This window comes from Cryptomeria japonica, chromosome 3, assembly GCF_030272615.1.
Source record: "Cryptomeria japonica chromosome 3, Sugi_1.0, whole genome shotgun sequence".
Lineage (NCBI taxonomy): Eukaryota > Viridiplantae > Streptophyta > Pinopsida > Cupressales > Cupressaceae > Cryptomeria > Cryptomeria japonica.
The window spans coordinates 910670181-910742269 of record NC_081407.1 but is presented as its reverse complement, the minus strand read 5'-3'; the positions used below and the strand labels follow the sequence as shown (position 1 = coordinate 910742269).

The 72089-nt window shown below is 38.1% G+C and overlaps 1 protein-coding gene across 1 annotated transcript; it reads left to right on the top strand.

The window, feature by feature from the left end:
• Window positions 1-20297: 20297 nt before the first annotated feature.
• On the top strand, window positions 20298-71720 carry LOC131067011 (uncharacterized). The gene is made up of 6 exons (XM_058001930.2): window positions 20298-20890; window positions 34575-34720; window positions 70246-70414; window positions 70675-70773; window positions 71138-71220; window positions 71448-71720. The coding sequence occupies exons 1-6, from the start codon at window positions 20429-20431 to the stop codon at window positions 71566-71568; spliced, it is 1080 nt and encodes a 359-aa protein (XP_057857913.1). The 5' UTR covers window positions 20298-20428; the 3' UTR covers window positions 71569-71720.
• The last annotated feature ends 369 nt before the right edge of the window (window positions 71721-72089 follow it).

Below are 72089 nucleotides of genomic sequence, written 5' to 3'. Positions count from 1 at the left end.
GAATGTAGATTTAGAAAATGAAATTTATGATTCAAATGAGTTCCTAAATCAGATTTGAAATTATTGATCCCAATTAAGCTATCCACAAGTTCAACTTTGAATTGAAAAATTAGGGTTTTAGCAAAGATTTCCTCTAAATTTTTGAATCTTGCAAGAAATTAAAACTTGTAAATACAAATTTGAATTTGAAATAGCATAAACACTCAAATTTGAAAACATAAATCAGAATTAGAGAAGATTGGAATTCACGTCAGGTTCACCAAAATGTGTGGGAGAAAAAGTGACACTAAGCAAACATGCCCTAATCTCACTTTCAATCACACACTTGTGGAATACGAAAGAGCCTAGAGGTATCACACAATTGGCTACTTCTTTTTGTGGAAGAGAGAGCCACGGGCTACCTATTAGGATTTCTATTCCTTTGTTGCAAATGATAGATAGAATGATGCAAGTTCAACTATTAACCCTAAAGTGTAAGTATGAACTAGTAACTTTGAGCACAAGACTGTAGAATTGAGATTTAATGATGAACAATTGTAAGGATAAGAGGAGAAATGTAAATGTGTACCTTGAATGGATTTGATTCTGCAATATCTGTCGCTGAAGCCGAAAGCCTGAAATACCGAAGCTGCTACCTCTGAAACTACTAAAATTCCCTGAAATGGACAAGGACCAAGGCGCCCAACGCCCCTGTCCTGGTAGGACTAGGGCGCCCCATGCCCCTGTCCTAGCTTTCTGGGTTGGAATTTGGTGTGAAGTTCTGTCTCAGTCCGCACCTGTCGGATCTGCAACTTGCGGCGTCCTTCGAATTCAGAAATCTGCACTTATATCTGAAAAGGGTTGTAGGTGGCTATATAGGGTTTTGCCTTAGTCAAACCCCCGCTTTGGTGATTTCCACCTCTACGAATAGCCAAGTTGTATAGTAAAAGTTGTGTGTGCAGACCTTGTGTGTGTGCAAGATCCTAAAATGCAAGTAAGCAAACTAGAGCAACCTAGAAAGTAAACCCTAATTGCTTGTAAATGATAATGTAAATGCTCTAAATCAAGATGCAAAGTGATCTAAAGCATGAATACAAATGATATAATGAGGCTTATGCAAAGACATGAAAACAACATGAAATCATACCCAACCCCAAGGGAGGGGTACAAGCCAATCTTCAGTCGGTGATCCCCTATTGCTCTTCAATGTCTTCAAAGCCCAAAATGGATGAATGAAATTGATGAATGCTTGATGGATGGATGTTGAATGTTGTTGAAGTCTTCAAAGATCCGCTCTTTCGCTGCGTAGAAGGCCCTTGAAACCAAAATTCGGATCCTTTCCAATGAAGAAAGAGAGCTCTTATATATGAAACCCTAGGTCTTAATTTCAACTTTAGGCCGACCTAGAGATTGAATCTCCCGCCAATTTCTTGGGGTTAAGCTTTATTTTATGATTGGATCGCGCTCCTAAAATTTCGGGAAAAATGTCCGGGACCGTGTGCACTCCGGGCGCCATGGTCCCGACAACTTTTCACCAAATTTTCAGGGCCGTCGGATATGATGATTTTAGAGCGAATCCCGAAGTTACAAGTGATTTTGAGATGTTTTGACCCCCGAAATCAAGCCCCCGAGTTCAAAATAGGACCTAATTAGGGTTTTTGATTAAATGATGTATTGGAAGAATAAAATGAAAGGGGCACACTTTAATGAAAAGGGCCCAACTTTATGATATGGGAGATGATAAAATAGAACCTTAGACCTAATTAATTTAATTAATTAAGTGCTAAAGGGGAAATGCAATGCAAAATGCAAGATGCGCCAAGGCGGGTGCTAAACTAGGCGTGAAATTGTACCACCCTAGCAAGTGCGTACAATTTACGACGCTACACATATGTATTTAATGCTTCATCTCTAGAGGGAAGATCATGAAAAGAAGGTATGGTCTCACTAGAATAAGTAGCCATAATATCATCCTCTTGCACCAAATAATCCTTATCAGGGAGGTAATTTTTAGGAGAAGAAGGAACATAATTCTCCAAAGATTCATCTTTAGGAGGGAGATCTTTGAAAGAAGTGTCCATAATCCCTTTTTGCACCAATGTGCCCTCATTAATGAGATCAATTTCGGGAGAGGGTAAATCATAGGTAGGAATGAAAGGAGAACTAAATTATCATCATATGCATGAAAGGGAACATCATGAACATCTTTAATGTAACTTGAAATTGAATTAGAAAAATAAGATAGGAACTCCATATTCATTTATGATCAAACAAGAAACTCATATGTCATTTAACCATAATAATGTTCATCCCATACATGCATAGAAAAATGAATAAAGGAGGGAAAATAGATTTTGAATTGGAAATTTGAAATTGTGAAATTTGAAACATGAAAAATAATAGGAAAAATGATTACTCGATTAAATGAACAAATTGATTGAAAGAATAAAGAACAATAATGCAACCTCCTAGGAAATTGAAATTTAAAATTAGGATTATATAAAAAAAATAACCTCTTAATTTAAAATTTAAAATTATCCAAAAGAGATTGAATTTTTAAAATTAGGGCCATGTGGAAATAACCTCTTAATTTTAAAATTTGAAATTGAAGGAATTAATTTAAATTTAAAAATTAGGGCTCTTTTAAATAACCTCTTAATTTTTTAAAATTAAAATTTGAAACTATCCACAAGAGATTAAATTCAAAATTATGGCCTTGCAAAAAAGAACCACTTAACTTAAATTTGAAATTAGCTCTAAGACTGAAATTTGGAAATTGAAAAATTGAGAAATTCACAAGATTAAGTTAAACTTAAAAATTGGGGTTTGTTTAATTAACCACTTAATTTTTAACATTTAAATTTGATATTGTCCACAAGTAAATTAAGTTCAAAATTAGGGTCTTGTAGAAAGATCCACTTAATTTTAAAATTTAAATTTGAAAATAGATCTAAGGTTGGAAATTGAAAAATTGGGAAATGCACAAAATTAATTTAAATTTAAAAAATAGAGTTTGTTTAATTAACTAGTTAATTTTAAAATTTAAATTTGAGATTGTCCACAAGTAAATTAAATTCAAAATTAGGATCTTGTAGAAAGAACCACTTAATTTTAAATTTGAAAATAGATCTAAGATTGGAATTTGGAAATTGAAAAATTGGGAAATGAATAAAATTAATTTAAATTTAAAAATTAGGGTTTGTTTAATTAACAACATAATTTTAAAATTTAAATTTGAGATTGAAATTTTATCTAAGATTGCAATTTTTAATTTAAATTGAAATTAGAAACCAATTTTGAAGAGGGAAATTCAAAATTTAAATAACCCACAAGCTCAATTTTTTAAAAAATTTTAAAATTAGGGTTTTTGAAATCAACCACTTAATTTTAGAAAATAATTGTGAAATTTGTCTTATAGAGGAAATTTTGAATTATGAAATTGAAAAAAGTGCTCAAATCTGAAATAATTTATCCAAATTAAACAATTGACAAGCTCAATTTTAAAATTAAAAATTAGGGTTTTAATGAAATTAACCTCTAAATTTTTAAAATTTGCAAGAAATCAAACTTGTAAATGAAAATTTGAATTTTAAATTGCATACACTTAGATTTGAAAACAAAAATTAGAATTAATCGTGTAAGACGTTGGGTTCACCAAAATGTAAACAGGAAAAATTGAACTGTAGTAATTCCCCACCTAGGAGAGAGAAAGGAAATCACTAGGATGATTTTCACTTGGGATATACTTTACATTCAAAAGAGGGCTTGAATTCACTAGATCCGAAGCCTAGAGTGAATAAGGATCTGAATACTAAGTGAATTGCAAGGGTGCAATGCAATTTACCCTCTTTTGTAAGTAGAAGAGTTGACTTGTTGACTATGCAGAAAATGAAGATAAAATGGATGGAATAAGGAGCTACCGATTCTGGATCACACTGTAACTTCGGATCTGAGATATTTAAACTGATATAGATCTGCCCTCCAAATATGGAGAAAATTCATTGGGACCGGGTTGAAGTTGCACCCAGTCCTCCGAAAAATCCGCAAGTCGAAAAGGATTTTTCCGTCTCTGCAAATGAAGCCTAAATCTGCAATTACAGTTGTGCACCTGCAACCTACACACAAAATGGAAGGGAAGAAGGGTTGTGGATAGGGGTTTGCCTTAGTCAAACCCTGATTGAGGAACCAACCTTGAAAGAAAGTAATTGCAAATGCATAAATGTAAATAATGGAAATGTATACCTTGTAGATCTGTAATTTGATGATGATGGTTGCTTTTCTCCTTGAATGTAATCACAAGTGTTGTATGAAATGGCATGTAACATGACAAAACCCTAACACACACACATGCTTGCAAATGAATGTTGTAATGTTGCTCCAATGGATGAATGAAGAAGACACATGAAGAAGAAGACTTGATGGATGCTTGAAGACTTGAATGCTTTGATGACGATGATGGAGACCTTCCACTTGTTTACCCAATTTTTTCTTATCTTCGCTTATCTAATTTCTGCTTATGTAAATGAGAAGACTAGATCCCCTTTTATACTTCCCTAGGAGTGTAATTTTCATCTCACCAAAGGCCGACATAAGGGAGATTAAATCCCGAAGAGCAAATTGGGTCCAAGGGTCAGATGGACCCATTTTAGGGCCACCCAAAGAGGGAGGATAGGGGTGGCATGCCCGTGTCCTAAGGGGGACAGGGGCACAACACCCCTATCCTACCTTATTTTGGGGTTTGGATAGGGTCACAAGGTGACACAAGGGCTGCAATGGGAGGAGATTTGGAATGATGATGCAAAGAGGGGTCCCAATTGAGTAGTGAAATGCAGTCGCTATGGTGAGGACCTAAAATGCAGTCAAAATTACAAGGGTCGCAATTTTATGATGCTACAAGTAAAATCTGAAAATAATAGTAGCAGATTTGGATAGAGCACTAAATCACCTTTCCAACGATATCTAGTTTTAAAAAATAGAGTCAAAATGTGCAAGATATGGCCTCAGAAGCACAAAATTGAAGGCTGACTTTGGAGGCATGGTAGAGAAAATTGGAGCAAAATCTGACAAAACCACTTATAGATTTGAATTGGTGTTGGAATCAACTTTTGAATGATATCTTGTTTGTGCAATTTCGACTCCATATGATCGAGTTATGGCCAACAAAACCAACTACATGTCAATTAGAGCTTAAAAGGCTTGAAAGGTTTCTAGAAATAGAAAAAATAAAAATAAAAACTTTTCAAAAATAGAAACTTTCCAAAAATGGAAAATTTTCAAAAATATAAACTTTTCAAAAATATAAACTTTCCAAAAATAGAAAGTTTTCAAGAGCATGTTGAAATTTCAAAGATCTGATACCATGTTGAATTTTGCAACACAAGCCTACAAGATCAAACAAAAAACTAGAACACCTTCCACAAACGAGATTAGCAAGACAAATATACCATATTCCTCAAAAAAAAATATTACAAAATTAAGATTGCAATGCACAATGACTTGCTTTATAGAAAACAAGAGATTCCATAATCCTAAAATTAGGAGAATTAAAGTAAATCATGAAGGAGCTAAATAAAGCTCAAATACAACTTGAACTAAAGCATCACTAAGTGATCTTAAGCTAGAAAAAGCATGACCCTAGTTAGAAAAACATTTCTCTAGATGAAAAAGAAAAGCTCTAGCTAATGATCTAACACGAATCTTATGAGGACTAGATGCATTTTTTTGGTGTAAGAAAGAAGGTCATGTCAGGAGAAATTCCACCATCATTAAAAAGAATATGCGAGACCCAATATTTCACATGAAAATTGTCAATCCTAACCCTAGAGAATTTGCAAAAGAAAGGTTGAATGATGAATTTTTTAATGTGACTAAAGAAGATTCCACCAAACTAACAAACATCATTGTTAACTCAAGATTGAATAATGAAAACCTAGCGAAGACAGTTCAAATTCCATTAATAAGAATGATATTAGTGTTAACACGAAGAAAAGATTTGCAAGAGTTAATAATAAAAAAAGAATAATAAGTCCAAAAATGCTAGTTGTAATGCTATGAAAGATAGAAATGAGAATCGGATTGTTGAAACATAATCCAGTGAACTGATAGCCATAAATGCCCTACTTAATAATAGCATCCCTCGAGGGGAACATAATGTTATGGATAACTCTAGAATGTTATTTTTGCCTATCTCGAGCCCTGGTCACAATAAAAATGCCAAAGAGCTAGTATTAGACAAGATTAAATAGAGGATTGCTAAATCTAATAATAATGATAGGAGAAAGTGGAATAAAATGGAGGAATTTGTAGGGGATGTAGAGTTGCTATCTATTGAAAAGTTTCTAAATAATGATGGTAGTGTAAATATGGTGAATGAAACAATAAGGGTTGATGATAATAACCCTAATAATACGACCAAAAAAGCAAAATCCAAGGTTATGCATGATATAAATGAGTATAGGGCCAATGAAACATAATATACTTGTTTGATAGTTACATATGATCTTCCTAATAATAGCAATCCTCAAAGGGAGAATAATATTGTGAATAGCCCCACTATGATATCTTTGCATAATTCTAAGCCTAGACAAAAGAAAGATGCCCATGTGTTAGTCTTAGACAAGATTAATTAGAGAGGTGTCAATGATGATGATAGGAACCGTGGAATAAAAATGACAAATTAATATAACATAATAATTTGATTAGCCCAACTATTCTATCTTTGCATGATTCTAAACCTAGAGTAAAGAAAAATACCCATGTGTTAGTCTTGGACAAGATAATGCAAAGGAATGATAATGATGATGACAAGAGAAAGTCAAATAATAATGAGGAACCAACAGGGGATGTAGCATTTTTGTCTGATGAGGAGATCACAAAGGGGGTTACATCTTCTAATTCAAAGGCATCTCCCTTTAGTAGTGAGAATGAATTTCCAAGAGAAGAGGGAACATTCCCTATAGTAAATGGGTGGATAAATATAGAGGAGTAAATAAGAAGTTGAGACCTTCTCAAAGAGAAAAGAAAGAGAAGATAGATTTCCTAAATGCTTTGATAGATTTAGGGATCCTAAGGATGAATCTCATATACTATGTGTTGATGGTCTTCAACTACGCTAGTTGGAACATTAGGGGAGTGGACTCTCTTGTAGGAAATACATTATTAGGAAATACTTAAATCTTGATACGAACAAAGATACTATTTTCTGCAAGAAGTAAAAGCTATTAATTTTACTCTTGAAGTAAATCTCATATTCATATGGAAAGAGGCTACCCAATATTGTACTGAGCATGGAAAAGGTAAATCTTAGTTACTTTGTTGTCTAATAATTGGTCTCAATTTGTGATTGACTATGGAGTCTCCCCATGCAATAGAGCATTATGGATTATTATTGAAAAAGAAAATAAAAGATTTTGTTTATGCTAAATATACAATCCTAATGAATACAAAGATAGAATTGAGCTTTGGAAATGGATTTACAGTCTTCAAGATATCCCATGGATTGTGGGAGGGCACTTTAACATGATTGAGAATAATGAAGATAACACTAGAGGTATAGATATGGAATGGAAAGGAAATGAGAAACACTTTGGTATATTTTGGGGAATCTTTTAACTAGCTGGGAGGTTATGGAATGGGCTAGATTGTCCAATCAAAATACATGTATGCTCTTTCTTGACATTGAAAAGGCATATGATAGGGTTAAATGGTCCTTTATTTTGATGACTCTTGAAGCATCCCAAATTGATTTTGTCAAATGGTTAACACATTAGTGAGAGATGTTGTTGCATAGGTGGATGTTAATGGATTATTAATTGAACAATTCTTACTATAGAGATCTATAAGACATGGGTGTCCTTTTGCCCTTGCTCTATTTGTGATTACATCATATGCTATATACTAGCTCCTAAGAGATTCAACTATGAACCTCAAGATTAGAGGATTATCCCTCTCTAATGATGAGGACCTCTTAAACTATTTGTTTGTAGATGATACTGCCCTATTTATTAAAATTGAAGAAGGTAACTTTGATAATCTAATGCATAAGCTAAATTTATTTTATGTAGCTTTTGGGACAAAACTATCTATTGTGAAATCTATAATGTTGTTGGGAAAACAACCCCCTAGAGTGGCTTGCTAAATATGAATTCGAATTGGGGGAGGGGGGGGGGGGGGTGGTGGTCCTAACAAATAGGTTAGATATCTTGGTATCCCTTTTGCCGTGAATCCTTGTTTAAAAGATGTGGGATTAGATAGACTATAAAATAGATAAAAAAAAATAGGCAAATGGATTAAATAATACTTATCCTTGGTAGGAATAATTCAAGTATGTCAAAAGATTCTCTCCTCTAATAGTCTGTACTACTCCTTTGTGTGATTGTTTTGCATATACCCAAAAAAAAAATATCAGACGATTTCTTTGGTTTGATGGTAAAGGAAACAAAAAGAGACATGCAATAAAATAGGAATGGTGTTGATTAGATAAGGTTGAAGGAGGATTAGGTTTGAAAGACCTTAAAATACATGGCATTTCTTTGGTTGTCAAATGGATTATCAAAACATTGAAAGGAAATGAACCCTTGAAGATCCTCGTAAGGAATAATAGACAACTACTAGTACCAAGTCAAGCTAAAGAGTGAAAACATCTTCCTCTCTATGACCTATTATTTGGCGAATTCCATGTTTCCCGTACTAGGTCCAATGTATTTAAAAGCTTATGGAAAGTTTGGGAGCATGCGAGAATATTGGTCAAGGACTATGATTTTTTTGGATAAAAGCAAGAGTAAAATTTTCCCCTCAAGATTAATCTGGTGGAACTTATCTAATAAAGACAAGCCACTTGCCTCATTGCAATTTTGGTTTGCCAAGTCTTGGTACATGGAAGAAATTAAATGTTTCAGTGATATCTTATGGAACAACCAATTGAAGTCATGGGTTCCCTTAGTACAAAGTTTGAGTTACCTCCATCTCATTGGAGAACATATTATATACTGAGGGAAGCATGCAAGATTTTCTAATTTCTTATACAATGTGATTATAACAATATTAATCTTGATAAATTCAAATAGTGTGATAGTATTGAATTTCATAAAATGAAGCACAAACTAATTTACAGCTCCATGGATAAAATCTTGAATATGACCATACATCTAAACAAATGTTGGAATTTTGAAATTCTTGATAAACAATGACATAAAATCTTTAATTTTTAGTGGTCCATGTTAGGCCCAATATGGAAAGCTAATGTACTGAGAGGGGAGGGGTGAATCAGTACTCCAAAACTTTTCTTCAACAATAACTTTACTGTTATGCATAAGCCGAATAGTGCAGTAACATAATATAAAGCTAAAACAAATAGATAACAATCATACATGATTCACTCTATAACACATATATTTTGGTTATGCAAAAACTCTTGGTTAGAGAGAAAAAATGCGGTGGGGATGGCACCCACAACTTCACTACTGCAATAATAAAGGTTGCTCAGTTAGAGCTACATGTTTAGCTATTTCTGATAGCTTACCCTGTTAGGAGTAACAAGATCTGTTAGATCTACCTTGCTAAAGGATTTTACAACACTTCAACTAAATGTTGCACCTGGTTAGAGGCTTTACAATTTATAGACTTGATTAGAGTCTTTTACCCTATTAAAAGTTTCTCTTACAACTTCAAAATATTACAATAAAATCATTACAAATATCTACAACTTTACATCTGGAATGTTATAGCAGATTCTATGTGCTCAAAATAAGATTACCTTTCTAATAGCATACCTCGATAACCCATATAGTAACTCAGTAAACCCTTCTGTTTACTTTGTTCTTTGACTGTTCTCTGAAATCCTTCTCGGTGACCTCTGTGTCTTTGTAACAGTCATAACACTTAGTGCTTTCACATGTCTTGCTTTGTATATTTCTATATCTTCCTTTTTGTCATGCTACATGTATATTTCTAATCTTAATCCATGTTGTATAAATAGATCTCTTATGTCGGTGATCCATTCATTACTTCAATCTTACAAACATGTTTTATCAAATGAATAACCATGCAAAATATTTCATTGGTTAGATGACCTCAAAATCATACACAATCTTTAAGTGCAATTTCCAATGTGATAACGGTTCTATGTACCTTGATCTTGTAACACATTTTCATATGTATGTCCAGGTTCAATGAATCTGGTAACACGTTTCACTCGGTGTATAACAACTCAGTGTGTCATCTTTGCTACTCGGTAGACATGGAATGATACTCGGTAGACAGCTCGGTGTATACTGCGCTCTGAGACTATTTTCTTCTATAACTGACTGGACTGTTCATACCGACTAAATATCTCGGTAGAGATAACTGACTAGATTATATAGAATAACTTTGAACATAAAACTAATGGCAACTTGATAAGTAGTAACAATCTCCCCTTTTGACATTAGTTGAGATGTTTGACAAAAAACTACTTTCAAATTTATAACTCAATAATCTATATACTTGCAAAATTTGACTATACTGACAGTATATACAATAGTCAATAAAATAATAAATCCAGATATACTCCCCTTATCAATATATTGTACAAAACTCTGATTTTGCATGCTCGGTGATCAATGTTCTATTCATTTCTCACTACTTACTCTGCTCGGTATACTCCCCCTATAGTACACTCCTTTTGTTTGATATTATGCTTTGATGCTTTGAATACTATATCACTCCTCTAATACTATATCACTCCCCCTTTTTGACAAACATCAAGACTTAGTTACCATTTGGTGGAGGCAACTGGTCAAAAATGGATTTGTACTTGGTCTGTGCTTCGGTGAGAGTGACAAAGAGGGCATCCTTTACACTATCCATTAAAAAATTATGCGCTTGAATATCAACCAATAATGATATTAAGCCATCTAGAGTGCTTCCCTCTAATGTAGTAGATAAGGAGGTGGATCGGTTGATCTATTCTTGGACGGATGAAAGATGAAGAAGGAATAATGTCTGAAGTGTCATTATGTCCATCCTGATCTTGTGTTCTTCATTTCTTAGGTCCAATTGTTGAGCCATGAACTGTTGTAGTTTTGTATAAAAACTCTGAACTGAATTTGGCTCTGTGGTCAACTTATGTGAGAGATCGGTGATCTCTTTCTCAATTGCTGTTGTTTTATTTTTGATGTCTTTAATGAATAAAGAAAATGTACAGAGTTTCTAAAAGAAATAAAGAATGTGCTTGAGTTGAGGAGTCAACTCAGCAATAAATTTGACAAGATTAACTTTGCCAATAGCTATAGCTTTCTGTACCTCTTCTATCATTTTTGCAGTGAGCTCCTTGTCTTTTAGCTTGCTCAAATATTCCGATGCATCTACTCCAGATGTCTCTATCTTTGTTAGGAGTTCATCCAGTTAAATGTGGATGGTTGCATCTGTTGACACTGTAGCATATGTATTAAGAGTGCTTTCAACTTCTAAAGTACTTTATTTTTCTTTTGAATCGCCATTTGCTTCTCTTGTTCGGCCTTTGCTTTGAATAGTTCACCAAAATCAATGAGTGCTTGCCCCTTTAATTTTGATATGTCTACATTGGGCAACACTAAACGTTTTGACAAATCAACTTTAAAACTATGCTTTTTCATCTTCTTTTCTTTACCTTCCACCGATGGAACTAAGACAATGGCTTGTGAGGCTTGATGACCCTCGGTAGATTGCTCGGTAGAGGCAACACTTTGGTTGGTTTCTTTAGCCTCTGTAGTGTCCTTTGGTGTCTCGGTACTCGGTGTCTCAGTTACAACATTTTCAGTGCTAGAAGGTGCTTGAGACGTCTGTTCTTGAGTAGTACCTTCTCCTGTTGTAGACTTGTGACCTTTGGTGCCTTGATTTGTATCCTGAGGAGTTTCGATTGAGACAGGTTGATTAACCAGTGGATAAGGCTAAACTTGTTCCAAGACTGATTCACTGGATACAAGTTTTGCATATGCTTTACCTTCAATCATTTCCTATTCCGGTGCCTCTGTATCCATGATATCTTCATCTATTTGAATGGTGTTAGCAGGGTCTTGCTCGGTGACATCAAGATCTTGCTCAGTGACATCAACAATTTCAACTATAGCTTGCTCACCGACATCCTTGATTTTAAAGATTTCCTGCCACTTTGCTTTTGTCTCATTTTCCACTTCAATATATAGCCCATTCATCAGTTTTAAGGCTCTTTGTTTGACGAGAAACTTTGAGTTGTAGGTTGTCAGATGTTCTTTTATTTCAGCTACTGACATGTCAGGAAAGCGATGTACCAAACTTCTTTCTCTGATCTGTTTCTCCGAGTCCATTGCATACTTCAACCTATTATCAATATGTAAATATAGTTCATTTGGAAGTGACTTAGATAGTTTCAATGGAGCTAACCAGAATTTTAGGAGTGTGCAGATGACAGCTTCTTCAATTTGTCTCTTTTCATCATTATTTCTGGTTTCATACTTAACATATCTAAATCCTCCAAATCCACCATATTATTTCAGATTAGCACAGAAGTTTTCAACACTATGTACATTTACCTTTTTGCTCTTGACAATCTGAAATTTGCTTGCATCCTCAGATTCGGTATCACTAGACTCTTTTGCCAAAATGAGTCTCCGAGTAGATTTCTTGTATGTTTTTGTTACCTTGGGAACAATAACACTTTTTGTTTTCTTACTTGGTGAAGCTGCAGATGCTCTAGTGTTAGGTCGCTTTACTGGAGGAGTAGGTGAGGCCTTTGATGAATCCAATTTCTTTCTTTTCAACACTTTACCCTTAGGCAATTCAGTGCTCAGTGTTATAGCTGCCTCTTGGGCTTCAGATTCCTCTTTGGTAATGGCTAAAGTGCCTTTGACAGGTGTGGAGGAAGAATCTTCTCCGAATTTCTCTGACAATGCCTTTATCATCTTTGTAGCCTTTCTTGTAGCTTTGGGTACTACAATGCTCATCTTTACCTTTTCCTTCACTTCCTCATAGGTTCCATACCTCAGCTCGGTAGCATGCCTCGGTAATGTGAGAAATGCATCAATTTGTTGTTGTGTGATGTCAAAATCAATCTCGTAACCCATAGGTGACAAAGATTGAGTTCTCAGTTCCACAACATTCACATAATAGTAATCAGTGTCTACTTCAAAACATATGTCATTTTTGTATTTCTCTACTAGCTGGGGTGGAATTCGATACCTGTTATGCATCTTCTCTTGAAATTTACTGAAGTAATCATCCATAATATCAATAAAATTATCACCTAACTTCTTAATGAAGTCATTGATCTAATGGGTGATTGGTCGGTGTAGTTCCCAAACAACTTTACCGACTGATGGAAAGAATTTTTCAAAATAGAAAAACATGCATACAAGTAATGATCCAAACTTTAGTGTATTAGCTGAGTTGTTCTTCTTTGGCTTCCTGATGGTGTTCAGATTCTCAAATAGGTTCTTCAGCAACACCTCACAAAGATCAATTTTCATTCCCTTTTTCACAATTTTGTATGCTAGGTCTACTGCTGCACAGGGTACACTGTTTTCCCTTGCTAATTGGAAGAAATAGTAACCTATTACTCTAATGGCAAATTTTAGTTCTTCATCAGTGACATTGTTCAGTTTCAGTCCTCTGCAATCAGATTCCACTCCGGTTAAACTGATCAATTCCTTCAGTGATATCATCTTTTGGGCTTGGGCATGATCATAAATGGGGTAACCGGTAATCAGATGAATGATTTCCTTGGTAATCTTAAATGGTTGCTCCTCTAGCCACATGAAATCATCGTGAACTCTGCTCATAACAAACTTGACCCACTGGGGTTTGAACACACGGGGATAGGTTAGGGCTTCAGTTAATCCCTTGATCTTAATGTGCTTGTACTTGCTATTTAATTTACCATTGGTGCACAACTCATCATAGGTGTCTTTAATTTCAACATGACCTAGTTCTTCAACACGACATTTGGTGAAGAATCTCACATCCTCGACTAATAACACTCTATCCGGGATGAGTGAAAATGCGGTTTTGTCATTCGATTTAGAAGCAACTTTGAGAGTTAAAGAATATTTTAGAGAGGACTTCTCAACATTCTTAACAACGATGGGATCTTGGATCTTAGATGCCATTGTAGATTTTAGATAAAAGCTAACAAAGGATCCTTAGGGTTTCAGGATTTTCAAACGACAGACGCTTTATACTTAGCAGATAATAGCAACTTGATAAGATCGGTAAACCAACTTAACAATGCGTTGAGATTGATGTAAATACCTTGAATTTGCTTTGTAGGAGGTTTGATCGCCTTAGATTCGCTTTGCTCTGCTCTCTCGAAAACTTGGTAAGTAAAAATGACCGCAAAAATGTTTTAAGTACACAATATACCTTATCAGGCTCTATGTGGGTTAGGTCAAAAACATTAAATGCACTCGGTTCCACTAAACTTTCTTTCCTTTTGCGCTTTAACTGAGTAACCAAACTTCCTTCATTCACCGACTAGACAGGTTTCCTGTATTCACCGACTTGACAGGTTTCCTGTAAAGTGCTCCAAAAGTCTTTAATAGAATTTCAAACTTACTAATACATCTTAATTATGCAGATTTTGAATTAAGTACATAATAGAATAGGAACTGTTAAGATTTAACCTTGAGAAAATGCAGTCCCTTCATACCTTTACCAATTAATTTGGAATAGGTGCACCTAACTCGGTAGGTAAGGTGCTTTGTTCATTTGACACAATTTCCTTCTTTTTCCAAATCATCTTTAATTTGTCTTTTATTTCCTCAGTGTCTTTTCTAGGTTGATCTCTGCAATCTCTAGCTAAGTGTCCAACTTTGTGACAATGAAAACATGCCATACCATAATTTCTCCATGATCTTCGGTTGTTCATTCCAAACCTTATAAAGTAGTTGGCACTTATATGTCCATATCTTCCACAACATTCACACCATATCCTTGTATTGTAATCCCATGGTACTACAGAATACTATCGGTAAGAATTTGTGTGAGTTCAGTAACCTCTAGCATTTGCTCGGTGTACAGACCACATATAGTTCTTTTGCTTAAACCAACACTTCTCAGTACTATGTCCATATCTATTGCAGTTTTTACAAAACCCTTTGAATTTTGCTTTCTAATAATTGTTAACAGACTTTGTCCTGCATTGATTAGATGTGTGACCATATTTATTGCAATTGTAACAATAACCTTTGGACTTAGTGACATTCGGTTGCTTACCTTTTCTGATTTGGCACATGTTGGTAGTGTGACCTTGATTTCCACAGTAGTTGCAAATAGGCTTCTTTCTTTTGATGTTATTCTTGTTTCCAGCTTGCTTTGATGATTCTCCTCTCTCGCTAGTATGAATTCCCTTCTCAGTAGAGTCTTTTCCTTTGTAACGGAGTCCTACATCTTTGTTGGGTCTTCTTGTATTCAGTTGCTCATCCAACATCTTTGATGCTTCATAACTCTTCTTCAGTGTTTCTTTGGATTTCTTTTCTATTTCAAGTTCATCGGTCAACCTTGATACTTCAAGTTTCAATGCTTGATTCTCATCATCTTTCAGATTTGCTTCATGATGTGCATAACCTAGTTGATCTGACATGTTTTGTTGAATTCCAGCCATCCTTGTGATTTCATCATTCTTATCAGATACTAAGACTTCAAGTTGTTGTTTCTCTCTTTCTAGATCTCTTACTTTATCCTCGGCTGTCCTCAATGCATCAAGATTTTCAGTCATCTGTGTGCTAAAATGTTCATGTTCTCTTTTCATTGCTTTTAGTTGATCGGCCAGTGCTTTGTTCTTTTCTTTCAATACTACAATCATTTCTTTAGTCTCTTCAGATATACTATTCTCAGATGATGTCTCAATTTGTTCCACTAACTCTTGAGAGTCCTGCAAATCATTAGATAATCTTCTTCTCACTTTCAGAGATGTTTGCATTTGCCTTTGCATGTCTGCAATCACTTGATTAGCATGATCCAACTCTTCTTGCAGATACACAATCCTTCGAGATTGTTTATAGCCTTCCATTGATAAGATCTTTCTCTTTAGGCAGTTAAACCCTTTTCCAAGATTGAAGCTCTGATACCAATTGTTAGGCCCAATATGGAAAGCTAATGTACTGAGAGGGGAGGGGTGAATCAATACTCCAAAACTTTTCTTCAACAATAACTTTACTGTTATGCATAAGTCGAATAGTGCAGTAACATAATATAAAGCTAAAACAAATAGATAACAATCATACATGATTCACTCCATAACACATATATTTTGGTTACGCAGAAACTCTTGGTTAGAGAGAAAAACTGCAGTGGGGATGACACCCACAACTTCACTACTGCAATAATAAAGGTTGCTCGGTTAGAGCTACATGTTTAGCTATTTCTGATAGCTTACCCTATTAGGAGTAACAAGATCTGTTAGATCTACCTTGCTAAAGGATTTTACAACACTTAAACTAAATGTTGTACCTGGTTAGAGGCTTTACAATTTATAGACTTGATTAGAGTCTTTTACCTTGTTAAAGGTTTCTCTTACAACTTCAAAATATTACAATAAAATCATTACAAATATCTGCAACTTTACATCTGGAATGTTATAGCAGATTCTATGTGCTGAGAATAAAATTACCTTGCTTATAGCATACCTCAGTAACCCATATAGTAACTCAGTAAACCCTTCTGTTTACTCTGTTCTTTGACTGTTCTTTGAAATCCTTCTCGGCGACCTCTGTGTCTCTGTAACAGTCATAACACTTAGTGATTTCACATGTCTTGCTTTGTATATTTCTATATCTTCCTTTCTGTCATGCTACATGTATATTTCTAATCTTAATCCATGTTGTATAAATAGATCTCTTATGTTGATGATCCATTCATTGCTTCGATCTTACAAACATGTTTTATCAAATGAATAACCATGCAAAATATTTTATTGGGTAGATGACCTCAAAATCATACACAATCTTTAAGTGCAATTTCCAATGTGATAACGGTTCTATGTACCTCGATATTGTAATATGTTTTCATATGTATGTCCAGGTTCAATGAATCTGGTAACACGTTTCACTCGGTGTATAACAACTCGGTGTGCCATCTTTGCTACTCGGTAGACATGGAATGATACTCGGTGACAGCTCGGTGTATACTGCGCTCTGAGACTATTTTCTTCTATAACTGACTGGACAGTTCATACCGACTAAATGTCTTGATAGAGATAACCGACTAGAGTATATAGAATAACTTTGAACATAAAACTAATGACAACTTGATAAGTAGTAACAGTCCAATGTATTAGAACCTAAAAAGGCTTGTGTTTAAGTAGTTGCTTATATTGCAAAAGCTACCTTGTTCTTTGTCCTCCTCTAATTTGAACTTGTGTGCTATTTGTATGAAACTTGAAAGTCTTAAACATATATTTTTTTATTGATTCTATGTTAGAGAAATCTGGATCTTGTTTTGTGGAGAGTTGGGAGGGATAAGGGTAGGATTAAATGACATAAAATTATATTTGGCTTTATGAATGAGTTGAGTAAAACCTTTTAATTTATTTTTGCTTGTGTTATCTAGTATTGTTGTTCTTATGGAAAGATAGAAATGGGGATTGGTTTTGAGACAAAAAGATAGTACATATTAAGTCTACTAGACGACTCATTTATCACGACATCTCTGTGTAGGGTACTACTACAATGGAGATCTCCAAAGGTAATTTTCTTAAGCTATTGACTGGGGAGGGTGGATATCAATAAATCAAAGATCAAATATGTAAGACATTGTCTATTCAATAAAACAAATAATGTACCCTTTCTGAGAGGCTACCTAGAATTAAAAAAAAAATACAACAAGAAATACTTAGTTGAAACCTTGCAAAAAGATCGTGGTTTTAAGGGAAGATTGATATATATTGCAAACTAAGGGGAAGATTTTCTAGTGGAGGTAGTAAGATCAAATGATTACATGTCTCAGATTGATCTACCAAATGAATAGAATGACATTGATAGATATAATACAAATATTAATCTTTAAACGATATAATTTGAATATGTTTGATGTCGTTTTGGTCACCTTACATAATCTACTAGTTTGTGATGTTCGTATCTTTGTCATGACTATATACTAGAACTATATTTCTTTTGCTATTTATAAGCTATATTCAATACATAAATTCCATGATATAGAGATTTGCACATTTAAAAGGAAAAAAAAAAAACACTAACCCATTTATATACACAAGATATCACAAAACTTGACACCTTTTTATGGATAGCAAAACCAATTATAACAAGTGCCACGTAGTGGGGAGTACTTACTGATTTAATATTATAATAGAATTAATAAATATTAGTATTATATTATTATTATGTTGTTATTATTTATTTATTTATTATAAATATTAATATTATATTATTAATAACATTATTTTATTATCAATCTTTTATATTATTAAATTGCATGAGAATAACAAAAATAATATTTTTAATTTTATTTTTTATTATATATATGTTTATTTATTTATATAATATAAAACTTTAAAAGATGTAAATATAGATTCTAAATAATTTGTTTATTAGATGTGTAAAATAAATATGAAAAGATAACAATAACTTTAATATTATTGTTTTGGGCAAATAATATAAGTAATGTTATTAGGGTTAGGTAATTAATAATGTACTGAATCGATAATCTTGCTAGAATAGATGTAATATTATATTTTCAATGATATAAGTATTTTTAGGGTTTAGATTTAATTGCCTCATTTAGAAAAAAAAATGTTAAGAGTATTGTCATAATTAAAATGATTAAAAAAAACTTTAAAAATGTGAGCTATACTAAACATTAGTAGTATATTTTTATTATGTTGTTATTTATTTATTTATTATTATAAATATTAGTATTATATTATTAAGAAGATTATTTTATATTATTAAATTGTATGAGAGTAACTAAAATAATAATATTATTTTATATTTTTTTATTATATATATTATTTATTTATCAAATATAAGGCTTTAAAAATGTAGATATGATTTTAAATAATTTGTTAAATATTTGTTTATTGAATGTATAAAATAAATTTGAAAACATAACAATAACTTTAATATTATTGATTTGAGCAAATAATGTAAGTCATGTTATTAGGGTTAGGTAATTAATAATGTATTGATATTCATGCTATGGTAGAATCTAATTTTGCTAGAATAGATGTAATATTACATTTATTTGAAACATTTTTATTTGTAATTTCAAGGGACAAATGATTTTCAATCAGTTGATTGTTAGTTTTTTTTTAAACACTACAAATTATCTTTTATTAACATAAGTATTATGAAAAAAAAAATATTAGAATGAAAATATAGAAAGTATATATATTAGTGTGCTGGTTTAACTTTTTTAAAATTAAAAAAAAATATATCAAAAGAAAAAAATTATAATTCTAATTGGTAGAAAGAGCCATTGAAGTGCAACTAACTGAAATAATACTAACCTGACGGCAAGCACTAACAAGTGCCAAGTGCCACATAATGGCTAGTACTTGCCTTGTTTTTAGTATAGTTTTAATAATAATTATGATTTAATTTTAATAATGATTATATTTTAAAAATGATAATAATTAAGATAATAAAATTAAACAAATAATAATTAAAACTTTAAAACTTTACTAGAAAAAATAATATAAATTAAAGAAATCCTAATAAATTTTCAATTTCACAAAATAAAGTTAAATAATTGAAATAGTTTTAGATTTATTAGTTTTAAACATATTAATTCAATAAAAGAAAATTGTAACTAAAAATAACAAATCAATTTATTTTATTATAACATAACATTTTTTTTACTTATGTAATTATAATTATAAATATATATCCATTAAAATTTTATACAATTTGATACTTTTATTATTTGATTTGATTATAGATCTATTTATGTTATAATAATATATTATTGAAATAATATAACATTATAAAATTCTATATTTATTTTCTTCTATAATGCAAAAAGTTTAATTTTTAAAAAATTGTACAATTAGACTTTGGTAAATTAAAAGATTGAAAAAATTAAAAGTTAAAATTTGTTTATGATTGATTCAAATTAATTTTTTAATAACTAGTTAACTAGAAAAACAAAAAACTTATTACAATAATATTACCTAGCAGCAAGTACTAATAAAAACAAATCTTAGTTAATTCAAAATTGATTATTCAGAGTATTATATCATGTTGGAGGAGGAGTATTGTGTCACCGAATAGAAAACACTCTATTGATTCTATTGGCCTCTAAACGGCCACACAGAATCGTTTCATAATAATTTATACACATATATCATGGAGGAGAATGAGAATTGTGTCACCGAATACAAAACAAAACTCTATTGATTCTATCGGCCTCTAAACGGCCACACAAACGGCCACACAGAATCGTTTATGGTAAGATGACAGGCTAAAGTAAAATAAGTATGTAAATCATATTTAAACGTATAAAAATGAAAAATGTAATCCAGTCTTTCCGATGTTTGGTGTGGAATTGGCCTCCTGTAATGCAGACCTCTGTGGCATCTTCAAGGCCAGTATCTGCAGCATTCTCAAAACCACACTTTTCAGTTCGCTCTAATTCTAAGAATGCATTGCTTCAAGTTTCACCATTTTCTCGCTGTACTAAACTACCACATAATTTCTCGCATACACCCACAACCATATTAGCTACACATTCTGCCTTTAAAAGTTGCTTAACCTACAAAAAATTGAGATTTTCTTCTCTGTTCGCTTTACCGGAGCAGAAAAGACGTTTAAATGTCTGCAGAAGCACCTCTAATGAAAGGGCACCTGACATCAATAACAGTAATAATAATGGCAATGGGGGTGAATGGACAACTTCCATTTTGCTGTTCGGATTGTGGGCAGGTCTTCTTTTCTACGTGTTCATCCTTTCTCCCAATCAAACCCCGGTATTGTCCCTTGCACTCATATTTTAATAAGCACTTTTATTAGAATTAGTGAAAAGATGTTTTGATGACAATATATGCTTAAGCCTTATGTTTCTTCGCGATTTGAATTAAACACTAAGTTTTTTGGCCTTGAAGTTCATGTGATTGAAAGGTTCTGATAAAATGTAGACTTAGTTGTGAACCCAAAATGCCATATTTGGCCTAAATTTGGCTGTCGACCCATTACAAACTATGGATTAAATACGGAATCCTATTTCTAACATAACAACTGATGCCATATTTGGCCTAAATTTGGCAGTAAACCCATTGCAAACTATGTATTAAATACGTAATCCTATTTCTAACATACCAACTGAAAGTAACTTGTTTGAGGGAAACCTAAATCCAGCACCTCGGTTTTTTATGTGTCCGTTGGTGAGATCTGACAAATATTCCCTTGAGACTGTATAGCAAAGTAAGATTGATTCTTTAAGTAATCAGCCACCAAAAAAGGGGATCCAGTATCATCTACGGACTAAAGATTTTGATGTTCATTGGATTGTAGGCCATTACTTGTTACTAGTTAGCGAGTAGTCTGACCACACACCTTCAGATTCAGTCCTTTGCCAACCCATTGAAATTGAGAATGGTTCATCACTTGAATGAGAGGAACTACCCATAAGCTGCTTGAGGGGTCAATGTTGTATAAAACAGGATATTTAATAAATAGATGTTAAACCTTGGTTTTGATCCTCTGCAGGTTATATGTTCTGTTTTACTCGAAGATTGAGAACATTAGCCGAGGAATTTAGTCTTGAAGTCTATTGAACCAAGTCTTGTATGCACTTGTATACTCAAGTGATTGAATAAGGCTTGCTCTTTTTCCTATTTATGGAGTGTGCATGTACTTAACCCTGGTCGTGTCAAGTTCATGCCTGATTGGGTCGTGCGAATCTTCATTGAACAAAGAGATTTTATTAAATGTAGGGAAACGGTGTCGGCCTGTCAGTGTGAAGTAGCACAACTATTTTGCGTTTTCCGCTTAAAGGAAAAAGAACAATCACTTGTTAATTGCTGAAAATATATCATTAGAAATAAAGATATTGAACTTCTCAGACTTGGTCATCAGTGGGTAGTTCAGACTTTGTCATCGGTGGGCCTGGTAAAATGATTTCTAAAGCAGGATCGGAATCCTATATATTGATATGTATTTGAGATCGATGAACTAATGTTTTTTTTTTCTATCAGTAAAGTGTTTTGTATATATTAATTTATCAAAATATATTACATTAAAGTGTCTCAGTTTTCCATCTTCATCAATCTGCTGTTCCGTTAAAAGTCTGTAGCGTACTATCAAACATCTACACAGCGACATACAAATATACATTTATGTATCATCAAAAAGACTAGCTTCTGACTACTATCCTATTGCCTAACCTGGGCGAAATATTTGACAATGTCACAATTGTATACAAAAATGTATGACTATCGACACCAAAAATATTCAATTTCCTTACTTCTGCTTTTTCCCCTGGCGCTGGCTGTCCCAGTTGTCTTTTTTCTCAAACTTAAGGTGTTTCCTCCCAGCTTGTTTCTGCTCACTGCCATCTTTCTGCTCTTCCACCTCCCTCTCTCTGAGGTACTCTTTCACATAGTATTAGCCAATCTGAGCTCCTGCCCAACATACCTCCTTGTCGCACGATGTGCTCCAAATGAGGAAAGGGCACAGCGGTGGTGTGTATTCTGCAACATGTAACCAATCTCCACCTGGAGCCACAAAGCCTTCACCCAGTCTTGCAATGGCAATGAATGCTCCCGGCCCCCAGTTCCATTCATCTTTGATGCACTGGTTCATAAGCCAGTGTGCTTCCTCCATATTTCCTAGCTCAAGGCACCACACAAAAAATAGCGATGCAATGTCAATGTTGGTGTGGTATCTATACTCTGCCTCCAGGAACTCGTCGCCCAGCATTATACTCAACATCTGAAGAAACATGGGGTCTTCAATTTTGAAGACATTCCTCAATCTCTCTTCTGAGATCTTCCTCCAAATTGCTACCATTTGCTTCACTGTTTGCAGGGAGAAATTTGCCTGCATTTTCCTCCAATTTTCTCGACCTCTCTCTTTCCTACGCCGACGCTTCCAGAATGAATGATGTTTGCCAAGTTCGAAGTGGTTTAAAGCTTGTCTCGCACAATGCAAACGTCTTGAGGAGGAAGTTGCAATAAGTGAAATACCATCAATACACTATCTTTTCATGATCGCTTCCTACCTCCCATACATCCACCTCCTTAGTATCTATATAGCAGAGATCGTCCCAAATCTCCCGTTCATTCTCCTTCATTAATTGTGCCGTCCACTTGGAATGACGGTTTGCCACCTCGTTTCCATTGCGTCTGACATGGGAGATTTTAAAATTTTGAAACAGATTTATGCTATTTATAATTACCTTTATTATTTTATCCAGCTTCCACCCTCGCATCTCGCCTTTTGATCAAAGCATTTGTGATTATCTGTGAGTCACCCTCCAAGTGTGATCTGGAAATTGAAGTTCTGTTCACTAGCCTCACTGTGAGTAATGCTGCTTTTGCTTCTGCCTCATTGTTCGTACCATCCTCTAGCCTTTACACACTCCATCCCAGAATATTTCCCCACCAATCCCTTGCTACGCATCCCACCCCTGACAGGCCCATGTTCCCTTTTGATGCTCCATCAAAATTTATTTTGATCCATCCTTCCTTTGGTGTCGTCCATTCCACTTTCTCATCATTGGTACTAGATGGATTAACCCACATAGGCCCATTAACGGGCCAATCAATGAACTAATGTTATCATAAGTGTTTATCTTTTCAATCAAATAATCTTAAATGTCTCTTTTTCGCTCAAGTGTGCTGACAACCCCTGACTGTACCCTCGTGAAATCAATAATTTCATTTGCAATTTTTATTGTTTACTCAAATGTATCTTTCAATATAGTTTCAAGACAACATGGAGATTGACAAGGCAATTCTAGTTTTAATTGGGTATCACTTGAAGCGATTATCTCAAAGAATCCACGTATCTTTTATAAATCTTAATTTCATGAATTGGTTTGGGTTATTTCAACAGAAACCTTATCTCTTATTGATTGATCTTATGCCTGACAAAGCAACGTCTAGTCCTTGATTTTGTGTTGCTTTGATTAGCATCTAGCATAGTTTTATTCTGCTGAAAAATTGCAGGAATGAAACAATATGCAATTACATAAAAACTTACTATTGAAGGATACCTTGCAAATTTATTTATTCTGTGAACACAGAATGTGATGTTTGGTGCAAAAATGACAAAAACAGAAATGTGCCCTCCACTGCCTTTTGAAGTTAGCAATTCATGATCGAACGTCCTGTTTTTATTGTTCTAAGCATCAGAATTTGAAATTTGTTTAGTATTTACAAAATTTGCATTTATAATGTGTCTTTGAGCCTAATCTTTTTTTTTTCTAGCTAGAATTAATTGAAATATGAAATATCATTTACATGCTATGGGAATTAATGTAGAATAGAAGTTCTGGTGTTTGCATTTTGTACACTTTACTTGAATTTTCAAATAATAGATTGTAAATGATTGAAGATTAATTAATACACTTGACATTGACTGAGACCTTAAACATTGTTGTCTTCCCAAGGATTAGATTGTGAATTTGTGATTGTTGTTCTTTTAGAAAGAAGGCACTTCAAGTTGAGTAATGAATTTTCGATGAATGAAGAAAGAAAAATATCTGTTAAGTGTTGATTTTAGGTAATCAGATGTTAATCTAGTTACCTAAGTTATAAACAGATTGAGAATAAGCAGAAATAACAATAAGAATACACAACACAAGACACAAGTACCCTGGGAAAACCTCCCTCTTGGAGGAAAAACCCAGCATGAAAGATTCAGATCACATTCTTAATTATGAGCAGATTACACGAATCAGATTACTTATCTGATTTGGTTGCCAATCTAGGGCAGACTGAACCTAGCATATGCAGCTGTAGTGTGTCTTCAGGGAGAGCAGAATATTGACATCAATTGAAGAGGGAGATCACTGAAGTATAGTGCATCACCTTGCCCAACAAGTTGTCCAATGGATTCGCTCTCCAAGATGCCTGATTCGCTGACTGTTCTTGCATAAGGCTGATCGTACGTGATAAGGATCAGAGCAGATCGCATTTGCTGATGATGTATGTAATAATGAATTGAATTACTTCATACATATATATACCTTTCTCTTGGCAGTAGACCTCTAGGTCGGCTTGCAATAAATATATTATTTATTAATTACCTTTTCCTTAACACGTTTCATTTAGGTGAGAGGCATATTATGAGGCATGAGTTATAGGGTCGGCCCTATAGGAGAGTGGCGTGTGAGAAGGGCCCAGCCCTAAAGGGTACACGTTACCCTTTCAAGGTAAAAGGGCCCAGCCCTTAATGGCGGATTCCAATGTTGCCTTAGGCAATTGGAATCCGCTCTTCACCGTAATTAAAACTAACAAATTCAACTTTTATTTTTCTACCTAGTTACAAAACCAACACTCCCTCTTAACTAGGGAGGAAAATAAATACATAATCAGAATCTTACAACCAGATTACATGATTAGGGCCCAGCCCTAAGTAATACATGCAATATGCAATTTGAACACAAGTTTGCACAATATGGACCTTTCCATGAAATTCCTCTTGCAATGCTTGCAAGGGATGAATCCAAAACTTCATAGCTTCACACTTTCCTGGACCTGCATATATCATCAGAATTTCATGATCTTTCATCATGCACATCCACAAAGGAAGAAAGAGACCTTTCCTTATGCATTCCTGCAAGAATGAATACTTAGATATATACATAAACATACAACATGAATCATGCACAACCGCAGAGGATACAATAAGCTTCTCCACTGAGAAGAACGACTTGCCACACCATAGAGGGTGAACTCACCTTGCACTCCGCAGAGGGTGAGAAAGAATTACCACCTTGCACTTCGCAGAGGATGGACTCACCTTGCACTCCGCAGAGGGTGAGAGAGAACTACCACCTTGCACTCCGCAGAGGGTGGATGATACACCCAATGTATCATAGAATAGAACAAGAACACCCGTTAGTTTCAACATAAAATATGATAGAAGAAAGGAAATAACTTTGCTATAATCAAGTAGAGATCATACATTAGACATATTCTATTAAATCCATCATTAGATCTGAAACACAAAGTTTAGAAAACCAACAATAAGATTTACTGAAATAAGGTATTTTGACAGTATCATGAGACTCCCTCTAAAACCCTATCTAGATGATAAATCCACAACAAATTTCTTGACTTAAAGTTGGAACCAATCCTAAATCTAAAATAGAATTTATCAAATTTGTATCCCTAATAAGGAGACAGTTTGAAAGTTTGAGTAGACTTTCAAATCTAGATCCGATGGCATGAGCTGAAGTGGGCCTTCTTGGATCATGCTTGTAAACCTGATAATTTTCCTTCTAGAACAGCTGTAAGGATTAGTTTCCAATACATCATTATTGAAATAAAACAACAAGATCAGAAGTTTTAACTTAAGGATGGATCAACAAACCAATAGATCAAAAGAGAAAATCTTCACAATTGTGGGGATTTGATACTTCATTTATGTTTGCATCTTCTTGCTCGTCCTGAGTTTGACAGTCCCTTGCAAAGTGGCCAAGCTTGTTGCATCGGAAGCATCGATGTGAGATAAGTCTCTTGGTCTCTTCCTTGAATGAGGGGTAGAAGAGCTGAAATCTCTATTTCTCTTGAGATCATTCTTCTTCCAATGGCTGCCTTCCTTTTTAGCCAAGAGGACATGTTGCTCATCATAAGGGTTCTTAATTTTTCCTTTCGCAGCCAGCCGAGACTCTTCTTGAATGCAATCTCCCATTAATTGATCAAACTTAGGAAGCTCAACTCTGGCACTGATTCCTTGAACAAACGGTTCCCAAGAGGGAGGAAGACCATTTAGGGCAGTCATAGATAAGTCACTGTCTTCAACTTTCTTCCCAACGGTAGCAAGCTGATCTCTTAGCTCAGAGATTCTCATGAAGTAAGCAGCAACAGGTTCTTCTTTCTCTGTAAATGATGTTCAATTCTCAATTCAATATGCAAGATATATTCTAGTTATATTTTTCTTGATCTATGTATTATCTATTTATATGATAAATCTGATTATCTTCTTTTGTATGGCAGGTGAGAGGAGCATTTATTGATTTCGATGTCCTTCTCACAAATGCCATTTGATATGTATATGCAAGCTGGGTACGATCAAGCAATGCCTTGACCGGTCATGTCTTTTAGACATGACCGATCAAGACATTACTTGATCGTGCCCCTTTGCTAATCGCAGTAATTACAAACGGTATATGTTCAACAAACCGATACCAATCGGTGTATGCTTATCTTAACAACCGATACCAATCGGTGTATGCTTATCTTAACAACCGATACCAATCGGTGTATGCTTAACTTAACAGCCCGATACCAATCGGTGCGTATTTACCTTGCCATCCGATATTAATCGGTGCATACATAACCCGATATCAATCGGTGCAAGCTTATATTGACACTCGATACCAATTGGTGTTTAGTTAATCCGATAATCATTTGTTTACTGTTAAATATGTTAACCGATATAAATCAGAATGCATTGGTTAGCCCGATTTAATAATCGGTGAACACAAATAATATAACCGATATTAAATCGGGATTTCTATGCTATAGGATGATTATCAATAGTTGAGCATTTGATTGAACTGAGTAGATTGATCATATACAAATGAAGAATGGTTATCAAATGAAGGATTAATAGCTTGAAGCTTTTTATCATATTTTATCGATAGGATAAATGATTGAATGAGAGACTTCATTTAACTCTCATTCAATCATTTATCTTACTGAAGCTATCATGCATTAACACTCCCTCTTAGCCAGGTAAGAGAAATGCAAACAATATATCAAGCATCACAATTCAAATGATGGTTAGTATTCTTTACACAATCTGACTCTCTAGAAAATCATATCACCTAATCACATGATATGAAGTATCACCTGAACACGTGATACAAATGTTCATCATGTCAATCTTGTGATGACAGGATATCACCTAAGCATGTGATATCAGTATTGCCTAAACACGCAATACTTAAAGGATAATCATATGAGAAAGATTAAATTCTCATCTTATCCAAGTTGTGGTATGTGCACTGACACCTTATACAAATGTTTTACCACAACACAATCATGGCACATCCATGACACACCAGAGATCCAACATGATAACTGGTTTGGACATCATAAGATTGTCTCCTTATAATGTCTACATACAAGTGTTCATTATCTTGAGAGATCGTCACCTCTTAGATATGAACCCAGGGGATAAAATCCAAAATGTCCTATCATGACAAAGAAGTTTACACATTAAACATCTTATTGATATGCAAATACAGATTTACAAAGCAAATTAACTTTCTGTTATACCTAAACCTTTTCTAGAAGTGATCAACCTTCACTCTAGAAAGAGGTTTGGTTAGAATATCTGCAGTTTGATCTCTAAGGGAAAACCCTCCTACTCGAGGGAGAAAAAACCCAACAACAAATGTCTTTTTTATATATCAAATATGTCTAGCAATAATGTTGTACACAAGCGCAAGATAGAGGCCCAATATATGTTGCTTCACTCCTTGAAGCAAATTGCACAAGAACAAATCTGATTGGCCTTCTTCACAAGATCGATCTGCTATAGATAATATATAAACTGCTCTTCACATAAATTGATCTGCTCCTCTTTGTATTCGAACTGCTCTGCTATTCGATCTGCTCCTTTTATGAATTGAATGGATCAGAGAATGAGTTTGCACCTTCTATATATATGAGGGAGGCACCCTTTCACAAGGGGTCGGCTCTCAATGACACCATATGTCTCTTCACAAGGGTGGCCGACTTTCACAAAGTCAGCCCCCTTAGTATAGTTAATTTAATTTTTCTAGATGGCTAAGAAGACAAGGAGACTCCTGCCACTACAACATCAACGCTCCCTCTTAGCTAGGGAGGAATCCTTGTTAATAATATAGTCATGAAATGACAGCCACCATGACTACTCCTAGAGGGTGGAACACGATTCATCATGGTACTCAACATGATGACATCCATCATGGCTACTCCCATGTATGAAAATGCATATGAACACAAGTGCCCATCACGGAGTTGCTCAATGTGATGTTTTCATCTCATCATGACGTTCACCATGACTACTCCCAGAGGGTGAATAAACACAAATGCTAAGTCATGGAGTCTCTCAACATGACATCCACCATGGCTACTCCCAAAGGGTGGAACAAGGGCCTTCACCTCAAACTTCTCCCTCACAGAGAAGAATGCATTAATAAGGGCTTGCTCCTCAAACTTCTCTCTCACAGAGAAGAATAAACACAAGTGCTAAGTCATGGAGTCTCTCAACATGACATCCACCATGGCTACTCCCAGAGGGTGGAACAAGGGCCTTCACCTCAAACTTCTCCCTCACAGAGAAGAATGTATTAATAAGGGCTTGCTCCTCAAACTTCTCTCTCACAGAGAAGAATGCATTAAGCATATCTTCATGATGGTGTGGCTCCCTTTGAACCTGATATCAACCTTCTGACCTCCTTGTCTAAGGTTGCTTCTGATGAAATGTTAGACTCCCTCTGAATTTGATATCAACCTTCTGACCTCCTCTTCGAAGAACCAGATCGCAAGGACAAACTGTATGGGTTCTTCCTCTTCGATAAATACTTACAACCATCAACTCAGTCCTCTGACTGCAAGCATTAAGTTCTTTCTCTCTTGAATGCAATCTCTTATGCTTCTTGGTCTGTCCTTTCTTTATCTCGAAAGACCACCTGCAAAACATGACTTATAGAACTTTGGCATGTACTTAGCAAATTCACCACCAGTAGCATAAGCAAGAGCCCCTATGGTCAACATTGCTTCCTCATGGGCTGTTGCACTTCTGTAGGCAAATACTTTTTTATAAAATGGAAATGTGAAATCTCAGAATCTCCACTAAAGTCCCCTCCATATTCCTCCTGAATTTCAATCTCTTCATCACAAATAGTACTTCAAAACTCTATAGCCTAAAGAGCAACAAGCTCTTCATCACTTTTAACTGCTTTTGTTGTAATTCTAAAGATGTCTTATCTCTTTGTTTATTAATCTTCCTCGCAATCCAACAATTGTTCATTCCTGATTCTTTGTACTTGAAGATTTAGATCTCATTTGATGGTTGCTCTTTGATACACATACTTTTAGTTGTTGTGCCCATATGCCACGCACAGGACACTCAGCAATACCAATGTGGCATCGATCTTCAATAATCTTCCCTGCCATGCATTCAAATGAAGACCCTTCTCTGCAAATCTGTACATGCTATGGAAAGAGAGCATCAAATTGGTTTTGTCTACATTAAGACCGTCGCTTCTCATATCGCTCTCTGACTGGCAAATATATGAGTATTGTTTCCAATGTTACACCATTAAAGATAAACCTTAATGCCCAATTCAATAGATGGAACTACCAATCACAAAAATTTGCTAAGTGATTCGATACACAAACAATCCATCAGATTTATGTCAGACCGGGATCTTGCCGCCTCCCTTGAACTTTCTTTGTTGATCAATTTTTCAACACAGATTCTCACTCACCCCTTTCACAACTCTAACACCCATGCATATTCTCAAATAATCTTATATAATTCTTCTCAGCCGCTATATCTAAAAGACTTTCTATTGATTTGTCTTTTTTTTTTTTTTTAATTACTTCGGCAATTTGCTCTAGTTTCATAAAGACATTTGTGACTGCATCTTGTCTACATGTAATTGCATCGTCCAGAGGTGTTTGTTTCTGGTCATCTTGAACGTCTACTTCAGCTCCCTTCTCAAAAGCAAATGACACGTATTTGCATGACCCTGCCGAGAAGCAAAATGAAGAGGAGTCTCTCCATCTTCATATTTGTTTGGATTATTTATCAACTGTTTTCCTCCATCCCATTCCTTCAGCAAAAATCCTACAACTTTTATAATAGCATCATCTTCAATACACCTTACAACATCTAGGGTTGTCAATGCATTATCTATTAAATAGACTGATCCAACCCGAGCTTTGCAATCTAATAAACTCATTACTGCCAATATAACATGTCCTGCCTTCTTTTCCAACCGACTAGGAGCATGGCCACCGGCTACAACGATTAGAAGCTTGTTTAGAAGATCATAATTTCCGATCTGGTTGTTGCTCTTCCACATTGCATTGCTTTGCAGTGTCTGCTTGGAATGTGGAAGATCATCTCTCCTGCATTTTGACGCTACATACTCTATCATCTTTGCAGCGCAACTGTATCCGTAATTGTGTTCACGGGGTGTGTGTACTATGTCATCGCCTTTGCAAAACTTTGAGACAAAAAGTTCCAGATCACATCACAAGGGTTTCAACTCCATTCGCAACTAGAAGGAGATGAAACTCACACAGCCTGCGATAATATCCATCAACTTATGCTTCAACACTCTATGAATGTGATAGACCTCTTCATGCGGCATGTTCGAACCCATCCTCGTACAGAAAGGCACTGGACAAGATAATCTTGTCTCATGGTAGGAATGCCCGACAATTGATCATACAGTCGTTGTCGTCTGATGATAACAAGGCACTGCAAACAAGTGTTCATCCAGAGTGCACTGGTTACTCCTGTGATCTTATGGACAATCAGAAACATATATCCGCCATCAAACTTTGACTTGCAACCTTCCTTATTGCCTTGTTCGATTCACATAGAATCGCTCCTTGGTGATTCCACAAAGAACTTGGCTCTTAATGTGCAAACTGCAGTTGATTCCCTGAGAGTAGAGTCAATCTCCCTTAATATCTAGATTGCATTAAAATAGGCAATCGGGATATCCAAATCACCACGCTCAAAGAAGTTCTGACCTAGACGAGGAGTTGTCTGATTGCTTCAACAAATCTGATAGGATCTTCAAATCTGATGGCGCTAGCCATTAGAAGAATTTTGATGTTGAATATATGCTTGTTTGAATTTCCACAAAATTGAACAGCCTCAGGTTCGATTTAACTTGGCTCTGATACCATGTAAATGATGTTCAATTCTCAATTCAATATGCAAGATATATTCTAGTTATATTTTTCTTGATCTATGTATTATCTATTTCTATGATAAATCTGATTATCTTCTTTTGTATGGCAGGTGAGAGGAGTATTTATTGATTTCGATGTCCTTCTCACAAATGCCATTTGATATGTATATGCAAGCTGGGTACGATCAAGCAATGCCTTGACCGGTCATGTCTTTTAGACATGACCGATCAAGACATTACTTGATCGTGCCCCTTTGCTAGTCGCAGTAATTACAAACGGTATATGTTCAACAAACCGATACCAATCGGTGTATGCTTATCTTAACAACCGATACCAATCGGTGTATGCTTAACTTAACAGCCCGATACCAATCGGTGCGTATTTACTTTGCCATCCGATATTAATCGGTGCATACATAACCCGATATCAATCGGTGCAAGCTTATATTGACACCCGATACCAATCGGTGTTTAGTTAATCCGATAATCATTTGTTTATTGTTAATTATGTTAACTGATATAAATCGGAATGCATTGGTTAGCCCGATTTAATAATCGGTGAACACAAATAATATAACCCATATTAAATCGGGATTTCTACGCTATAGGATGATTATCAATAGTTAAGCATTTGATCAAATTGAGTAGATTGATCATATACAAATGAAGAATGGTTATCAAATGAAGGATTAATAGCTTGAAGTTTTTCATCATATTTTATCGATAGGATAAATGATTGAATGAGAGACTTCATTTAACTCTCATTCAATCATTTATCTTACCGAAGCTATCATGCATTAACATTCTCTAATTTGATGTAAGAGAGCTGATTCCTTAAAGCAAGTATGTAGCTGGTATTGTTGACTTCGTACATCTTTTCCAATGTGGTGAACATATCCCTAGTGGTCTTCTTCATGGAGATGGATGGCACCAAGTGATTTTTGACGGAGTCTATTATTATCCTTTGAGCTTGGAAGTCCTTCTTCTTCCAATCTTCTTTCTCACTTTCATCCTCAGGTTCCTTAGCATTCTTGCCGACATATTCAGCAAGATCATTTAATGCCATCATTATCCTGAGCTTCCAAGAAGGGTAATTTGTGTGACCTTCCAACCTATCTTCAGCCCTGATATAAGAAGCCATGAGGACTAAACCTTTGAACAACAGGTTAGATAGGAGCACAAATCTGATCACAACCTCTATACGAACGTAGAGCTCTGATACCATGTTTATTTTAGGTAATCAGATGTTAATCTAGTTACCTAAGTTATAAGCAGATTGAGAATAAGCAGAAATAACAATAAGAATATACAACACAAGACACAAGTACCTTGGGAAAACCTCCCTCTTGGAGGAAAAACCCAGCATGAAAGATTCAGATCACATTCTTAATTATGAGCAGATTACATGAATCAGATTACTTATCTGATTTGGTTGCCAATCTAGGGCAGATTGAACCTAGCATATGCAGCTGTAGTGTGTCTTCAGGGAGAGCAGAATATCGACATCAATTGAAGAGGGAGATCACTGAAGTATAGCGCATCACCTTGCCCAGCAAGTTGTCCAATGGATTCGCTCTCTAAGATGCCTGATTCGCTGACTGTTCTTGCATAAGGCTGATCGTACGTGATAAGGATCAGAGCAGATCGCATTTGCTGATGATGTATGTAATAATGAATTGAATTACTTCATACATATATATACCTTTCTCTTGGCAGTAGACCTCTAGGTCGGCTTGCAATAAATATATTATTTATTAATTACCTTTTCCTTAACACGTTTCATTTAGGTGAGAGGCATATTATGAGGCGTGAGTTATAGGGTCGGCCCTATAGGAGAGTGGCGTGTGAGAAGTGCCCAGCCCTAAAGGGTACATGTTACCCTTTCAAGGTAAAAGAGCCCAGCCCTTAAGGGCAGATTCCAATGTTGCCTTAGGCAATTGGAATCCGCTCTTCACCGTAATTAAAACTAACAAATTCAACTTTTATTTTTCTACCTAGTTACAAAAACCAACATTAAGGACGTCTTCACTTGGTACTCTCTTAGTTAACTTCGTTGTTTCTCATATTTGGGTTCGTTCAAATTGCAGAATAGGGATGTCTATCTTCTGCTAAAGCTTCTGAGTCTGATTTCTATTTTCTGATTAGAATTAATTGAAATATAAAGTATTTTTTACATGGTAGGGGAACAACCATAGAACAGAAATTTCTTGTGTGTTCTCATGTTTCACATATTGCATGCAGTATCAAAATATACGATGTAAAAGTATTGAAAATCAATCAGACTTGATATTGAAAATATTTTAAACCATTTTTTTTTCCCCCAAAAGCTCTATTTTTCAGACTTGACATTGGCTGAGAACTTACAACATACAGCCTTGCCAAGGCGTAGATTGTGAATCTGAGGTTGTAATTCTTTTAGAAAGCATTTAGTTGTGTAAACTAATGAATTTGCATTGATGAGGAAAACAAAAGGAAATTCCAAGCAATGTCTTGTCTTTTATGTGGTAGCCTCTAATTTTCCTTAATTGTTTCTCATCTTTTGGTCAAAATTGCAGAATAGGGATGTCTACTTCTTGCAAAAGCTTCTGAATCTAAAAGGAGATGATGGTTTTAGAATGAATCAAGTTCTGGTGAGCCTGTGGTATATTATGGGATTTTGGCCATTAGTCTACAGTATGCTACTGGTACCAAGTGGCCGGAGGTAAGTTTTCTTAAAACTTTCAACTTCTTTTTGAGTTCAATGTTGTGCATTACCTTTTTCTGTTCTCTCCCATCTGTGTAAAAGAGAGTTAAAAAAAGAGGAACTCCAGAACACAAAGAGACACAAAGTGAAATCTGCCAAACAAATGACTTGAAATGGATAAAGCAAACACACAAAGATGCATAGACATTTCGTCTAAAATATTGACTATGAATTCACTTTCAAAATTGACAGAACATGAAGAAGAGGAAAAAGAACATGACAAACTTAAAGGTTGTTCCTTGCTAAGTAAGAGGTTCTGAGGAACGTCCAAACCCTTAGAAATCTAATGGGAAGAAGAGGCAGGTGTTCTGAGGAGTATTAGATGAATTCAGATCCTGCCAAAATGTTCTGCTGGCACATGCCCAATGGGCCAATTCATTATAATGTGACTGAATGGCAATTGAACTTAACCCAAATGGGATCCAAAATGGTAATAACCCAACTTATGTTTCATAAAAGGTGCGAATGATCTGTCAAGCAGAACAATGTGGTTGTATACATGTAATTTGTTGCATCTGAACTTGTAGCAGCCATATGAAGAAGCATGATAGGAAAAACAAGGTCTGAGTGTCTTAAATCTTTACAGAGCAGAGTAGTGACGATGGTGTTAAATTCCAGTGGTCCATTGTGCTCTATTTAGAACCAATCTTTTCCATTGATCACACTAGGTTTCTTCACAGTAAAAAATGTATTCTCGTGGAAATTCTATTCTCATGACTTCTTTTTCCTTCATATATTATATTGCTGATTCGTTTCATATTCAATTGTATGCATAAAACTTCTCCATTTTCTGTAGTTTTAGCTTTTTAGCATTTTCTTTAAACATAACAAGTATTATACTGCTTTCAGTCATTTGTAAGTTAGAATTCATCTCAGTGAGTTGTTCATTAGAATATTTTGATCTGTAAACTGATAGGGATATTCCTCAATCAGCTCTCCAGCTACAGATTTCTTCTGCAATGTCTCAAGCAGTCCTCCAATAATCGATTAACAAGCACAAAATTGCACAAAGCCAGCCTATCCAACTAAATATGCAGACAAATACATCCAACTATGGAAAAAAAATGAAAATAAAATTCAGACACAGACAATGGCTGAAGCATAACAATTACACCTGTAGAAACCTGTAAATGGGAAGAAACTCTTGAGGAATGAGTCAAAACTCATCATGTCACTTATGAAGGCGTGTGCATGAGCCAACCTTTGTACAAGGCCCTCACATTGTTTTAATAACATCCCCAATACTTGAAGAGGCAGCAATCTTCATTTGTAAGTTAGAATTCATCTCAGTGAGTTGTTCATTAGAATATTTTGATCTGTAAACTGATAGGGATATTCCTCAATCAGCTCTCCAGCTACAGATTTCTTCTGCAATGTCTCAAGCAGTCCTCCAATAATCGATTAACAAGCACAAAATTGCACAAAGCCAGCCTATCCAACTAAATATGCAGACAAATACATCCAACTATGGAAAAAAAATGAAAATAAAATTCAGACACAGACAATGGCTGAAGCATAACAATTACACCTGTAGAAACCTGTAAATGGGAAGAAACTCTTGAGGAATGAGTCAAAACTCATCATGTCACTTATGAAGGCGTGTGCATGAGCCAACCTTTGTACAAGGCCCTCACATTGTTTTAATAACATCCCCAATACTTGAAGAGGCAGCAATCTTCATCCGAAAAATCCGAAAAATCTGGGAGGGGAAGAGACACCATTTAAAACTGTTGAACTTCTCATATGGCCAAACTAGATAAAACCACTGCTTCAATAGAGTGGCGGTTGCATAACTGTTGGGGCAACATGTAACCATTGGGGTGGTTGTGAAACTACCAGGATGCTTATGAAAGCACCTCCTACATTAACCAGCATTTTCACTACCAACTGAAAAATTCTATGTTTTCTCCAAATTTCATTTGTTCTTTGACTTCGTGAGATACTCTGGAATCTGGATTGCCCCAAGATTGTCTTCGTCACTGAGAAATAGTCCATGGCTCCTAAACTGATGAATGCAAGGATGCTGAGTCTGCAATATTGTCTTGGTTGAGAGTGACAGCATTTGTTGATCAGGAGTCTGAAGAACTAGCTCGATCTGATTTATAGATCCTATGCAAGTCAATTATGGATCCTATTTCGAGGGTTCATTTTCAGATTTATGTCTTATACCCTTTTTGGGAAGGCAAAAGGTGAAGGAGAATCGTGAACCTGTACACCAAAATATCTCTACAAGGAGTTGGAACCAACAAGAGCAAGAAAACATAGAGCAACTAGAAGAGCCTTTTTGTGCACTAAGATATGGAGGTTTCTGAGAAGAGAGATTCCTCAAGTTAGTATGACAAGCATTTCCCAATCAATGGAAAAGCTTGATGAATTGGAATGATGGATGGCAGATCTAAGCAAAGCTTGGAGCCCCTTTTGAATCTTCAGAGTAGCATGAGGAGGGAAGGGAGGTGCAGCCCGTGTGCAGGAAGCCAAAGTATCAACCCATCATTGTGACATCACTGCAGCATGCAATAGCAAGTGCTATAGAAGAATGACCATACCAGATCTCACTCAACATAGAAATGGATAACTGCAACTTAAATGATACAAGATAGGTTAAGTGCAATAGCTTGATCCAAGGAGAGTATGACAATGAATGAGAGTTTTCTTCCTTGACTGCCATTAGCCTTCATATAGGTGGGTTGACCAAGACATGTCTTGGCTAGACCACAACCATCATGATATCAAATCATTTTACAAAGACATGATTAAATTACCCACTCTTATCAACACAGGTATTCAGAATAAATTGTGGTTGGCTCTCCTTACATAATATCTTATTATCACATAGCAATTGATTACAATAATATTAAGTACAATCAAAACCACCCTCAAAGGTAAATAAAGGTCAAGGTAGAAATTGCATGGTAGAATTCCATATGCATGGCAAAAATGCAAAGGATATTCAATTGCCTAGGTTTGGATGGGAAAAACTTGACAAAATAACAGAATATATAAAGATATAATATTCGTATAAATTGAAAAAAGCTGGTTTTTAGAGTCAAATATCACAAATTTTGATAAGCCATTTTTCCTTAATTTATTTTTATATTATTATTCATATATTTCCTAATTGTTTAGGGATTCATTTCCATACATTACAATCTTAACGCATGTTGAAATCAAATAACATTACAATAAATATTGAATTACTAAAAACTAGTGAATCAAATAACAAGAATATATTTATATTTATTTTATTCAGATAACAATAGAACTAATACAAAAATATGGATCAATGTTTTTGACTAAAAAACTACATATTTAAATCCTAACAATAATATCACATAAAATGGCGAGAGTGCAAGCGGGAGGAGTTGAAACCCTAGGCAATGGTGGTGTTGGGGATGGGCAGATTGTGAAGCTGATGGGAGTGCAGGAGATGGAGATGATGAAGACGAGGATGATGCCATAGCTGGCACCTTGGTAGGTTTGCCCCTGTTCAGTCTCGTGCTATTGTTTGGTGCGTTTGGAGAGCTTTGTGTGGGAGCAATTAGAGTGGGGGCTTCTCTAGCGTCTATTGCAGAGGGCTTGTATGTTTCCATGTGGCTGGTAAGGAGTTGTTGAATCCTAGGATGCCTTCTTGGTGTATGGTGGGTGCCACTCTGTTGTTTGAGTTTCCTTTGGTCAAACCCACTTCTTTTGGGATGGAGGTCCTTCCTACCTTAAAGATTGATTCTAAATGCCCTCGTTTCCTCTAGGGAGAAGCTTTGATAGACCAGATCTGGACCATGCCCTCTTCTGTGCACAATGCTTTGTTTGCTGGCCTTTTTGCCTTTAGCATTGCCCTTTTTAGTATTTTTTGTGTGGAGCCACTGACGACTGTTCATCTATAGAGGACCATGATCTACCTTGGAGGGGTTTTCTTGGGGGGTCCTCCTCTATCTGAGATAGTTGTGTTGTGGATTGTTTCTTTGCTAGGGTTCTTAGTGGATGGTTCCCCTATGTTGGTTTCAGCTATCCTAGTGGTTCTTCTAAGCATTTGGGTGGGGGCTTCTGCTGCCATTTTCTTAGAAGTTCTTCTTTTTTGCCCCTAGTGAGTGTCTCTTTCCTCGCAGGGGCAGATATGTTCTGGATAGTGTTTTTGTTTGAAGGGCGTGCTGGGCCTTCTTTCTTCTGGCTCTTCTGTGAAGGGGCTTTTGTTGGCCTTCTCCTTGTTATTTTCCCCAAGCATTCCTCCAGAGGTGGTTTTGCTCTTTTGGGTAAGGCTGGTTTTGCCAATCTGAATCAGTTGGATGTGGTTGTTTTGACCAGTTTTGAAGATGGCTTTGGAGTGAAGGTTATCCCCACTCATTTGCTTACGGTTGGTTGTTGTGTGAGGGCTTTTGCTATCCTTACTTTCCAATGTGTGGCTTTGTTGCTTTCAAGCTAGGATGAGGTGGTTTCATTGCAGTTAGTCCTATTGAGGTGGATTTTGTGGTGGATATTGCCATCTTCCTTTTCCTTTGTGTTTGTTTAGGTGTTTGCCTTTGTGTGAGAGGTTTCTCAGCTCAAGGAAATAATTCTATGGAATTTAGTCTTTTAGAATCCTAGCATGATGTTTGGTTGCTGGTTGCAACATTCTTCCCCTATCTCTTGGTTTGCTTGCCTATCTCTATCTACTATGTGAGATTGGTCCTGGTTGCCTCTCGGTTGTTCTTTACAATCCAAGGTGTTCCTTATTGTAAAGGTTTCAAGGTCTTTTGAAAACCCGTCTCAACTTTTGCTTGGGTCGTGTTTTGAAGTGTTAAGTTTGGGGTTGAGACCATGGTCTCTCATCAGTTCTTTGCTCCTGTTAAAAGCATGTTTTAGTTTCACTTTGGTTTTGTAGTTGTTGTTTGGTATCTTGCTGGGCTTTATTGTTCGATCCTTTTTTGTATAAGGGTCAGGGCCCTTTCAAAATCCCTTCTTTTATTAATCAGAACAATAGAACCAATACTTATCTAAGGCAATTCTTTGGAATGACTACTGACACCCTTGGAAAAATCTAGTGGATAAATCCCTTAAGTCATGGCTGCAATGGAGGAGTTATATTCAATAAACATCTACACTTTCTTCATATATCACTCAATAATCAATTATATTGAAACCTTTCCCTGTGGTAAATGCATAAGAATTTTTTTCACCTCTTTTTAATTCTAGGTCAATTATATATAACTTTGTTTTTATCTCCCTTTTCTAGAAAAGGGACAAATAATAATACTTTTGTCTTTTTTTAATTCCGAAAGGTCATTTACATGGGAAAAAGTATTCCTTCTCACTTGGAGAAAAAGTTCCATAACATTTCTCCCTTTGTAAATTAGTTGTTGTTGGTAGTATAGGCACATCTGCATCACAGCTCAAAAAACATTTAGTCAATAAATGAATATATTGACTATGAACACATTTATTCATTTCTCACGTAGCACTATTAACATTATAGTGAGTCCACTTTATTTCTCAAATCTCTATATCTTTTTTCAATAATAATAATTTGTTGAAATAAATTCAAAATTAGGTTTAACATTTTTATTTTGATAATCAATACATGATTAGAACTATGGATGCACTCTTGGAAAATCACATAAAAAACTATGTATCTATTGTAGTTGTGGAGGCGATGCAAGTTTCATATATTAAGTCTCCTATGTTTTAACTTTCTCATATATTATGTATCTTTAATATAAATATTTTGTTCTTTGTCAACATAGGTTTTATAAAACTATTATAATGTGATTGCATAGTACTTATTCAGTGAGTAACATGCATATCCCATACTATGTGTTCATCCACTGTTGTCTATCTTATACTCTACATACTCAAAACATACATTCCAAGATGATAATCATGCATTCCAAACTACATGACTATCCTTTCTTCCTATACTACATACAATTTTCTACACTTGTAAGATTACAAATCATGTTCAATTAAAAGGAACATTTTGTAGATTAGTTACAATTCTTTTTTCTTTTGACAACAAAATTTTCCCTCTTCTAGAATTCAACAAATAATAAAAATTCATAATTTTAAACCCAAAAATGTTCATCCAAACATTGAGCCTGAAACTATAACTTTTAATAGGCTTTTGTCATAGGGACAATTTAAATCACACGACATATTTGACTAACTTGATAATATTCTCATAATTTAAATGACAAGAAAGATACAATTACCTATAGACATATTTCAAATTACTTCACAGAGTCACTTGAAGTCTGAACATCAATTCAATGTAATACAATAAGCTGTTTACAATGCCTAAACTTGTCTCAAAATTCAAACCCTAGGACAAAACCCTAGTAGTATTTGGTTCCGGAAATGAAAGATTTAAACCTAATCAAATCTATGGTTCTATTGGCAGTCAAATAATAAATTTATTATCGTGGTGTGCACGCTGATGAAGATTTAGAAAATATTAGTGCTATGTGTCCAAGTGAATTTGGACAGGGTTTGTGCAGTGTGTGCCTTGAAGAAAATGATTTAAAGACTCCAAGTCCAAATATTTAATTATATGCTGAGTTTAGATCTAGTCGTACCTTTCCAAGGAGATGTACCATAGTAATACTAATAACAGATGAAAGGGATCAACGAGACTTCTGGAAGGCTTGAAAGCATTTTCCCATGCTCACGTGGCCCTCTAAGAGTCCCAGCAAGCTAGGCGTAGTTTTTATAAAGGCTGCCACTTCACTCGCATATGCTTTGTTGAGCTGCCATACAAGTTATTGGAGCCTTTGAAGAGGGACGTGGCCAAAAGAAAAGGATTGAAGGCTGTTGGTAATATTTAGAGGTTTGAACTATATTTTTGAGGGAGACATAAGGCTGACGTGGAAGTTTGGAGAAGAATTCAAAAGGTCTAAGCTGCCGTACCATTATTTGAAGGCTACCATATGATTTGTAAGCTGCCGTCAACTATGGGAATGGAAAAAGAATTAAGGAGTGCTGAATGATCCTCCGGGTCAGCAGTTTGGTTATAGTATTTGAGGAATTAATTGCTGTTTGTAATTTCTGTGTGCCTCATTTTGTAACAGCAATACAAAGAGTTGTATAGAAATTTTCTGTGATTATCTCCGAATTGAATATTTTCTATCAGCAATTCAAAGAGTCACAGAAAGATTATTTGTTGTTTACATTATGCAATAAGTTGTTTGTGAATGAAGCCATTAACAAATTTAGATGTTGAAGTGTACTATTACGCATCATATGTATCAAACAAATTACAAAAAGATAACTAGATTAGCAGCATGCCAACTGTTTGACGAATGCCTGGATAGTAAACTCTCTGAAAATTGCAAAAAATTGGTTTAGAAATTGTTCCAGCATATTACATGCAATCCTATGAACCCCATGGCTTAATCTAACTTGTTTCTATAAGCAAATATTCAAACTCCTTAGTGAATTTAGTTGGTTTGTCATTCAAAATTTGCCAAAGTCCTTTAGTTTGGAATAGTTGTCTAATTTTTAGTTTCTATGTGATACGTGTATGGAGTGAGGAGCTCAAGTTCTTGTTTGTGCCATAATTAGCAACAAACACCAAGAGAGCAAAAAGATAATGGGACTTAAATTGTGCCTTACAGCCCCCCAAAAATTCTTAAGGCTATTAAGATCAAACCTTCTAAACTATAACAATGAGCACTTAAGTTCAATTTGTACAATGGACAAGCCTGAATTGAATGTTAAAAACCCATGACGATTTTAACAAGTAAAAATAATGCTCACTAAACAGAAAATTGGAGGTTAAAAACACATTCCTTGAGATTTTTTTATAGTTTTTTTTAAAAACTGTCAAAATTTGATTCTGTGACCAAAAGTTTTTGCAAAAGAAGGCAAAAGCACTTTCAAATTGAAAAAATAGTTAGCTAGACAAGAATCTAGAAAAATCATTTGTATAATTGTGAAGTGTTTGGAAAGAGGTTTTTGTTGCCTATAATAAGTTGAAAATCCAACATTGTGGACAAAACTTATGGCCCATTGAAAAAAAGGCCCTCAAGGGCTAAAAAAGGTACTCTGAGATATTGTTAGGGTAGTAGGTAGGTGGTGTTGCTCCCTAAGTGAAGTGCATGTGGTAGAAATTGGCAATTTGTTGGTGGTGTGGTTAGTTGAGTAACATCCTGTTGACGTGTCTGAAATCGCATTGCTGCAAACTCCATACGGCCAACACAGAATAGAATAGCCGACTGATTATCCTACTCTCTCTTGAGATAAGGAAGTCTCTAATGCTGTTTTCTAAGTTTGATCAAAGGAGACTACCTCAAGGTTTCTTTTGTCAGGTCTTGACTGCGGGATCTCTCAGTGGCTTGATGTGTTTTGCTGGAAACACAAGGGGGCTTACGTTTGATTGGCAATTCCATATACGAATTCCCAGGGACCTCTTACGGTTTTCTTTCAGGTGATGTTGGTTAATTTGAAGCTGATTTAGCAGGGTTGCAGATTTCAAAAAAAGGGGATAAAATTGGGAGGAAAGAAAGGAAGGGTAGGGAGGAAGAGAACAGTAAATGTTAACTAGGACAACAGATTTACCCAAGCAGACAGACACCTCCAGGAAACCAGGTTAAGCATCATCAGTCATTCAGACACAATGTTTGCATAAACTTAGTGCAATCTTCAAAGGAGAAACCAGATTTTCATATTACCAAATACAATATTAGAACTTCTACATTCATGATATGTATACATTTGATAATCGAACTGAATCATAAAATAGCCCAGATTAACCATGCAGAAAGGAAAAAAGCAATCAGCTATCCTCTAATGGTATGGACTGTGAAGGTTCTATCAGATGCTTGGTAAGGACTGCTGTGCAAAATGAATAGACATAATTTAAAAGCTTTCTAATTTAAATGAAGAAGGAGACCATGCACTCACAAGGAAATTTGAAGGTAATTTTAAGCCATTGTATTAATTCCTGCAAAATTTTTTTCAGAGCTTTCGCAACAATTCAAGAACTTCCTTTCAAATGAGGGAAAACCAGTCCCCTTAAATAGGTTTCCAAAAATGGATGAATGGCCAAGATCTAATCTAAACAAGTGGCCCAGATTCATCCTTACAAAAAGAGGGACCCACACTCATAAATAGGGAGATAAATATCTACAACTACCCCAAAAGGAGCAATAACTACCAAAGGATAATTACAACTTTGAAATAATCCAAAAAGGGGAGGCGCACAAAAAACTTTACAATATGTTGACCAAAAGTCAACTGTCACCCTTTTGGGACAAAAGTGCACTTTTAAGACTTGGAGGGAAAAAAGCATTTTTGAGAAACTACTTTCTCTATCCTGGTTTCACATTCCTTTTGCAGAAACTGGTCTTCGCCATGCAGGTATTCTCGCCATAAATCACGACCTGCTGCTCGTTCCTCGCGGACATATTCCTGAAACTTGATGCATAATTGGAAGAGGGGATTAAAAGGGGGCATGGGAGGGTGGCGAATTTTGTATTGCATGCCTTCGAGATACTGGTCCACGTGCCTTAAACCGTCCTTCCAGCTGGAGCGATTACGCTCGAAGCATAATATGTCTGAATGGAACTGACCAGCAAAACTCAAGTCTTCAATGGAATAAGAAGCCTTATCTGCTCCCAATCTTCCCTCCCAATCCGGCCGGATTACACTGTCGGACAGGTCATTTATCCACCCCGAAACCATTGATCGGAGGATGGTCTTGCCTAGTTCTTGCATGTTCCCCAGAATCGCCTCACACGCGTCATTTTCTTTGTCAATAATTTCCTGGGCGTCGTTCTTCATGGTGACGGTCCAATACCATTCCTTGAGAACACTGATGCTATGGGGATTCAAGATGTCAGGCAGTGTGGGAATTTGTGTATGTGTCCAGAAAAGAGCTCTTAGGAGGGGAAGGGTAGAGGCCGCTACTTCATGCATGTGAAGGGATTCTCTCTTTACTTCCAACAGCCTGACGAGAGTGAGCTCTCGATGGAGAGCCATTTCCTTTACTTCTTTGAGGATCTGTTCTCCCTTTTTCTTGATGTCTTGCACCCATTCCTTAACGGCCTTTGCGGTATCCCGGATTCCTTCAAATTCAGTTGTGGTCCTCTGCGCCAATGCCATTGGGGGAATATGGGATTCAGAGGGGTTGTGTAGTGGCCGTAGGAGCTTATCGATGTATCCCTCGGCTTGTTCAGCACGGGCCCGATACATGTCCTTTTCAGCCGTGATTTCCTCGGCTGTCTGAGTATGTTCTGCACCGAGTCCTTAAATTCCTCCTTTTCTTGCTCTTTTGTAGCTCGTCCGATGGGGACAGTCGTAATGCTATAATCTGCCAGGGTTATTTGATCTGCTGGCTTGTTTACGGGCGGGGTAGCAATATGAAGAGTGCGGTTCCTTTGCCCATCCTTGGTTATCTTAGAGTATGTTCTCGGTTTCTTCTTCCCTTTTGCTTTTGTTTGATCCATTCGTGAGAAGATGTCTTCAAGGTCGATGGGCGCCTTGGTGGCGGCCCTGCGCTGAGCTCTGGCGATCAGCCACTCTTGAGGCACCGTCTGGGTTGAGGATAGGGTTAAGTTAGCACCTTGTGCTCCCATGCTTCCAACTGGCTGATCACAAATTAACAGCTGTCCCGCCATCGGAGGGGTGGAAGAAGGAGGAAGCTCTTTGTTTGCATCTGAGTTCTCCCCTATCTCACTGAATAATTGTCTGACATCTTCCTGTGATGGTGGCTCTTTGGTTCCCTCGAGCTCATGGATCTCGTCTGTTCTTTGTTCCCCTTCGACAGTTGAGTCGTCCTTGGCTGCATGGAGGAGTAGTAATTCATGGCGGCTCTGCTGGGTAGGTTCATGCACTTCGATCCCCTGGGTGGATGGGATTTCTCCTTCCTCTATCTGGTCACCCGGCTTAGTCGGATTGGGGCCCTTTTGCTCGGTGTCCGGCATATCTGGAGCAGGAGGATCATTGGCTTGGAATGCCTCTATGTCGCTCTGGGAAGGCGGAGCAGGTATGCAATCCAAATCTATGGCGTCGTCGGATGAACTGGGGTCCTTTGAAGATGAAGTGGTCTCTGGCCTTCTTATGGGAATCTTCTCCCTTCTTGTTCTTTTGGACGTCCGAGTCCCTCTGCAAGCCTTAGTTTTCTTCCTTTTCTCTGGTTTTTCAGCTGATGTCCTTTCATCTTCGGAAGACTGAGAGTCGAAATTGCCCATCAGATGGTAAGTAAACTGGACCCCTTCATGGACTAGCCTCTCGATCTGGTGTTGTAACCATTGATCTGTGTATCTTGCCGGGGCTGCCATGACTGCTTCGAAATCCGTGATTGGGTCTTGAGACCAATCAACGCCTGGCAAGAGATGCCTTACTGCTTCGAATTCCCGGACTTGGAGACAGTTCCCCGAGTCTGTGAGCTGATCTGGGACCCGACGGTACTCAAAGAGTCGCATTTGCTGCACACTCAATCTAGAATATTCCCGTCGCCTGACTTCGTAGTCATCGGAGCAATTTTTCCAGTAATCTTCAATTGACTCCTTTGCTCTGTAGCGCCTACCGTAAGCTCTCTTTGCCAAATTGTCATGATCAAAACATTTTCTTGGGAAATGTTCCTATAGGCCATAAGAGGCTAGCTCTGCAAGGGACTCTTCTGCTAGGGTGGGAGTTCTCAATTGGACATCATGGTTGCCTATGATCATTGGAAATGCGAATCCAGCCTGCTTGCTTTCTCGTAATAATATGCCGGCAGGGCGTGATTGTCTTGCCACCTCCATGAGGACTACTTTATCGGTTGGGTACCGCGGAAGTCGAAGGGGGGCACCTTCAAAGCCAGCAATTCGGATGTAGGAGAATCTTGGGAACTGAATAAACCAGGCCCCATACCTCTGCACTAAAATGGTAGCTTGCTCCGAGAGCCTTATGTGTAACCCTCCCTGCATTAGCCTGACTAGGCGCATTGTGAAGGCGTCGTTGACACGTTCGTACTGTCCAACCGCGTAAGCCGGGCTGCTCTTTTCCCTTTGAGCTATATCCTGGTAGTGCAGCTGCGGGTAGCAATCATAAACCTTTACCTGACCAGGCCCATTCCCGATCTCACCTTTCATTATTAATCCTGGCAGTGGCTGGTTCTTTGCGAACATATAGACCAAATAGGAGGTCATGGTGAAATACTTCTTTGTCTCAAGCTCAATCAACTGAGCGTGGATGTTATCACTTATGATCTGGGCCCAGTCAAACTTAGACTTTCCGGCAAAGACCTGTTCTGTAAAATAGAACATCCATTCTTCAAAGTAGTTGGACTTAGGGAGTCCCATGACTCGGCTAAGTAAGGTGACCATATCGCCATGTTCATTATGAAAGTCACTTCTGGGGGTCTTTTTCACAATCCTGGTGCTTGAAGGCCTTTTTTCTTTGAACCATTCTTCGTTAATTAGTGCCCTGCATCGAGCTGGGTTCATATCATACGCCCCCTATGCCTCGTCCATTGTTGTAGCTATGGGATTATTTGGAAAGGGGATATCAAATGCATCACCGATAGCCTCAGGGGAGAAGTCGGCAATAGTGATATCTTCCAGAAGCACTAATCTGGACTTTGGCTCGTAATGCCGAGCAGCTTCCACTACTAATTCATAGTTCTGGATTGCTGGAGGAAAACCTGCTGCTTGGGCGATGCCACTTTCCAGCATTTGCCTAGGCCTGCCATATGCATTGGGTGAGAAGACCCGATCCCTGAAATCCTGAATATCAATGTGGCCAAGGTCGGTGTCACCAATGTTGTCCCAGATGCTCTGGACCTTTGACTCTCTTAACCCTCCCCTCTGATACTGATACTTCATTCTTTCAACTTTCCGTGGGATGTCTGATTTGGATGCTCGTGAGGTTTCTGCTGCAGCGGGTGTTTTTGATGATTCTGCCGCTGATTTAGGCATTTATCCTGCACAGCCAGACACGGATTACAAGGTGACACGAGAATGACGATGCGGGTTAGATAATAACAGAAGTGTTTCAACAGACCGAGATTAGTTTAAATATCACTCTGGGCTAACAATCTGATTAACTTCTACAGCATCATATTCCTGAAGATTTATGACTAAGGATTCTTACTCTCGAATTTTTTGGATTAATTTTAACAAAGGCAAAACATGAGAATTTTGAAAAGAGATGCAGTTTCCGGCCAAACCTCGGGAATGAGTCCTAAATTTTGGATGTTCGAATAACGGAGATGCAGACTCTAAGCATTTCAAATTTTGTGTATTTGCTTATTTGATTCACACATTTTAAATGACCGTACGCGATAAGGCGTACTTACCTGATTGGAGCGAATGATGGGTGATTGCCCGACCTTGTTGCGCGGGGCGAGCGGATGACCCTGCAAAATTTGAATCCCAACGGTTATCCTTCCTGTTCAAATTTTCGCGGTTTGGAGGATGAAAGAGGATTTATCAATTTCACATGGTTCTGTGCCTAGCAACCTGAATTTTAAATGGTTGATGGGAGGATGATGCAGTGTCTTACCTCCTTGTTTTCGGATTTAAGAGTTCCTTTCGAATTTTGAATTGGAGGTTTTCGAATCTAACCTTCGCGGGTTTGCTCGTCCTGACCTCCGCGTTACACACCGTGCCTTCTGCGTTAATGTTTTGCTTGCTTTTTGGATTTCGTTTTTAAACTTTCGCCTTGGAATTTCGGACGCTTAGGGTCCGAAAACGTTGTTTGCCCGACCTTGTTGAAGTTCGAACGCAGGGGTCCGAAATGCGTTGTGTTTGCACTGCGTTAAATCTTCGCACTGCGTTAAATCTCAACACTGCGTGTCGTTCGGAGCTTAGGGTCCGAAGTACGCATCTTAATGTCGCCTTTAAAACCTAACACTTGGTCTTTTTCGGAGCTTAGGGTCCGAAGTGCGTTTTGATATGTTTTAAAACCTTAACACGCCTTTTTCATTCGGACGCGGGGGTCCGAAGTGTGCATTTCGATGTTGCTTTTAAAACCTTACTTCGCCCTTTTCATTCGGAGCTTGGGGTCCGAAGTGCGCCATTTGATATGTTTTAAAACCTTAACACGCCCTTTTCATTCGGACGCGGGGGTCCGAAGTGCGTGTTTCGATGTTGCTTTTCAAAACTTAACACTTTTTGTTATTCGGGCGCTGGGGTCCGAAGTGTGCCATTTGATATGTTTTAAAACCTTAACACGCCCTTTTCATTCGGACGCGGGGGTCCGAAGTGCGTGTTTCGATGTTGCTTTTCAAAACTTAACACTTTTTGTTATTCGGGCGCTGGGGTCCGAAAACGTTGTTTTGTTTTAAAAGCTTAACACTTTGTGCTATTCGGACGCGGGGGTCCGAAGACGTTGTTTTGTTTTAAAAGCTTAACACTTTGTGTTATTCGGACGCGGGGGTCCGAAGACGTTGTTTTGTTTTAAAAGCTTAACACTTTGTGTTATTCGGACGCGGGGGTCCGAAGTATGCGTTGTGTTTTAACTTTATTTAGCCTTGGTTGAAATTCGGACCTAAGGTCCGAAATGGCTATTCGCCTATATGCTTTCAAAATTTTGAATTTTCACCTTCGGACGCTTAAATCCAAAAGGGGGAGCGCATAACGTTTCCCTTTTTACCTCAACTTGACTTTCGCCAAGTTCGGACCTGGAGTCCGAAAAAATGTTTGCATTACGTTAAGCTTTGAAATTTGGGACAAACTTTCGGTATTTACGCCCGAAAGCCAGATCAGTCAAGAGGACTCATTGGTTCATTATTCCAACGTCGATCAGCTTACGAACTGATCACGAACTCGCTCGAGGAGACACGAGAAACTCTGCTTCGATTCTCGGGATGATGATCAAAAAACTCAAAACTGGAAAGGGGGACCCTGTCGGCGACAGGGGGCGTGTGCAACGCACAACACATCCTAATTGAGCAGCAGTGGCAATGAAATCCATGGTGGAGGTGATTGCTGGGGGGGCAGAGTAACAAGTGGTGCTTTTGGTTGAGATTAGGCGGAGCAACTTATGTGCAAGATGAGTGCCCTCACAGCTAGGAAGAACTAGGGGTTGACCCTCACACAACTAATGGTTGATGAAAACTTGCATACCCTCACTAATGTGTTCTTGCATAAGGCAGGCATGGATTTGGTCCGACAAGTGTTGACACAAGCAGTACACCAAAGTAAAAAAATCGTAAAACTATATCAGATTTGATGTTGTTGTCCTTATTTTTGAACTTTCAAAAATGAGGCAACCCCTACAAATTTTTGCTCAAAATGTGTCGTTTTTGTCTCTAAGGCACGTTTTATGAGGTGCAAAACTCATAATTGTTAATGCCAAATCATCAGGGGGTACATTTGCCATTGTTGTCCAAGTTTTGGCCTTCATTTTCCTAGCTTTTTGTGCAATTTCGGGTTTCAGGTCAATCACTGCAAGTAGGAACTTTTTGTTGTCATTGCAAGTAAAGTTACTACAAGTAGGAACTTTTTAACCTTACTGCAAGTAGTAGGAACTTTTTGACCTCACTGCAAGTGGTAGGAACTTTTGAATGACATTACAAGTAAATTCACTTACTTGTAATCGAGCCTCTAAGACTCGATTATAAGTTAGTTCATTTTTTAATTGTCAAGCTACTTGTCAAGTCGGGTCTCTAGAGCATCATTACAAGTTGCATTATAACACTTAATTATGCCCTCATGTTTCATTTCGGGTTTCGAGAAGGTGATTGCAAGTTCATTATCAATGGCTTTCTTTACTAGCAGTCGGGTCTTTGAGACCCGACTGCAAGTGATTTCAAAGTTGCAAAACATTGCACTTGCATTGCACCTCCCAAAACCCGATTGCACTCTTGTCATGTGTAGTTAACACTCAATAACTCGAAATTGACTTAAAATGGCCTAAAATCGGTTAATGTGAATCAGGTTACATCATATCATGACATTTTTTCCAAGTTACCTTCCAAACACATGTTGTTGTCACATGTAATCAGTCCTCCAAAATCCGAAATTGGTCCAAAATGCACTCAAAAACACTTAAAAATGAGTCTCTAGGATCCAATTACAAGTGCAAACTTGTATTTTCCCATTACACATGAAGTTGCATTTTCGTTCTCCACAATTTCAAGTCAATGCTCTTGTTTTTCCACACATGTAATTCAGTCCTCAAAACCCGAAATTCACTAGTGAGCCCATTTTTGCATCAATTTATCCCTTCCCTTGTCAGTCTTGTTTGCACACATGATCCATCAAACCAACAAATCAAGGCATGGGCATTGTTTCATAACAATTTCATCTTGAATAAGGTGTTATGGGTTCTTCATCAGTGAAAAAAAGAAGAAGAGATACAACAGTAATTTATGGGGCAGCCCAAGGGTCAATAATCTTTATGAAGTCATCCAGTGACAAAGTGAATCAAGCATGGAGAAAGAACACAACGAAGAAGAATTTCCCTCCTGAAGAAATGGTACTACCCCAAGCATGTGATAAGGTTGAAGTTCGCTAGTCAAGGACACAAAGACTATCAAGGGTTCAAGTTCTTGTTCCGGTTCAAGATGTCATTCCCAAACCTGAGTACTTCAATCACAGAGTGTCTTATGATAGCATGAAGATAATGTTGTCGAGTAATTATGTCATATTGTAATTAGAATGTTACGTGTGTTAAGTGTCGGTGGTTATGTGACGGTTGTCGACAATTGGCACCGGACAACCTATACCGACACCTATATATGTACTTGGGATTCTATTTCGATATATGTGAGAAGCGGAAGGGAAACTATGCTTTGAATGTACTGGTATTGTGGAATCAATGAATACAGACATATGAGTTCTTCTCACTTGCATCCTTGTGTACTACTACCGTTTCTATATTCCTATTCTGTTATGCACTGAATGCACACACACCCCTCAGGGGCAAAACATCTGGCATCGTTGTCGAATTAAACCTGGAATGACGGGAGCATACTACATGGCATGACGATAATGGGACAACCAGTGAGTAAGGGGACAAGTAGCAATCTTGAGGAAGAGCCGACGGAGTTGTTCGAAGGAGAGAGAGCACTAACAAGGGATTTCACCTGCATCCTTCAGGCATCGATTGAAACTTACGTATGGAGGGAGGTCACGGCCGAGGACGTCCCTGAGAGTGCCGTGTGGAGTGCCCTTGCCGTAAGTCTAACAGTAAACCGGTTGATGAACAACTTGCCTAGCTTGTTGGCACAAGCATTTCTTGCTCTACAAACTCGTCGAGAGGAAACCTACCGCGAGAACCGTTGGCAACAAATCCTACAATAGTTTGAAGAGAGGCGTTGGCGGGAGGAGGAGGAACGTGTCGAAAGCTGTCGACGAACCTTCAACCCTAGGGAACGTAGGAATTGATGCCCATCACTCAGAACAAAGATCAAAATCGTGTACCAAAGGGACAAAAGGAAGATGAACACGAAGCAACAACTAAGGCATTAAGATTGGAACAAGCAACCGAACGTCAACGACAGTTGAAGAAAATTGCCAAGGAAGTGGAGGGAATGGCAATGATGGTTCTACTGGCGAGGGCCCTTTGTATTGATAGAAACCACTAGGAAGCAGTTGGGGGACCTTTCCCTCACGTTGGAGGAGATTGGCGATGGGAGTATGGTAGAGCTGTACACACCATTTAGAGGTGACGAGACCAGGAGGGAAAAGGAGACCGAGAACAGAGAGGTAGGAGATACCGATGCGGCTGAAGGTGTCGAGAGGACACAAGGGCACGATAGTCGAAGCAATCTGTTCGGTTCAGGCTCATCAAGCCTTGGTAGCCAAAGTAATTTGGGGGGACCTAATGTATTAGTTTCCGGAGGACCAATTCCTGGAGGGTCAGTATCTGGAGGTCCAAATTCTGGAGGGCCAATTTTTGGAGGGTCAAGTTCTTGATGCCAGAGTGGACCGCTGCCAGAAGCATAATGGCGAACAGGTAGAAATTGCCTAAGTTCACTGGAGATGGGAAGGGGGATTCTGTATGGCTCTGTTGTACATGCGAAATGATGAGGTCGGCCAATGGAGTGATCGACAAAGCTAAATGGGTGGTGCAGTTTCCCACCACCCTACGAGGGGTAGTCGTGGACTGGTACTCTGACATGGACAAGACGAAGATAGGTACCTAGGACGAATTGCAGAAAGCCTTTGAGATGGAGTTTAGACTCCTTCGGGACGACAATGAAATCGTCGTCGAAATCTTGTGCACAAAGCACGGGAAGAACGAGACAGTACGAGCATACAACCGGAGACTTGAAAAATTGCTCGGAAGGATGGATAATCAACCTGCTGATGGATTGATAAAGCGGTGGTTCGTGGAAGGACTGAGATCCTCTCTTAGAAAGAAGATGAAGATTGTCCCTCCTACCTCGTATGAGGACGCATACAACCGAGCCATGGACCTTGAGAGCGAAGGTAAGACCTCGAAGAAGAAGAAGGATAAATCATCGGGTGACGATGGTTCTTCTGATAGCAGTAGTGACGAGGAATCGAGTAAGAAAGTTCACGCTCTACAGAAGGACATGCATAGGATGATGAAAGAATTCAAAGCAATGAAGGGAAGCAGCAGTAAGAACGAAGAAGACTTGTGGTGCGTAGATTGCAAGGAGGAAGGCCACACTAAGGGTACGTGTCCGAAGAAAGCTTTCTGTGACATTTGTCAAGTACTGGGACACTCCACCAAGGAGTACCCGTACAATATGAAAACAAGAAGCGCCCAAGTGCTTCTGACCTAGAAGCAACCTTCCACAGCAGTAGCTGCTAACCCACAACAATCGACCAATACCACATCGTCTGGCGGGTACAAAAACAATAGATGAGGAGGAAAGAACAACAATAGCACCCGTAGAGTGCAGTATGATGCAAAAGGCCACCCGATGATCCAGTGTCGAGCCTGTTATGAATGGGGACACTATGCCCGTGATTGTCCTAAGGGAGACACCTCTCAGCATATGTGCCGGTGGTGCGGGCTAGGAGATCACGACGACGGGAGTTGCCCAAAGTTTGGAGTAAATTTGTTAACCATTGAAAAATCCAATGAAAGGGAGACGCTTGCCATCACTAGAGCACAAACAAAGAAGGCTACTTATCCTGACCCCTATACGGAGAAGGAACGAGTACGGGCAGCCAAAGCTGATATTGAGCGGGAAATGAGGAAGGAGCCTCGAGAAACCTCGACAAGTACATTGGCTGAATCCGAACAGAACATCCTCCGACAAGTGTTGCAGACCGAGGTACTTGTCAAACTCAAGGACCTCCTCAGCACCATGCTGAGATTAAGAGAAGCCATCACTAATGTCGTAGAAGTGTCGATTCGTACAGCAACACTTCACACAGAGGTGCCGGTCAGCCCCTCGGCTGACCCCATGTTGGAGGTGAACAGCGGGAGACACCCAACAGTGGTGGAAATGGGGATATTGGGTACGATCCTCACAGACACCATCATAGACGGAGGATCTGGGGTGACTGTACTCCCCGAGGAGACGTGGTGGAAATTGGACAAGTTGACACTATGGCCGCCGACCTTCAACCTAGTGGGTGCCGACCAGCACGGTATCAAACCCATCGAGACACTCATGGCTCAATAGGTGACGATCGACACTCAGCCCTTCGTTCTAGACTTTGTGGTGATTCCCTTGAAGAAAAGAGGCTATGACGCAATCCTGGGAAGAGGCTGGCTAATTAAAGCCAGAGTAAATCACAATTGGAAGCGGAACACGCTGGCCATGGAGAAGGGGGTCGGAAATTCATCATCGACCTCCGAACACAGTTAGGGAGTGAAGAAATGGCATCTTCTTCAAATTCCGACTCCGAAGGGGATTCCGGGGTGGATGAGAATAGAAGGGAGCCGAACGACGAAGGTGTTCTAGAATTAGAGGGTTGCTCTGAGGATGAGGGAGGCTCATTGAATGGGCTATTCCACTGGTAGATGGAAGATCATGAAGTATTCCATCTTGCATGCCACATGGTGCAAATTGAAGAAGAGCCAGGTGAGAAAGATGAGTTCCCGCCAGAATACAGGGAGTATAAGGAGGGAGACGCTAGAGTGAATGATGTTCCGTTGTACGAGTTTTCAAAGGACAAACCAATGCGGTATGAAGACCCCACCGTGAAGGAGACGAACTTAGGAGATACTGCCAACCCTCGAAATATTTGGGTAGGAGACGATTGGAGCCCGGTGCTGAAGGGTGCATCATTCAAAATTTTCATGGACTACAAGGACCCGTTCGCTTGGTCCTACAAAGATCTGAAAGGAGTCCCGCCCGAACTGTGCGTCCATCGGATACCATTGGTCCCTGGAGTGTAGCCAGTACAAAAGAGGTCGTACTGCATGAATTAGAACTATGTGGCCAAGGTGAAAGAAGAAATCTAATGGATGTTGGAGGCCGACATCATATTTCGGGTAGAGACAAGTGAGTGGGTCTTGCCGATCGTGATCTCGCTGAAGGAGGCCAACCAGATCCGCATCTTCATAGATTTTCGGTGCCTCAATGCAGTCACCATCAAGGATCCGTTCCCTATACTTTTCACAGACATCCTGGAGGAGGTGGCTGGCCATGAAATGTATTCATTTATGGACGGCTTTTCCGGATACAATCAGATTTCAATAGTTGAGGACAAGTTGAAGACCACCTTTGTGGTGGAGGACAGAGTCTATGCGTACAACCGAATGTCGTTCGATTTGGGCAATGCTCTGACAACATTTCAGAGGATAGTCCTTCACATCTTCGATAAGATGTCTGTGGGAAATTTTAAGGCCTTTTTGGATGACTGGTCGATTTTTAGTAGCGAAGACACTCACTTGGTGGCACTACGGGAATGCATGGAGTGATGCCGGAGGGCTAGGCTGGCCTTAAATCCGAAGAAATGCAGATTTATGGTACCGCAAGGAAAGTTGCTGGGCCATATTGTTTGTAAAGCTAGATTAAAAACTGACCCGGATAAGGTACGGGTAATTGTGGAGATGGAGTCACCCATTCATGTAATGGGAGTAAAGTCCTTCTTGGGACATACAGGATACTACCGGAAGTTCATTAAGAACTTTGCTCTCAACTTTCATTCCCATTGGACAAACTGACAAGGAAGGGTGAACCGTACATATGGGACCGTCACAGGGGGAAGCATTTGAGGAACTCAAGAGGAGACTAGTGGCCGCACCCATTCTGGCCTATCCAAACTGGGACCGAAAATTCCATGTAGATGTGGATGCCTCGAACTATGCCATTGGGGCTACGCTAGCACAGGAAGGGGGACATGGGTTGGACCATCCCATCTATTTTGCCAGTCATTTGCTGTCGAAAGCCGAGAAGAATTTTAGTACCACCGAGAGGGAAGCCCTCAGAATGGTCTATGTTGTACAAAAATTTCGGCACTACTTGCTGGCGACACCTTTCACTTTCTATGTGGATTACCAGGCGTTGGCAGAATAAGCAGGTGGCTACTGCTCCTTCAAGAGTTCACATTCACAATAATTGTATGGCCAGGCAAGAGCCATGTGATCGCTGATCAGAGAGAGCCACCGGAGGGAGTCAATGATGACTTTCCTAATGCACATTTGTTCCAAATTGCGGCACTACCTTCGTGGTATGCAAACATTGGGTAATACTTGTCCACCTCTCGGTTCCCAGCCGAGATGTTACCAAGTGAGAGAAGGAAGTTGGTCTTGACAAATAGGACATTCCAGCTAATTAATGGGTTGCTGTATAAAATGGGACTCGACCAAGTCCTCAGAAGGTGTGTGATGGAAGAAGAGATTCCGGAAGTGCTTCGAGAAGCACACGAAGGGCCCGCAGGAGGCCACATGGTTCCAAACACCACCGCACGCAAAGTATTGCTGGTCGGACTATGGTGGCCCACCCTGTATAATGATGCACGTGAATGGGTGGTGGGTTGTGATACTTGCCAGAGGGCAGGAAAACCATTGAAGCAGGACTTTATGCCCCTCAATCCATCCCATGCCCAGGAGTTGTTTGAATGCTGGGGTCTGGATTTCTTTGGACCCTTGAAGACCAGCAGAACATGGAGATGTCGTTACATTGTGGTGGCAACAAAATACCTTAGCAAGTGAGCTGAGGCACGAGCATTGCCGATAACTCAGCTTTGAGTACAAGCAAGTTCATTTATGAACAGATCATCACAAGGTACGACATCCCAATCCAACTGACGAGTGACCGCGGTGGGCACTTTGTGAACCATGTAGTCAAGCGGCTCACGACGGAATTCAAGATTTTTCATTCCTTGTCAAGCTCGTACTACCCAAGGGCCAACTGGTAGGCTGAGGCCACTAATAAAATATTCGTGTTTGTGATCTATAAGTCTTGCGGAGTTGAATAGGAAGATTGGGAAGAGAAGTTGCCATCCGTACTATGGGCATACATGACCACCTACAAAGTTACAACAGGCAAGACACCTTTTCAGTTAATGTACGGCCAAGAGGCCATTGTGCCAGGAGAGTTCATGGTCCCGAGTCTAAGGATCGCAATTGAGAATCGGCTAGGAGATATGGAGAGCCTACGGGAGTGACTGTACATGTTGGGCAAGTTGGACGGACGAAGGATGATGGCCCAATGGGCCACCGAAGCCGCTCAACAGTGACGAAAATTTTGGCATGATAAGCACATCCGATGCATGGAGTTCTGTCTAGGTTAGTGTGTGCTGAAGTATAATGGGCAGAATGAGATCAAGCCTGGAAAATTTAAAGTCAGATGGTTGGGGCCATATAAAATTTGCGAAGTAGCTGTGAATGGAGCAATTAAGTTGTCCACATTGGACGACCAACCAATGGAGACGGTAAAGGGGTCAAATTTAAAAATCTACCACCATAGGCAGCAACAGAATGACCCTGTTCGTCTGGAGGCGGGGCCTAGCCGGCCAGTTTGAAAAGGTAATTCTTTTATTTGAAAAAAATAAAAAATTGATAAAAAATAAAAAAATATTTTGAAATTTGAATATTTTTGAAAAGACGGAGAACTTTTGTATGGTCTTGTGTACAGACATTGCAAAGTGGAAAAAACATTGTGATAAAATCCGTACGGACCAAGCAAAATGGTACGGACGACTAAGTGAGCATATTCAAACAACAATTTCGTACATCTGGCAATATATAATCTTACACCGGCGGCACAGGCGAGTGACGGGACCGTACGTTGAAATTCGTACAAGTGGAATTCTGTCGCGAGGACACCGTGCATAAAGCGTTCTGTACAAAGTGTACGGACATCACTGCGAACGGAAAAGTAATGGTATTAGGACCACATTATAGGTGCTGCCGGTAATCCAAGGAATCAGTTAATGGAGTTAGGAAAACCAAGATTAGGGAAGTTGGACTGGCAAAAACATTTGCAGCAGTTAGACCAACCGTCTAAGTCAAGGAAAATGGCGGAAGGAAGCATGACAGGCATGGACAAGGGCAAGCGAGTATTGCAGTCTAGAGTGAAAATTGTAGGATCAACAGATACAGGAAAGGGCAAAAAGAAGCCAATGCCAATAAAAATCACACCTGACATTGTTACATTTGAAGGATTAAGTGGAAGTGTATGCAGAACTTGGTGGCTGGAGACCCCAGATAGTAATGTGCTTAAGGAGTCTCTCAGGAAAGCATAGGTACATTGGGCAATTCAAATGCCTATCTTTGCGATCAGGGATTTCGAATTATGTCTGCGAATGATGGTGGCCACATATGACAGCGCAACGAAGGGCATCGACATTTTCTTACCAGCAGAGCACTGTGACCGTCTCATTTGCACCCGGCGATTTTGCCAGGGTCTTTGGCATACCAGATGAGGGAAAGAAAGTGGACAAGAATGCCACTAAGATGTCACCAGAAAGGAAAGAGCAACTATTACAGTCTAAGTTACCGATTCTTGTGGTTTTGGCTTGGGTTCGGGTCCTGGTTCGTGCCTGGTCCTGGTTCGGCCTGGGTTCAACTTGGGTTCCACCCGGGTCCTTCCCAGGTGGTCAGGTTCCCTGTGGGTCCAGGGAACCCGACCACCTGGGCAAGACGCGGGTGGAACCCAAGTCGAACCCAGGAGGACCCTGGTGAACCCAAGCCCGTGGGTTCCCAAAAATGGGGCCCACGGGTCAAAAAACAATAAAAAAATATTTTTGTATGGATTGTATATATTGAAAATATATATAATATATGTGTATATATATAAATTTATAATTAATATATGTATATATGTACGGACGAACTCGTACCCGTACCCAAGAAATTTTTTTTTTTGCCGAACCCGCAAATCCATACTTGAATCCGAACCCGAACCGGTAGCTTAGATTACAGTTGATGTGTCGAAGTGATTCAGACCAGGAATGGGCAGCGATTAAGGCACCAAAGGGGAGAGGATTAAAAAAATCATATATTGTGCCAGGTGAATGGTAGTGTTTGCTAGATGTTATGAAAAGCAGACTTACTAGAGCCAGCAGGGCATCAGACACAGCGGTACCCATGATTGCACTTATGAATGGATTGAGGAATGGGATGGTGTACAACTGGGCTGCAATCTTGTTTGACAGAATTCATGAATTTTTGATCTTGCGACACAAGGCTTTTTACATGCCGTTTCACGCCATAGGGTTGTTCCTCGACGCTGTACGCACATAGGTATTGCCGGAGAAGCATGTCTGGAAACCTTGGGAGACGTTGGACTCTTCACAGCTAGCCATATTCTATTGGACCCACTTGGATACCATTGTAGGTAGCGGGGAAGCCTATTCCAACAGGAAACGAAGGAGACCACCACATGTAGTAGTGTCAGAACATGAGCAGGAGACAAAGACAGTTGATGAGGATGCAGAAGAAGAGGATGATAGTAGTGCAGAGGAAGGGGAAGATTTCGAGGACACTTCTTCTAGGAGCAACCAGAGTCACGACACATTCCACCTTGATAGCCGAAAAGTAGAGAAAACCCCTAGTATAGAGGAGACTAGTGGGCGTGTGGTGTCTTTTGGGCCGAATGGTGTATGCACCAGTAGTATTGACTCCGGATGGAGGATTGACACCTCTCCTAGCTTCAAGGGTGACAGTGGGAGCCATACCAGTCGTACCAATTCTAGGATTTGGGCAGTTGAGACCTCGACCCCCATTGCCTACACCCTCTAGGGTTGTGTTGATGCGTTTTTTATGCACATGCGAACACAGAATAAAATAACTAAAGGGTACCTTATCCTCTCTTGAATAAAGTTTCTGAATGCTGAAGATGTCGCAAAAAGGATCATTCGAGATGACTTCAAGGTTCTTTGTATGTAGGATCTCTACGTGTGGATAAGCTCTCTGTGGTATGATGTGATTTTGCTGGAATCACAAGGGGACTTACACTTGACAACCTAAACGTCTGTTTTGCTGGAATCACATGATTTCACTGGCTTAGATTTTGAAAAAAGGAAAAAAGGAAAAAAGGACGAGGGCGAGGAAAGGATCTAATTCTGATACTAAGAAATGTAGGAGCAATGATTGATCTTTGATGAAATTCTAAGTCTTGTTTTGACATCGTAGGACCATCTCCACAAGGTTAGTGCGATCTTCGGAGGAAAGCTTTATGATGTTCAGATCATCGCTACAGGCATAGACACCATCAAGCTGATGCATATCAGTGAAGAAGCGACAATTGAAGTTGAGCTTAAGTTGAATGATTCTAGTTGACTACACAAGGCAAGTCTGCAATCAACAAACTGCTAGTAGTATGGAAACACAAATTTCACCATCAATCAAACACATTTCTTCCACTCATCTAATAACATGAAATCAAATCTGAGAAGTATAGAGACCATGCAAATTGTTGAATCGACCCATAGATTTCACCATTTCTTCAATGAAGTTTTACAAGTCTTTTACAACAACATCTTGGCAACAATCTTTGCCTTCTCTTTCAATTCTACTCTAATTGCTATTCTATCAACTGACTATTCACTATAGCTAACTATTCACCTTTTAACTACTGACTAACTATTGTTGACTCCCATTCACTAACTATTAGCCTTTACAAATGAGGATTCAGGGCTTATATAGTGCCCCCAATACAATTCAATGGCTAAGATCAATTTGAGATCAATGGCCAAGATTCTACAATGAAACCCTAATTAGGGTTTGTTACAACAAACTTAATTCTGACCAATGAAATAATTGCATTATTTGGACAAATGTCTTCTTTGGAATATTCAACCAATGGATAGCCGGGGTAGGTACATCGAAGTTTGTGCCATCTTTAATGAGTCAGGTACATTGAATCTGGACATGCTGAGGTGGACCAATCCGGATGGAGAAGTGATGATTGGGATGCCACCTTGTCAATCACTTGTGTGATGCCAATTTGGTGACGCCTTCCTTCAAATGCTGGACTGGAAGATAGATGGAGAAGGTCGTCCTTAATGATGCTGGACTGGAGGAGATCGTCCTTGTCCTGACTTGATCTTCTTTGATGAGGGTCTGCCAAGTAGTTGATCTTCCGACTCCGAGGGTCGCCATTTGATGCCTACACAAAAGATTAAAGTTAGTCCTTGAGCATCATACCTTAAAGCATAGAAATTAAGACTTTTCAAGGGAAAGATTCAAGATATTAATTTGAAAATGTCATGATAAATCCAGAATTCTTCATTTTTCAATTAATTATGAATGAAATCAAATTCTCAAGACTTAGACCCCTTTTTTTTTTTTTTAAATTGCTATGAAAATCAAAACAAGCCTTGAATAAGAACTTCAAAATGATTCTTCATACCTTCCCTTGAATGCTTAACTATAAAACCTTGGAAAATGAAGAAAGAAGACTGGATTTTGCTGGACAAGGGTTGAATTGTGGTCTTCCTTTGGATGAATTACGCCTCCATTAGCCTTCAAAAGAGCTTCACCTTCTTTAGCCTCCAACACTTAGCAAAAATTCGCCTCCAATCTGCTGGATTTTGCTCCTCAATCTACTCCTCAAAATCGCACTTAGAAGGAATGAATGAATGATTTGAAATTTGAAACAACACTCCTTTATATAGGGCGCTCACCCTAATTTCCCTCAAGGCCGACTTGGCAAATAGGGCAAAAAATAAAATAAAATACCTCTCAAAAGATGGCCGACTTGTTTGTAAAGGCACAATAATGATTTTGAGTGCTCAAGCATAATTTTTTTAATTTTTAAATTAATTCCAAAGCTCAAAGGTGGATTTTTTTTCAATTATTTCAAGGCCTAGAAATTAATTAATTAAATTGTAAATGCCTTAATTCATGTGAATTTAATTCAACCTCCCAAATGTCTTGAATTTGGGTAATTTAGTGCAAATTGGGGAATATCAAGGTTTGATTGAGGCTTAATGAAGCTTCCTGATGATTTCGCCCTGGACCCTCTGGAAGGGTCAGGAGCGATTTTTTCAATTTGGTCCCGAATATCCCATTCCTTGACTCCAAAATCTCTTGGAAGTTGAGTTCATACCTAATTAAAGTCTTGCATTTCAAATTTTGGTATTTCACATGAGGAAATTAAGTGAAAATGTGGATTTCGCCCTGGGCCTTCTAGAAGGGTCAGGAGCGATTTTTTCATTTTAGGCCAAAATTCACCTTAGCTTGATCATTAAACTCCTCCAAGGCGATCTCCAGGGTCCATTTCCTTCCATCACTGGGTTAGCTCATCAAAACTTTGAAGGAAAAGTTGCATTTTAGGTAATTTTGCTCTAGATCCTCTGGAAGGGTTAGGAGCGAAATTTACAATTGGGCTCAAAATTCTCACTTTCGAAGGTCCAAAACTTCTTCAAGGCATTCCAAATAGGCTCTTCCATTAAACTTCAGGCTTAGTTTCATTCAAATTAGGAGGAAAAAGGTGATCTTAGGGTTTTTCGCCCTGGACCCTCTAGAAGGGTCAAGAGCGATTTTTCCTCCTTAAGCTTACTCCTTCATCAACTTTTGTTGAATCTTTCACTCAAAGCTAGGCAATGGTCCTCCTCATTCACTCCACCCAAGTTTGGCTTGTTCTTGCAAGGTAAAATAGGGGTTTTTTAGATTTTCGCCCTGGACCCTCTGGAAGGGTCAGGAGCAAAATTGCCTTTCCTGGGCAGAATCCTTCATTTTCTTCATTTCCAAACATGCCTAAGGGTTTCAACATGCTCTTTCCACCTTTCATCATGCCTTTGATACTCCAATCTGACCAAATTGAGCAAGAAATGTCTCCCATAAAGATTTTCGCCTTCAGGAGCGAAATCTTCATCCAGGCTAGAATCCATCATTTTTTCAAGGTTTTCAAACATTTCCAAAGTCCAAACATGTCCGCTTTTCACTTCAAAATGCCTTGCAAATCAAAATTTGGTCAAATAAGGCAAGATTTGAGTCCTAGGTTGATTTTTGCTTTGGACCCTTTGGAAGGGTCAGGAGCGAAATTCCTAATCTTGGCCAAAATCCTGACTTCATTTTCACATTTTTTCATCCAAACAAGTGTTTTGCCCTCAAAGATGCCTAGGAATGAGTTGGTTCTAAGTTTGGGTCAAACTAAAATGTCTTATGGAGAATTTCGCTCTGGACCCTTTGGAAGGGTCAGGAGCGAAATTCGCTTTGGACCCTTTGGAAGGGTCAGGAGCGGAATTTGACATTTTGGACTCTCCGTTAGGATCATTTTATGGAATATAACATTTAAGTATATTCTTATACTTTAAGTTATATTCCATAAATACTTTCAGGATGTTTGAGAGTGGTTTCGGACCTCCAGGAGTTATATTGCAAAATCTAGTTTTGGAGGATTCTTCAGTTTTCCAAACTTAGCGAAATTTTAGGATCAAGACATTCCAGACTTAGCCAAATTTCAGGATCAGGACATTCCAAACTTAGCCAAATTTCAAGATCAGGACATTCCAGACTTAGCCAAATTTCAGGGCATTTGAAGGTCAGGATGACATTTCAGACTTCATCACTCACCAACTCGACCTAGCTCGGACTTTCAAGAATGATACCCACTCACAAAGCAAGACACAATTAGCAACAAGAGCAAAACCAGGCCCTAAGGAAGACTCTCAAAGAAACCCTATTTCTGGGGCCCCGTGGACTCACCCTGGCTCAAGCAAAGCCTGTAATCCAACGATCCCCTCAACAACACTCATCCTGCAAAGGCTAACAGACAAAACCCTAAAAGACCTAGAAAACAAACCCTAGAAAGCAAAAAGTAGGGGTCCCCATTTGCAATGGGGCGATGTGTAAATACGTCACAACAGGTTACCACAACAGTTTCGACAGAGGGAGTTCCAGCAGTATCATTGGTTCCCAGCGAACCTCCCTGTATTGGGTCTACTGTACGGAGGGAACCTGTACATACGGAGGTCACGGCAACAGAGGGCACGGTGACCCGAGAGGATGATGCCACCATGGATGTGTGGCTGGGTCGCTATGAGATGCCTCCTATGCCACCATTAGGACCCTCGCCTGCCTCATCCCAGCCACGTCCTTTTCCTGAGATTGTGGACCTAGATGAGGGTAGTTCTCATTAGGAGTCGGGACAACAAGAGTTGGCGATGTACTTCTTGTAGGACACCATTGGGTTTGAGGAGATGACAAAGATGCAACAACAGATGCGGGCCGCTACTGAGAGCCAACCAGAGGGCATAGAGATATTTTTGGCAGATATGGGAGCCAGTATGCAGAGGATGACAACGAAGGTTGAGGCCAGTGCACGGAGATTGGCAGCCTCTATTCAGGCTCTTGGGCAACCTGTCGTTGAGGGTCTCCTCTCCTTTGCCACAAGAGGGTGTGCCGAGGAGTTTGGGAGATGTTTTGAGGCCAGGGGTTGGCCTGGTGTGGAGACGACCGAGATGTTGGCGGATTGGAGGAGTGAGGAGATAGCTGGGGTCAGTGGAGTACACTTGCCGCTACAGCAAGTAGAGCAAGCCTTCTGGGACGGGTACTACTAGCTCAGACATACCCAGCATGGTGCCTCGGTAGCAGAGACAGAGCGGGTGGCGGCCATCACAGCTCGAGAGGAGCTAGCCACTCGCCTGCATAGGATGGAGATGGAGTTGGCACAGCAGAGGGCCTGGGCGACTAGCTAGAGGAGGAGTTGGTCTATGCCAAGACGGAATTGGCCCAGGAGATAGCAGGGCGTGCACACAAGGTGGCAGAACGGGCAGCCCTTGAGACCCTTCTCACATCTACCTTAGAGGAGTTGGATGGGAAGCAAAAGGAGCTTATGGAAGCAGTTTTTATGGTGAAGAGATCCAGGGAGAGGCAGTTGGTAGCTGAGCAAGATCTCCAATATCAGACACAACAGGTTCACCAGCTAAGGGAGCAATTGGCAGCAACAGCACCACCGGCCCCTTCTTCATCAAGGATGCCCTCTGTACCCCCTCAGCTTTGATTTTTCATGTTTTGTCTTAGTGTCATTTCCCACTTTGTTTTTATGTCGTCAGGAGACGACCTTAATTTTTTGGGGGGACGATGTTGTCGGGTAATTATGACATATTGTAATTAGAATGTTACGTGTGTTAAGGGTCAGTGGTTATGTGACAGTTGTCAGCAGTTGGCACCGGACAACCCTATATATGTACTTCGGCTTCTATTTCGATATATGTGAGAAGCAAAAGGGAAACTATGCTTTGAATGTATTGGTATTGTGGAATCAATGAATACAGACATATGAGTTCTTCTCACTTGCATCCTTGTGTACTGCTACCATTTCTATATTCCTGTTCTGTTATGCACTAAATGCACACACACCCCTCAGGGGCAAAACAGATCAAACAGAGGATGATGTAAATAAAGTCATGTCTTTGGTCACTTAGTTTCAATTAATGCATTTGTAATTTCATTTTGACAAATTACATGTAATGTCCGAAATTGTAATTGTAGGAGATCATATCACTTGCATTCTTATAACCTGTAATTGCATGTAAACAAATTACAAGTCGTAAGTCAGTAGGACTATAATTTGAATAAGTCGAAAGTCAGTAGGACTATAATTTGAATAAGTCATAATTAGCTAGTTAGTGGTGGAATAAGTCTTAGTTGGTTAGACTTCTCCCACATTTTGCTCTCAAACCCTCTCCTATATATAGACGAGGTGCTTTATGTAATTTTTATCTTTGGCAATGCAACAAAATTCTACCAGTTTGTATGTGCACTATAAGACTTTGAGCTTAGATGTAAATCAAATTGCTTTCATTAAAAGAGGCAAGTTGTGTTGAGACTTTGTGCCAATTCAAGCTGTTATGTGACGACATTTTTTGGAATTGATTGTGATTGTTGTTCTATTGTTTAAGAGGGATTTAAATTCAATCTTGCAGACTTTGAGCTGTTTATCATGCTTGAAGCTACTGTAGATAGCTCAAGTAAGGAGATAACTTGTAGACTTTGTGTTACTTTTATTTTTAAGACTTGTGCATGTAAGGTGAAGTGCATCATATAGACAAACTTTGAGCTGCTGTGTGTTGTACACTGTTATCATTTTGAGGAGGTTCATAGGACAGTAGGAGTGCTGAAGTCTTTGTGCTTTCATTTCTATATTCCCATCCCAGGGAAGTGACGGAAGTCTTTGTGCTTTCATGGAAACTTTGCTTCCCTTTATGTTATAAAAATCCTACAAAAAGTTCCATTTCTATATTTACTGTTGTTGCTGTAACTTCTTTTCTGAAATAAGAGAAAGAATATCGTCTGTTCTAAAGAAAGAGAATAAGATGTCATCCCCCCCAAATTATATTAGTGTTAGTAGTAGTAGAGGGGGAGCCTTCCCTAAATTAGTGTGAGTTTTATACTCACACAATGTGGCTGAAACCACAATTTTGCACATGTTTTCAGGTGTACAAAATTTTCGACCAACAGATGCATAGTGATGCTTGATGACATAGGTGTTGGAATATGTCAACAATGTAGGATGGCACAAAGAAGGATAGCCTGCATGGAAAAGGAATGGTCCTTATGTATTGTAGATCTGCATTCCATATGATGAAAATTAGGACAATATCAGAAAAACCTTTGCTAGTGATTATCACCAAACCCTATCAAGTTAGAGACCAGTAATCTAAGGAACAAAATGTTTACACTTAGAGACATTGAGCCATAAGTAGAAAAGAATAGAATGACATAAACAAAGCCTCAACTCACTCTACAAATGCAAGATTTCATTTGCATGGGAACAATTGGTTTCATGCAAGATCTTATTTGTAATATCTTGTCCATGCACATATAAAATTTAGCCTATGTTGCACAAAGATGTAAACCTGGTATTTTTTGTTGAAAACTTTGGCCAAATTGCCTTCATAACATATAATTTTATTTTCCCATTAGGTGTGAAAAGAGTTACATAGGTATATCATATGGATTGCATGGCCAAGCTATGATTTGAGAACAAAGGAACAATGGAGAGTATCTCCATTTACTTTATTTTTTGATAATTTACAGAGGGATTCTACCCATAGGAAAAGCCAATAAAAATAAATAATATGCTAATACAAAAGGGGACTAAGCCCACTGAAGCCAAGCAAGAGAACAAGCAACCATCTATGGCAGGGATGAGACACCCCAGCCATCTAAACCCTAGAAGCAAAAATTGTGAAAATTTGATGAAATGTAGAAATTGTGATTTGCTAGGTTTTGCATTTTTCCCCCTCAAAAATCATGTTTTTTAAAATAAAGAAATGTCAACATTCTTTTATTGATTTTTTCCCACATTACCCTAAAAAATTGGTGAAAAAATCATAGAAACTGCATGCAGTTGCATGTTTTTGCAAATTTTGACTATTTTTAGTTGATTTTTTATTTCGACAGGCATTTTTTTGTCAGGATAGGGTTTTAAGCTTTTACTCTACATTACAAGGTTTCACAGAAACAACAGACGAATTGGATAAACCTGTGTTCTGTGTTTCTGCCATGGATGAACAAAATGGGCTTTCAGCCTCCTGTCTCTTGAATAGCTAGCATATTGGTCTAAGGATTAAGAACAACAGGAATCTAATGGTTATCATTACTAGTATCCCTGCCAAGATCGAGATAGAGATTGATCTATCATTACATATATGTTTGTAAGAAACTCTGATTCAAGAGGTTTGTACCAGTTCTGATTAAGGAATCACCCTTTTAAAAATTATAAGATCAAAAAACAAAGATTCTATGAACTAGGGAAAGAATTGTCATATGGCTTCCCTAAACTTTGAACCCATTCCTGAACCTGAACCTGAATTGGCAACATAGGTTTTAACACTTATGTTTTTTTTTTAATTTGTTCAAACATATTTTGCCTTGTCTGCATTTGTTTGGAAACAATGACATCAAGTTTCAACGACTACTGTTTAAGACTTTGGCTCCTAAGTTCAGAATCTGTGGTGGTTACAGCAAGTTTCACTATAAACTTAGGATTAAATTTTCCGAATCTATTTTGGTTTGTAATTAAACCTTAATATACTAGATACTTTACTCAAAAAAAAAACACAAAAGTACCAAATGTGTAGAGTCTAAATAAATACTTTACTCACAAAAAAGCAGTATCACCAGTTGATAACCTATAGGAGACTTTAAGAATCGATGTGAAATAAGTTTTTCCTGTTCATAGATCCATACCAGTTAAAAAACAATCTTATCAGTTAATAATGGGAAGATTATAATATTATATGGTTGCCATCTTATACATCCCCATTTATGAACTTTATATTTTTATTGCATTTGCCACAATTCCAATGCAATGTGATGTAATTAGTGTTATGAACATAAGTGAGAAAATCTATGTTCCACAACTCATGGGCCAAAATCTCAATTTTATTTGCTCTCTATATCTGTATGCTATTAGAATACCCTGAAATTTAGAAACAGCAGATTTTCTTCTTTTTTTGCATTTTTTGAAATAAATCCCAATTTTTGAAAAAATTTAAATTGTATGATTCACCAATTCATTCCCTAAAAGATTTTTGCTGCTATAATCTAAACCACCACAGCCTTAAGGGGATGAAGCCATCTGACGATCTCACGCCAACCAAATGTTTTTACTTTTAGAAGCTGGAGAACCATAATCAGCCGGTTAAGGAAAGTTAAACACTCACCTCCTTATGCTGAGCCAAATGATGTACACCGTACCGTCTTGGGCACTCTTAGGGTGGGTAACCAAGAGATGTTGCAAAATGGAGCATAAATCTAAACTGAAAGATTGCAAATCCATTAGCTAACGATAAATTGCCAAAACTTCCCTATTCAACACACGGACATCACCTATAGAAGCTGATTCCTGTAGAGCTGCATGCACTGAAGAAGGCATATCTCACACTAATGCTGAAAGAGACCACTCAGGGAGCAGGAAACTATGCACCCAGCTCCACACTTGACTGTCAGAGACCTTCACATTCAAACGCTGCCAGAATATCTCAATTTACTATTTTAAATTATCTTGCTGATCTAGTTTTAGAATCTTCTTCTTCATAATAGACATATCTATTTGTTTCCTAAATTTCAAACTATGTACCAAACCAACCTAACTTATCTGAAATTCCTAGAATTTGGGTAACTTGCCCTCTCAAAACTATTGAACATTTCAAACATGATAACCAAGCTTGAACTTAGCTATTCTTTCTGAGTACACTGAAGCCAAACTCTAAATTGTTTCTAATAAATTATTGGTGAAACCCTCTGGTTTATATACTAGGAAAAAAGAAAATGTAACCTCTCTCCAACGGAAGAGGAGACAAAACTCAAATTACCAACTAAAGATAAGATACAGAAACCAGTGGTGATTTACCCAGCTGCAACAAATCTCCAATACCTCAAGTCGAGAATAGGGGTAGGTATACAAGTATGAAAATAATCCTGCAGGACACAAGGCTTGTCCTCCCAGAGCCTTTCTGGGCCTATAATGCCTAAAATCACCAAATATTTAATTGGTCAACACTAATCATTTGTTTAGTATCTAGTAGCAGCTAGCAGACAAAATCTTCGTAGAACAATATTCCACTTCTAATCAATTTCTTGGATATGGGATCTTTTCTTCATTTTCTTTAATAGAATCGCTCATGCTGTGCTTATCCCAGCTAAAATTTTATCCAAATGAACATGTTTTTTTGAAACCTCAAGTAGTAATATCCAGCACTTTTCATGCTGGACATCTCTTTGGGACTTTTTGCAGAAATTGAGTAAAATTAGTCTATAAGAGTCAGAATCGTCAAGTTGACTTGAGCTCATGCTAGTTTTTACACTAGTAATTATTTCATTCCAAGAGGAATATTTTTTCATGTAGACCATTTTGGTGGATGAATAATGTTTTTGCAAACCTTCAAATAAATCTGATGTTAAAGTTTACGTCGCCTATGTGTTAACTCTAGATGTATTTTTATTTCAGTAAATATTGAAATGCATTTTGTTAAACAATAAGGTGCTCCAAGGTTTACAGATGCTGTGATTATGAGATATATGAGGTAAATTGTTTTTAAACAAGGTAATATAAGACACTCAAGAAAAAAAATTTAAATCTCCGTGTGTGTGGGTAATTCAACATTTATTGAAAAGAACTGAATCTGATGAAATTTGGATGGTTATTAGTATATTCTGTATCCTATCGAAGCAAAAGCAAAACTATAAAAAAATCTTGATTTACATGCTAAGCTGATATTTGAACTTCTGTTTTAAATGATTTGAGAATGCAGTTCCAAGAGTAAAGTTCCTGCCTGGCCATTCCTTGTACTGTCATGCTTTGGGGGTGCATATGCTCTTATACCATATTTCGTACTGTGGCAGCCACCAGCTCCTGCAGTGGAAAAGTCAGAATGTGAGCGCTGGCCACTGAACTTTCTTGACTCCAAAATAACTGCAGTGGTAATATGCTTAGAAGATCTGCCAGTTTGCCTCTAATAATACTTAAACAATTGTTTATTTCATTTTGTTTAAAATTGAACACAAATCATTGGAACTAATATAAAACCTGTTGCATTGTATGGATGTGAGATGAAAGTCATCTAGGATCTGTTTTTCTTGACAGTATTTTTGGAGTCCTCTTAAACTTCCAATTTACTTGTCCTAAATTTCCTTTGGTCTGGACATTGTGAATGAATGTATACTTAACTGCACGTACACAGGCATTGATTTTTGGTGGAGTTTTCGTGACCATAAACGCTGGAGTGGCAGGAGGAGATGCATGGAAGGAGTTTTATCAGTATTTTAGAGAAAGCAAGTTTGTATGTTTTTCTCCTTGCTGTTATTTCTACTACCAAATGCTGGGCATTCATAAATGAGAGCTTGTCTTGTATGGGCATAACTGGACAAGGTTAACTTGGATCAGTTGCTTTGAATCTGGAAAGAAAGCTTATATCCTTTAACACGATGCTTGTCAAATTTTAAAATAGATATTGCTTTGCATCTAGTCTTGTAAGATGTATCTTTATATATAAATAGTGAGAAAGAGATAGATAGATAGATGCATCTTACATCTGTCCTGTAATTTGCTCAATTAGCTGGAAATTTCATTCATCGCGTTTACTTAGTGTAGGCTTTCCTTTGAAGTCTTTTGTGCTTACCAAACCAGTCCATAATTATTCGCAGATTCATGCTACATGTATTGATTTTTTGACACTATCATCACTTTGCCCCTTTTGGGTCTACAATGACATGACATATCGGAACTGGTAAGCATTCTTCGTACCTATTACGTGCATCTTTGTTGTATTGTTCATATGCAGATTGATATTTAAACATTAGGAACTTGAGCTTTGTTCAATGTTTATAGATTGCTTGCATGTATTCTTGATAGATTCATAGGCATGTCTATGTCAAATTCAACTTCTTTTGGTGCTACCAGGCGCAATTATTTGTAGATAGTTTTTATTTAATATTAGTTCTTCCTGTTTGACAGGTTAAACAAAGGTTCTTGGTTACTGCCACTGACATTGATTCCATATCTTGGACCTGCATTGTACCTTGCATTGCGTCCACCACTACCATATGTTGAAGTCGCCGATGAGCACCATAGATGAATGTAATAGATCGTCCAAATTCTTTTCATTCATAAGCAAATATCTTCATGTATCAGAATACAACTATGAATTATTCTGAACAAAAAATACAGATTTTTTAAACTTTATGTAGGAAAATATATCTCAATGAACAAAAATACAACATTCATGCACGTGAAAGACACAAACATATCACAAAGACATTCTTCGTAGGGTACAAAACTCCATGAAGAAATATACGGAATCATTTTTACTGGAATACCTAATGGATCTGTTATAGAGATATCTGTTGTTACTCGCATTAGATTAGGGGAAGGGCACCAGTAGTGGATCGCATTCCAATAACCAATCACTCCTTGTGCACCCAACCCCTCAATTACTAAATTAAAGGAGACAGAAAAATGATAATGAAAAGTTCATTAATAAGTTTCACATGTACCAATAGCTGATCATTTTTAGCTTTTTTGATCCATTATTGGCCCATTTGTGCACCACTACTTGGACATTTGTGTACAACTATTGGGACATTTGTCCACAAGTAC

Coding starts and splice junctions, on each gene's coding strand:
- LOC131067011 (XM_058001930.2), top strand. CDS start 20,429: ATGAAAAATGTAATCCAGTCTTTCCGATGTTTGGTGTGGAATTGGCCT. Junction 20,891..34,574: donor TTTCTCCCAATCAAACCCCG/GTATTGTCCCTT, acceptor TCAAAATTGCAG/AATAGGGATGTCTACTTCTT. Junction 34,721..70,245: donor CTGGTACCAAGTGGCCGGAG/GTAAGTTTTCTT, acceptor TTGAGAATGCAG/TTCCAAGAGTAAAGTTCCTG.